This window comes from Melopsittacus undulatus, unplaced genomic scaffold, assembly GCF_012275295.1.
Source record: "Melopsittacus undulatus isolate bMelUnd1 unplaced genomic scaffold, bMelUnd1.mat.Z mat_scaffold_452_arrow_ctg1, whole genome shotgun sequence".
Taxonomy (NCBI): Eukaryota; Metazoa; Chordata; class Aves; order Psittaciformes; family Psittaculidae; genus Melopsittacus; species Melopsittacus undulatus.
Window position 1 is genome coordinate 1 of NW_022994336.1, and position 63532 is coordinate 63532.

The following is a 63532-nucleotide window of genomic DNA, read 5'->3' on the forward strand; positions in this document are numbered from 1 at the left end:
TAGTTGGTGGAGACATTGCTGTTATTTGTTGATCACACTACTGGGATCTGGTGACATCCATCTTGCCATATTATTCCCCAAAATTAAATCTCCTGTGCAGGTCCCCTGACATTATTTTGTTTTACAGAAAAAAAAAAGGCTTTCAGAAGCATTTGGATTATTTTTTTCTTTCTCAGAAACTTCTGCTGTATCACCTCACACAATGATGTCAACAAGGCATTGCACGTATTCTGGAGCTTCCCCCCGAGTACTGAACGTCTCTCCAAGTAAAAGCAAAATGTGGCCAAATGGATGAGAAAAAATGAATTGGAGATATCACTTGTGGCATACCACTTAGCTGCCTTTGACTCCAGTTATTCATATTGAAGTTCTAATATGTCTGGTACAGCAGCGCTCAGCGGCGGCACTGGCCATATGGGGCTATTAGAGGGTGAGGAGGTCCTGCTGATCACTACTTTGCTCTCCTGTCTACAGATCAGCTTATGGAAGTGAATCGGGAAGTCTCGGTTGGTGCGATATTGCCACCAGTGCACTGCTGTGTTCCTTGACCTTCAGCAACCCCACAACAGAAGGGTCCTCTGAGAGACCAGGCAATGTGGGCAGCTGCTTAATTTCCTCCATCTCCAAGGCAGCTATACCAAAAGCCCATCGGTACCCTTTTGGGTCTTTCAAGTACCCTCTCCTGAAATAATCTCTCCTGAAAGTATAAAAAATGTAAAGAACTGAAAACCTGCAGGTTGAAATAAAAACAGTTTAATAAGTAAAATAAAATACAGTGATAATAGAAAAGAATACCAATAATAACAATAATGAGAATAGTAGGAAAAAACAAAAGAAATGAAAGTTCAGAAATCACAAGTGGTGCACAATACAGTTGGTCACACCCACCAACTGATACCCAGCCCGACCTGAGCAGTGATCACTGCCTTCCACATAACATTCCCTAATTTATACACTGAGCATGACATGCCACAATATGGAATATCCCTTTGGCTAACTTGGGTCAGGTGTCCTGTCTCTGCTTCCTCTGGGCTTCTTGTGCCCCTCCTCACTGGCAGAGCATGAGAGACTTGAAAAGTCTTTGATCAGGGTAAGTGCTACTTAGCAACAACTAAAACATCGGTGTGTTATCAGCATTATTCCCAGACTAAAGCCAAGACATGGCACTGTACAAGCTATGAGGAAGAAAATGAACTCTATCCCAGCTAAAACCAGGACAAGATACTTTCTGAAACAATTCAACTTGGCATTCAACACAGGATCGGCATTCTTACTCTGAGCAGTTTATAAACCCTACTTCTATGCAGATACTGACAGAAACTGAGATATATAGGATAAACTTACTTTAGCTGTGCCTAAACTAGTAACAGTGATGACAACACAGAGGTACCCATAGATATATTTCATATGTGCATTCTTGAATTTTCACACCAATTCAAACATGCCAATAGTAAATGCAGATAAACCAGTTAGCATATTTTAAATTATAGACACTTGCTTGGCAATACCTTTCACAGAATCATTAGGGTTGGAAGGGACCTCTGGAAATCATCTAGTCCAACCCACTTGCCACAGCAGGGCCACCTAGAGCAGGTTACACAGGAACACATCCAAAAGAATTTTGAATGCCTAAAGAGAGGGAGAATCCACGAGGCCCCAGGGCGGCCTGTTCCAGTGCTCTGCCACCCTCAGTGTAAAGAAGTTCTTCCTCATGTTGAGGTGAAACTTTCTGTGTTGTAGTTTATGGCCATTGCTCCTCATCCTCTCATTGGGCACCACTGAAAAGAGTCTAGCACCATCCTCCTGGCACCCGCCTTTGAGATATGCATTAATGAGACCCCCTCTCAGTCTTCTCTTGACTAAAACAGACCCAACTCCCACAATCTCTCCTCCTAAGAAAGATGCTCCAGACCCCTGAACACCCTTGTGGCCCTCCGCTGGACCCTCTCCAGTAGCTCCTTGTTTTTCTTGTACTGAAGAGCCCAGAATTGAACACAGTACTCCAGATGTGGCCTCACAAGGGTTGAGAAGAGGGGAATGATCACCTCCTCAACTTGCTGGCCACGTTCCTTCCAAGGCACCTCAGGATACCACTGGTCTTCCTGACCACAAGGACACACTGCAGGCTCAGTCAACTTATCATCTACCAATACTCCCAGATCCTCCTCAGCTGAACTGCTCTCTAGTAGGCCAGCCTGTACTGGTAATTGGGGTTCTTTCTCCCCAGGTGCCCATATGCTTGCCCTTGTTGAAGCTCATTAGGTTTTTCTCCTCCCAATTCTCCAGCCTATCAAGGTCTGGCTGAATGGCAGCACAGCCTTCAGGTGTATCAACCACTCCCCACAGCTTTGTGTCATCAGCAAACTTGATCAGGGTAGACTCCAGCCCTTCATCCTTGTTATCATTGATATACAAGTTGAATAAGACTAAACCCAGTCTTGATCCCTGGGGAAGACCATTGACTACAGGCCTCCAACTGGATGCTACTCTGCTGATGTGTGAACTCTGCCATTCAGCCAGTTTTTGATCCACTTCACTGTCCATTCATCTAACCCACGTTTCCTAAGCTTACCTATGAGGAGGTTATGGAAGACAGTGTCAAAAGCCTTGCTAAAGTCAAGGAAGGTAACATCCATTGCTCTCCCCTCTTTGACCCACCCTACAATGTAATCATAAAAGACTATCAGATTGGTCAAGCAAGATTTACCCTTGGTGAATCCATGCTGACTACTCCTGATGACCTTCTCTTCTACATGTGTGGTAATGACCTCCAGAATGACCTGTCCCATCACCTTTCTAGGGATGGAGGTGAGGCTGAGTAACAGTAGTTTCCCAGGTTCTCCTTCTTGCCATTTTTGAAAATGGGAGTAACATTTGCCTTCCTCCAGTCATCAGGCACCTCTCTCATTCTCCATGATTTCTCAAAGATGATGGAGAGCAGCAGATGAACAATATCTGCCAGCTCCCTCAGCACCCTTGGGTGCATCCCATCAGGGCCCTTGGATTTATAAGTCTTAATTCTGTCTAGCTGATCTCTAACCCAACCCTCTATGACTAGGGCAAAGTCTTCATTCTCCAGCCTTTTTACTTACCTCCGATTTCTGGGACTCCTGAGAGCCATCTTCAGCAGTAAAGACTGAAGCAAAGGCAGCATTCAGTAAGGCGGCCTTTTCTGTGTCTTCTGTTACCAGGACACCCATCTGATTTAGCAGCGGGCCCACATTTTCCGTCATCTTCCTTTTGCTGTTGATATACTTGTCGAAGCCCTTCTTGTTGTCCTTGATGTCCTTTGCCAGGCTCAATTCTAAGTGGGCCTTGGCCTTCCTTGTCATATCCCTGCATACCCTGATGACATTCCTATAGTCCTCTCATGTGGCCTGTCCCTTTTTCCACTTCTCATAAATTTCTTTCTTCTGTTTGAGATTAACTAGGAGCTCCCTGCTCATTCATGCAGGTCTCCTGCCCCCTTTGCTTGATTTCTTCATCATGGGTATACACTGGTCTTGAGCTTGGAGGAAGTGGTGTTTAAATATCAACCAGCTCTCTTGGACTCCCTTCTCTTCTAGAGCCCTATCCCATGGGATTCCTCTAAGTATGTCTTTGAAGAAACTGATGTTAGCTCTTGGGAAGTTTAAGGTTGGAATTCTGCTTACTGTTTTGCTTCCCCCAAGCAGGATCCACCATCTCATAATCGCTACAGCCAAGGCTGCCCCAAGCTTTCCGTTTTCAACCAATTCCCTCTTGATTTGTTAGTACAAGGTCCAGCAACACACCTTTCCTCCTTGGCTCCTCTACCACTTGTAACAAAAAGTTATCTTCCATGATGTGCAAGAACTCCCTGGACTGTGTGCTGGGCCATGTTGCCCCTCCAAGAACTAACTGGGTGGTTTAAATCCCCCAGGAGAACCAGTGCCTTGGACTGTGAGGCTATTTCCAGCTGCCCATAGAAGGCCTCATCAACTTTCTCCTCCTGATCGGGTGGCCTATAGTAAACACCCACAACAGTGTCTCCCATATTAGCCTCTCCGTTAATCCTCACCCATAAACTCTCAACTCATCACATTCAGTCACAGTGGTAAGGTAAAAAGATGAAATGCATACGTTTACCTGTCACAAGTTAGACAAGAAGTTAAATGAGTTAGCCTCAACAACCCACAGCAGTAATTTCATTTAAAAAGGTAAACATGCTAATTATACTACATTTGACCATGGCATAATGAAGAATATACCTTCCAGAACAGATTTGTTCCTTCCTCTCTCTAATGCAACAAGTCTGTAATACTTCAAGCGCAACTTTGAAACTTCATTTCTCGTTAGCTTACAAAGAACAAAGAGGTATTTGATAAGGCCCAGCCAGACACTACAGCAACTGCTTTAAAATTCATTCACTTCTGTCCTTTAAGAAGCCGTATCCATGAATTATTCTTGAGGATGGATCTTCACAGTCTGTATTTTAAAACTATTCAGTGCACAGACAACTAGACAAATACTCTTCACTATACTGCATGAATGCAATAAAATAGAGCTGCTGACTTTAGTATAGTGTCGATAAACCTTCACAGATCTAATCTTTTACTGGCAAGAGATATCTGTGTTATAAAACCTAATAGCAGAATCAAGAATATCAGAAATTGTGTTCATTTAGCATATCAAGTGTAAAAAAGTTATCAACAAGGGACATACCACACTGAATGTCTTCTGATCCAGTTCTTCAGATTCTTCAGATATAGGAACTGGTTCACTAATTGCAGTAATATGAACTGGAATATCCAACAGTGAAACTTTTCTATTTTTTTCTTTATTTTCAGATTTGATTTCATTTACCTAAGAACAAAATATGAAAATGTATCTGATAAGCAAACCTTATTTGGGGGCTGGAATTATACTGCAATTAGGCAATCACTGTAATTTCTGTATTCTCTTCAATAACAAAAAAAAAATCTGACATTCAGTGACAGCACCTTTACTTTTCTCTCTCTGAGGGATAGAGGAGAATGGACAAATTTCTTGCACCCCTTGTACTCTCAAGTCCCACTAAGCTATGCATCTTAAAGGGGCAATTTCCTATTTCAGTTGCCTGCCCTTAGAGTTACAAGTGGCAAAAATAAAACTTCAAATGATGAAAAAGATTTCAATGAAATGAGAGCTGTAAAGTAAATGATTCAAAATACCTTTTCTACTCAAAATCATTCACAGAATCCTGTTGGCCTTTTCTAGTACTATATAAGAAAAATAAACCTAGTTACCTTTACTTCCTTTGCTTCTTTTTCTTTCAGTGTGGATTCTTTTAATTTGTATTCTCTCTTTTCTTTAATATTTTTTAATTCTTTCTTATCCTCTTTTTCTTTTTTCTCCCTTTTCAAATCCCTCTTATTTTCTTTTTCCTTTGTCTCTCTTTTTTCTTCAGCTTCCTTTTTTATACCAATATCTGACTCAGGCTTTTCTTCATTTTCTTCTTCTGCTTTTATTTTTTTATGTGGATGCTTCACTGTAACAATCTCATTCTGCAACACACAAGCATATATGTCATCAAATTGATTTCCTAACTATACAAGTTTTGTAACTATCAGGTTAAAATGCACTTTTTATCTGTGTGTGATCTCTTTAGACTTCGGTTTAACACCTATCAAATGGAGCTGGATGCAGTTATGAAACAAAATGAGGAGTACTCATTTCCTTGATGTGACACAAAACAAGTACTGATTGGGCAGGGGTAATGGGGGGTGTGAGAAATTAAGTCCATTTAACTTTCAAATCCCCAAAGAAATCTGCCCCTGTAAAAGGTAAAGCTGCAAAGAGCTAAAAAAAAATAAGGAAGTAGGCATCACAAGACTGAGCTGATTTTTCAGGCTATGGTGATGGTTAAAGACCTGTGTTCTGCTTAGCTTTGTTCCAGTCACCTTTTACTGACCACAAATTAAACATTTATAGCTACAGGAAAAGGAAAATAGTTCCAACCTTCTTTTTTCCAGCTGTTCTGAAGAACCTACTGTTCTTTCAGCTACTTCAAAATGAGAATATTAGGTGCATCATGGCCCCTAAATGTCATCTGTTGTTTTTTTATTGTTGTGTTTTGTTTTTTTATTTCTCTCTAGTGGTTTCTGCTGTGTGATAAATTTAAATAAATGACCCAACAAAAACAGAGGACTAAAGGAATACATAGAATCATAGAATAGTTAGGATTGGAAAGGACCTCAAGATCATCTAGTTCCAACCCCCTTGCCATGGGCAGGGACACCTCACACTAATCCATATCACCCAAGTCTTCATCCAACCTGGTCTTGAATACCGCCAGGGATGGAGCATTCACTACCTCCCTGGGCAACCCATTCCAGTACCTCACCACCCTAACAGTAAAGAATTTCTTCCTTATATCAAGTCTAAACCTCTGCTGTTTAAGTTTCAACCCATTACCCCTTGTCCTATCACTACAGTCCCTAATGAATAGTCCCTCACCAGCATCCATGCAGGCCCCCTTCAGATACTGGACGGCTGCTAAAGAGGACTCCACGCAGCCTTCTCTTCTCCAGGCTGAACAGCCCCAACTTTCTCAGCCTGTCTTCATATGGGAGGTGCTCCAGTCCCCTGATCATCCTCGTGGCCCTCCTCTGGACTTGTTCTAACAGTACCATGTCCTTTTTACGTTGAGGACACCAGAACTGCACACAATACTCCAAGTGAGGTCTCACAAGAGCAGAGTAGAGGGGCAGGATCACCTCCTTCGACCTGCTGGTCACGCTCCTCTTGATGCAGCCCAGGATACGGTTGGCCCTCTGGGCTGTGAGTGCACACTGCTGGCTCATGTTCATTTTTTCATTGACTAACACCCCCAAGTCCTTTTCTGCAAGACTACTATGAATTTCCTTTTTGCCCAACCTGTAGTTGTGCCTGGGATTGCTCCCACCCAGGTGTAGGACCTTGCACTTGGCATGGTTAAACTTCATGAGGTTGGCATCAGCCCACCTCGCAAGCATGTCAAGGTCCCTCTGAATGGCATTCCTTCCCTCCAGTGTATCAACCGAACCACACAGCTTGGTGTCAGCGACAAACTTGCTGAGGGCGCACTCAATTCCATTGTCCATGTCAGCGACAAAGATATTAAACAAGAGCGGTCCCAACACCGATCCCTGAGGGACACCACTCGTTACTGGTCTCCAGACGGACATTGAACCGTTGAGCACAACTCTTTGAGTGCGACCATCCAGCCAGTTCTTTATCCACCGAGTGGTCCACCTATCAAATTGATGACACTCCAATTTAGAGACAAGGAGGTCGTGTGGGACAGTGTCGAACGCTTCGCACAAGTCCAGGTAGATGGCGTCAACTGCTCCACCCCTGTCCATCACTTTTGTAGCCCCGTCATAGAAGGCCACCAAATTGGTCAGGCAGGATTTTCCCCTAGTAAAGCCATGCTGGCTGTCACCAAGCACCTTGTTGTTTTTCATGTGCCCTAGCATGCCTTCCAAAAGAATCAGCTCCAAGATTTTGCCAGGCACAGAGGTGAGACTGACTGGTCTGTAATTCCCCAGGTCATCCATTTTCCCCTTCTTGAAAATGGGGGTTATATTTCCCTTTTTCCAGTCGTCAGGAACTTCACCCGACTGCCATGATTTTTCAAATATGATGGCCAGTGGCTTTGCAACTTCATTCGCCAGCTCCTTCAGGACCCGCGGATGGATTTCATCAGGTCCCATGGACTTGTGTACATTCAGGTTCTTAAGATGGTCTCGAACCAGATCCTCATGTACAGTGGGCCCAAGGTCTTCGTTTTCACAGTCCCTGCGTCCGCCTTCCAAGACTCGGGTGCTGCGGTCAGAGCCTTTGCCAGTGAAGACCGAGGCAAAGAAGCCATTCAGAACCTCAGCCTTCTCCAAGTCCTGTGTAGCCAGTTCTCCCAAAAGCTTCCAAAGGGGCTTACATTGTCCTTAGTCTGTTTTTTAGCCGCTACATACCTATAAAATCCCTTCCTATTATCTTTAACATCCATTGCCAAGTTTAGCTCCAGTTGGGCCTTAGCTTTCCTAACTTGGTCCCTAACTACCCTGACAACATCCCTGTATTCATCCCAGGCCACCTGTCCTTGTTTCCACCTTTTATAAGCCTCTTTTTTCTTGTGAATTTTTCTCAGCAGCTCCTTATCCATCCAAGGAGGTCTCCTGGCCCTCCTGCTGCACTTCCTTCTGGTCGGGATGCAACACTCCTGAGCCTGTAGCAGGTGATCCTTGAATATTAACCAAGAGTCTTGGGCCCCCTTGCCCTCTAAGGCTATATCCCATGGAACCTTGCTAAGCAGGTTCCTGAAGAGCCCAAAGTCTGCTCTCCTGAAGTCCAGGGCAGTGAGCTTACTGCACGCTCTTCTCACTGTCTTGAGGACCTCAAATTTGACCATCTCATGATCACTGCATCCAAGACTTCATAAAACATAACAAAGTTAAGTGGTCTATTAGTATAATGAAAACCCTGAGATAAACAGAAGCATTTACTAGCATGTCTGAAAACATCATTTATTCGCACTGTTCTTACTAATCAAGCTTGATTTTTTTTCCTGAGCCTGAACTTAAGTTGCTACCTGAAGAATCATTATCAGTAGTAATAATGGGTTAGTCAGAAATGTTAGTTTTATCTTCAGATAAAAATTACATTAAAAATTGCATTTCTAGCAGACACAATGCTCGTCTTTAAAGAATATTGAAATTGCACAATGTCACTTGTAACTGGGTGGCAACCTTATTTTATGATGTCATAATTTGGAAAACTAATCATAATGTCTGAACTACAAGCTTATTAAATTAAAATAGATATAATCTTCCATGTGATTATATTGATGCAATATTAACTACCACAGAAGGAGGATGCCATTCAAGTGCTTCAGTTTTATTAAGTCAAACAGAAGATCAAACAGAAAGAGCGTTACTAATAGAAGCAACTGAATAGCCATCTTTACCATATGAATGACATTTACCTCGTTATCTTCATCAGATTTTTCTGAGGGTGGTGATGAGGAATCACTTTTTATTTCTTCTTTAATTTTTGCAGCCTTTGTTGCTCTGTTCTTCTTAGTTCTTGTTTTCCTCCTCTTTAAATTGCCCTGAATGCAAATTAGTACCTTTAGTATGTCAACCAACAAGTGTCTTTGAACCACAGTTGCAGAAAAAGATTTGTTTTTTATGTTAAAGAAAGCGTGAATTTTATTTATTGCCACTAATGACCATGACTTTTCTCAGGACTGGAGACTGAGCCTAATGCAACAGTAGAGAATATATACAAATAAGAGAGAATAAAACAATATTAAACTTGCAATTCACTCCTTGAGGTAGCCTCATATAATATAATTAGCAATACGGAGAAAAATTACACAAAGCAAAGAAGAGTGGAAGTAAGAATAAAACAAGTATCTGCTGACATGCCCATAAACATTATGTTATCTCAGTACTGAATATCAAGCTTTACTTACTACACCAGTAAGTCTTTGTGCTTCTTTTCTTGCGAGGTCTTTATTCAGCAATTTAATGAGGTAATCTGCACGGGTCTGTAACTGCTTGGCTTGGGGTTTCTTATCTGGATCATCAGGTAAAATCTGAGAAAAGCAGTGGTAGTATCAACTAAAAGTATACATTATCAAATTAGGAAGCTGCTAGTCTTGAACACTGAGAACAGGAAAAGCTGAATTAAAAAAAAGGTAAAAAATAACCCCAATCCAACTATAACTGATCAATATGCCAACATGCTTCAAGGAATGAAAAATTTTTTTCCCCCAAACACACAAATAACGTAGTCTTGGAAATGGTCTCACAAAGTTTACAAGAAACTAGCCTCAGATTTTTGTTTCCACTCTCATAGTTTATCTAAAAAGTGCAGAGGTCCTATATTACTGTCATACACAGGTCTCCTAGCTCTGCTTTGTGCTTCTAAATGCATTAACTCATTACCACAGGATATTTCAGAAGCCACAAATATAAATTAGTGTTTCCATAAAACAAGCAACTAAATGGAAAGCAGGGGCAGGATATCATTAAACAGCTTTGTATACAACCCTGGCTCCTCAAATCCCAAAGTTACAGGTTGTTGGCAATGTCACTGAATTTGCTTCACTCCAGTCTTTCCCTATGTTTCTCACTACTTCTAAGCAGCTATTGCGCTAATTCTAATCTATTCTCTTGTTGCGAATGAGTTTCAAGCAAAGAAACCAGGAACAGGAAAACCAAAGTAAAACCCCAAAACAACCTTCCCTCCAAAAGATCGAGAATAAAATTAACAAAACTAGAGCATTTAAACTAGGAAAGCAAAAAACAGAAGAGAAAGAACCCAAGTGACAGAGATCCAAATAAATAGAAATACAGAAACATAATAGGTTCTAAGAAGGCATACATCAACTGAATACACAAAATCTTGAAATCTAATAATTTACCAGGATACAAAGGAGTACAACTGACCTAACTTCTGTGCATTTTCAGTTATCATAAAATAAGCTCTTTCAGTAATTGTTCTTATTAGCATTGTTACCTAAAAAAAAATAAATAAATAAAAAAAAAAAAAAGCCTTGATGAAATTTTGTAGATGACATACCTTCTGTGTCAAACTGAGATCAGGGTCCATTTTTATCATTTCCAGCTGCCATAGCCATATTCATAGATACCTATTAACAGATTGGAATCATCTTCCTTACACCAATCTATATCAAAATGAGCTGCCTTAGTGTGGCATGGGATGACATATCTAGTAGAAATAAATTAGAAAAATAAATGAGCGATCTTCTCAGCCTTAGCAAGGGAGAGGGGAACATGCCACACAATACCTTTTTCTTTCTTCTGGATCTGAAGGAATGGATTTGTGCAATGGTGCCAACTCTTCTTCATGAGAGATGACTAGCTTTGCATTCACCTGCACTCCTGATATTCGGAATGTTGGGCCTTTAACTTTCCCAAGTCTACCCACTTAAAATAAAGGACCAAATTATTAAAATATTTAGCCACTATGTGTATATTATATACAAGCACAAAAAAAAAAGTTTGATGCTATAGCAGCAGACGTTCAATTATAGTAAAAGACTTCTTCATAATCATAGAATCATAGAATAGCTAGGGTTGGAAAGGACCTTAAGATCATCTAGTTTCACCCTCCCTGCCATGGGCAGGGACACCTCACACTAAACCATATCACCATAATCTCAAGGTCTTCAAGATAATAATAGAAGACTAATTTTAAATTTCACAGTAAAGCAAAAGCATGCTACATTCTACTGCGACGATTCACTTAGGGAAAGTGGGGCAATAAACAAAACTAAAAAAGTTTTTACTACAATAATTTTTTTATATCACCTAGCATGTTAACACTTTGTTAATCTTTTCCGCTAACACTACTGTTCTGATTTAATCAGAGTGCAAGAATTATTATTAAAATAATTAAATTATTATTAAAATCAATAATTAAATATTATTTTAAAATAATTAAATTATTATTTAAAGTGACAGATCTCTTGACACTTTTTATTCCTCTCCTCCACCCCCCCCAAACACACTTTACCTGCTCTTTCTTGTCCAAAGGAATTGTCATTTAAAGCCTTAATGCATCCATTATGTAAAAGTTCTCCCAGACATCTAAGGTCCATCTCAGATTTATCAACTAGCTCAGCATCTCTAGCTATAGCATCTAACCTGTAAGAAAACAAATATGTTTTTACAGCTCTAAAACTTTAGTATTATGAATGACTCCTTCAGATTTTGAAACTAGAGAAGTGAACATGTAATTTATCATTCACCCACACTTGCTACGCTGTGTACAGTTTTGATCCATGCAGTTAAAAGCAGCTATAGAAAAGAATATAGAAACTATAAAAAAAGAGTGTTTCATCACATAGAAGACAATACAACAGGAACTATAAAGGTCCCTAACTATACAGTTTTAAGTTACATTACTACACATTCTTTCAAACAGAAAAGGAACTACATAATAAAATCATATAGGCTATAAATACTATTAAAGAAAATGAAGGTGGGAAATTATTCTCAAAACGCAGAGTAATAGAGAAAGCTTAAAATAAGAACTGACAATGAGAAAAATGCAAAACTAGCAGTTAATCTGTTGAAAGCCTGTGGGTTTATCCATTGTATCAAACAAGAAAACTGAACAATTGTCACTAATGTAGATTGAACAAGACAGTACGTGAAGTATAAGAAAACCCCAAGCAGTCTTACAAAATTTAAAGATTTGGTGAACTGGCTGTCTACATACATACCACATATGAAGAAAGGGGGAAAAAAAAATAAATCATGTTATAGTCGAGGCAAAAGATTAAGCACATCATTTTCTCTTCAGTTTCTTGGTGCACTGTTCTAATTTTAATGAAAACAAGGTTCCAAGTTGCTATACAAACATAATAAAATAAGTTTACCTTTCAAGTGGGCCACCAAATTTTTTGTAACTCTTGATAAATCTAGTAACAGAAAATAATTTTGCAGTTAAAAAATGTATGCTTAACTACACTGGTTTTAAAAATGTATTTGTAAAGTCTTAGTACAAGGCTATGTGGACAATGCAAAGAAAATAAGAACTAGAGAGCAGGACAGCTTAGTATACCAAGATAACCCACATTTAAAGCCAGTTCTATTTGGCTTAATAACTGATGTAAATAAAGCAATAGAAGATAGAATTTATTTCAAAAATTACTAATTAGTTTCAGAAGACAAAATATTCAGCAATGTGATGTGTCTAATAAAAAAAACAAATGTGGATTTACAGTAAATTGAGAGATCAGAGATTATGTTAGGCCTCTCATAATAAAGAGGAGCTAGCTACAACTTTAAGGTGATTTTAAGACTTAAAGAAAACATAACATGAAAGATAAAGGAATGCAAGCACAATACCCCTGACAAAAGCAGCAAACAAAAAGCTGCTTTTTGTTTGACAAACATATGACAAAAAGCATATGTTAGATGAAAAGGAAACAAGGGTCTTTAAGGCTATTTATATAATCAAACATATTTTATAAGCTTTACATTATTTTAGAGAAGCATGAATGCTTGAATTCCAGAAGCAAAGTAGCATTTCACAAACCAAGCTATGTAAAGCAAAATAATTTCTCCTCCTTCTATCACAGAAGCATTTTTAGCACCGAATATTGATGGGACCAGCTGTACGAAATCAATTATGTATTGGTTTTTGATTAGATAAAGTTAATTTTCTTCAGAGCACCATACCTGCTAGTATGTTTTGGATTTTTGACCAAAGCAGTATTGCTAACACAGGGATGTTTTTGTTATTGCTGAGCAGTGCTTACACAGAGTCAAGGCTTTTTTTGCTCCTCACACCATCCCATCAGCAAGTAGGCTGGGGGTACACAAGAAGTTGGGAAGGGACACAGCCAGGACAGCTGACCCCAACTGACCCAAGGGATATTCCACATCACATGATGTCATGCTCAGCAATAGAAAGATGGGGGAAGAAGGAGGGAGAAGGGACGTTTGGTGTTATGGTATCTGTCTTAGAATCATCATAGAATCATAGAATAGTTAGGGTTGGAAAGGACCTTAAGATCATCTGGTTCCAACCCCCCTGTCATGGCAGGGACACCTCACACTAAACCATATTAGAACTAAACCATATGGCCTTGAACACTGCCAGGGATGGAGCATTCACAACCTCTCTGGGCAACTGTTATGCATGATGGAGCCCTGCTTTCTGGGAATTACCTGCCTGCTAAAAGGAAGTAGTGAATGAATTCCTTGTTTTGCTTTGCCTATTAAACTATCTTTATCTCAACCCACGGCTTTTTTTCTCATTTTTACCCTTCTGATTCTCTCCCCAGTCCCTCTGGGGGAGACTGAACGAGCAGCTGTGTAGCGCTTAGCTGCCTACCAAGGTTAAACCACAACAACTTATCAAAATTGATTATTTGTTTCTTTTAGTTTAAAAATCATTATATAACATTAATTCAATTACAATGGCAAGAAAATTAAAAAAAAAAACCAAAACTCACTGAATCTTTTGTAGGTATTTCCATAAAAACGTGTCTATCGTTTCTTCAACTACAGTTTGTAGGTTAAATGATGGGAATTACAATATTTTGCTTGTGGGGTTAAAAAAAATCCTCACCCATTTTAGAAACTGAAACTGTTTTTTTAAAATCACTGCCTTCAGGGGATACAGGAAGAAGAATACCTACTAAAAGACTGTAAAACAACTGGAAACATTTTTCAAACCAAATGTTCAAATTCTGGACATAACAGTTCCTTATGTTAGCACCCCAAACTACAGAGTAAAGCCTTAAATGCCTAGAATAAACTTTTTAACTAAGTTCAGGTTATCCAGACTGTTTTCCATATTTTCAAACTCTAAAATGATAAAAAAATATGTTTTGTCCCTTAAAACATGCACATCCCCCCACATCTTACCGCCTAATCTCTGCATCGCTAAATCCTTTTAATATTTTCGCGAGGAATAGTTCGTGGTCGTCACGTTTTCTTGGTCGTTTCCTTTCTGAGATGGAGTCACTATCAGATCCAGATACCTTCTGCTCCTACTGTGTCTCCTTTCACTTCCATTAAAGCTGATCTGGAATTTCAGGTTAAGTAGTTCAAAGCTATGTGACTAAAACATTTTTTTAATGTGTTATCTAGCCTGACAAAAATGAGGGAGGGAGTAGGTGTGGGAGGTGTCATGTGTGAAAATCACCCAACCCAAAAGTACAAGCCAAAAGAAGAGTAATGAAAAAACAAACTAATCATCACCACCAACAAAAACCAAAGTTAATTGGTCAAACCTCAGAGATACCTGTTTTGCACACTTTCTCATCCTTGGGAGCATATATATTTCTTCGAGCTCTTTTTGCCTTTCCTCCTCTTCTATTCGTCGCCGCTGGACTTCTGGAATGATTTCTTCCCAATTTCTTAAATTTTGTTCTGGTTCCAACTCAATGTCATCTTCATCCATATTGGAAAAGTTAGCAACCTTATGTATTGGAACATATGTATTTTCACCAAATTAATACATGATTTTATTTAAACAAAGATTCGGTAATTAATATTTTAGGAAAACTTAGTTCAGAATGGCATCGTTCATTTATTTATATATACACAAAATGTACACATATAAAATGCTTCATGAAGCACTGTCTCTAATGAAAGTATTTTCATATATGAAATGCACATACTCCATGCAACACAGCTGAATATAAAGATGAGAATCTAAAATAGAAGCATTATGAAATGCCTCCCCAATAGTTGTGATTATTATTCATTTCCTTCAAAGCAGAAAGCAAGTCTAACCGAATGCCTGAGTTAATATGAAAGTATAATAATACAGAAATCACAATATATTGCAAATGAATGATTAGGAAAGTGATTTAATACTCTACTGATCTAAAAAACCTCCTGCACTGATTTAAACAAAACCAGCAAAACAAACACCAAACCTAAACAACAACAACAACAAAAAGATCCACCACACCACCCCCCCCCATACCATCACACACAATTTGGACCCACTTAATACTTTAAGTGTTAAGTGTTAAGCATTCTTTGGCATTCACATTTACATGGGGGATGAAAGGAATTTCTAAAAGTCATAAACTAAGAAATCCAAGCTTTATTCTCTGTTTTCAAAAGTACCCACTTCTGAAAGTGCTAAGTGTTGCTTAACAGCATAAAGCATTAAAATGAAAACCAGCCCTCCTCAGTATTGTAACAACTGAATCAAGGACTAATGTATTTGTAAATCTCTTTCTTATTTTGTTAGGAAAATATGGCATGTATTTTTAAATGTTTGCACTGGCAGTAATTACCCTGTATAGGTGAAAAGACATTCTATGCCAAAGAGTTGAGTTGTTGTTGCACCTGTTTCATAAGAATGAAAATGAATAGGAACAGAGCAATACCTTGAACTGTGAAAGCAATTCATCTCCTACAGTTATTGGGCCTGGCTCATTTTCTCGAGTTTCAGCCCTCTTCAGGATTTCATCTATATCCATTTCCTGAAAAAGAAGTTTCTCTTTACAACAAAACAATTCATATGTATTTGTAGTTTCTCTGTCCATCAAGTGTAGATGAAGTATTTAATTTACCTGAGGCTCCTCTTCTTCCCCTTCAGGTTCTTTAAAAAGTTCCTCAGCACCAAACTTCAAAATTGCTGATAATTCTTCCTTATTAAAAGGTGTTGAGCTGAAATACAGAAAGTTTCAGATAAACACTTTAATTTTGTGAACTTTTTGAAATTCCTATAACCCTGAGTCAATAAAACTACTTTTTGACTTAAATAAAAGCTATATTTAATATGTAAAAAATATGCACAAAGACAATATATTTAATATATTTTGCAGTCTTTACTTACATAACTCCTTACCGCATATTTTTTGCTTTTATTAGCCAAGTGAAATGACTTGCATTATTTACTCAAATAGTCAGGCATATGTAAGCATAAATTAATATGAAAGAATAAACAAATATACCTGGAAGGAGTAGAGCCTGTATGTAGTACAGTTTTCCCTGTAGTGTCCATTCTCTGAATTACTAAGTGATCTAACACCATCTTTTTCTTGGCTCTTTCAAGAATATCTTCTTCTACTGATCCTTTTGTGACTAGCCGATAAATATTAACCTATGCATCATAAAAAAGGCTTTATTTACATGCTCATAAATTGAGCAACAACAGGGAGAAAAGTTAGTTGCGATTACAAATCTTCTAAACCTCATTGAACTAACATTTCATATATGAAACCAGTCAATCATGTTACCACAGTCTCTATATAAATTATTTAAAAAAATAAAATAAAGAAATCCTCTTTAAACTTCTGTGATTAGGCACAAGCATAGCCACAAGGAAATGTGTTATAACTGATTACTATTTGAAGTCTTTTGCAAGAAAGAAACCCAAAGAGAACTATGAAGTATTTAAGTAAAATGGATGCGCCTGAAATACAGCAGCTACTTTCTAGAATGACATGATGCAAATGAATGTGGGACAAGTCCACAACTCTTCTCCCTACCCATCCATATACTGTGGCCACTGTGCAGTCCCTCCATATAGAATCAGAATAGTTAGGGTTGGAAAAGACCTTAAGATCATCTAGTTCCAACCCCCCTGCCATAGTCAGGGACACCTCACACTAAAACATGTCACCCAAGGCTCTGTTCAACCTGGCCTTGAACACCGCCAGGGATGGAGCATTCATAGCTTCCCTGGGCAACCCATTCCAGTGCTTCACCAACCTTACAGTAAATGACTTCTTCCTTATATCCAATCTAAAATGTTCAATGTGAATTAATTTCATTACCATGACCTGTCAGGGCAAGTAACCCTAATGCACGTTGATTACTTTCTCAAGAGTTCCCAGGACTGTATTTGAAAGAGCCAAGTCATCCTCCCTGATCCCTCCAAGTAGACTGGCTTTATAAAAAAAAACCCCAAACCAAGAAAAAAACAACAAAGAAACCAAGCTAATAAGTCCTTCTTCCCTATAGCTAAATTATATAATAGCAGTCTTCACCTTGGTTAAAAATCTTCTTTTAAGGAGTAATTAGCAGCAAAGTTACCAGTAAATAATCACACATTTCTGCTAGGGTATGCCAGCTGCACTTTTTCTGGAGTCAGACCTTTTTCAAATCCCAGTCTCTGGCTTCTCAGAGGTAGTAAGCAGTTGTTTCACTAGCTTAGATACAGCGACACTGAGAACATGTCCCATTTCACAGAACTGCACAAACTTTCAAATAAATTACCCTGTCACTTCCCCAAGAGTATCAGTCATAAAATCAGACCAACACAGTACCACAGCAGATCCGGTGAACAACCATCCCGGTGTTCTTCAAAGTACTTAGTTTCTCTTCTCCTTAGAACAGAAATTTCAGCTGCCTGAGAAACCAATTTGGTCTTAAGAGAAGACCTTTGATTCACACCATATTATTTAAGACTTCTTATTTTTTATCAACATTTCAACCGGATTTTCAGCTGTCAATAATTACCTCTCCCATTCCCCAAGATTCTAGGGCAAGAGCTTGAAACTCATGATTCATCTCATCCACAGATCGAACCTGGGGCTGGCCAATTTTTTTTTTTTTTTAAGGCAAATTAGCATGGTTAAAAGTTTTAAAAATTCTTGGCAAATATTTGTTATTCTCAAAATACATGAGGACTTCAATTGCCCAGACAGCTTATGGCTACCATATGAAATCTTCCTTTAAGTTTGGAGCTTAAAAGACAAATCTGCATACCTGTTTCTTCTGTCCAATCCTATGAGCTCTAGCCTGTGCTTGAAGATCATTCTGTGGATTCCAGTCAGAATCAAATATTACTACAGTGTCAGCAGATGCCAAATTTATACCTAATCCTCCAGCTCTGGTAGACAGCAAAAAGCAGAAGTCCTGAAATTATAAAACAATAAATTGCTTTGTATGTATAAGCTGTAATATTCTTCAAGGAACCAATATGACACTTCTTTATTATATGCTCTCTAAAGCAGACTATGAACTCATACAAATCTTTAAGTATGTCATAAATATTTGTTAGACTTGTAATACAATAAGGTGCTTGTCATGGCCAGAGCCAGTAGATTGCTATTAGAATAGAATAGACTACATGATTTCAGCTGGAAGGAACCTACATCAATCATCTAATCCAACTGCCTGACCACTTCAGGGTAGACCAAAAGTTAAAGTATGTTATGAAGAGCATTGTCCAAATGCCTCTTAAAAACTGACAGGCTTGGGGCATCAACTATCTCTCTAGGAAACCTATTCCAGTGTTTGACCACCCTCTCGGTAAAGAAATGCTTCCTGATGTCATGTCTGAACCTCCCCCTGATGCAACTTTGAACCATTCCCACATGTTCTGTCACGGGATACCAGGAAGAAGAGACCAGTGACTCCTTCTCCAGTTCCCCTCCTCAGGAAGCTGTAAAGAGCAATGAGGTTTGCCCCTCAGCCTCCTTTTTCTCCAAACTAGACAAACCCAGAGCCCTTAGCCACTCCTCATAGGACATACTTTCCAGCCCTTCCACCAGCTTTGTTGCTCTCCTCTGGACACATTTGAGGACCTTCACATGGAATATCTCTTTGCTTAATTCGGGTCATCTGCCTGGTTATGTCCCCTCCCAATCTTTTGTGCACTACCCAATCTATTCACTGGGGGGGGGGGGGGGGGGGGGGGGCAGAGTGAGAAGGCCTTGACACTATGCAAACACTGTCCAGCAACAGCTAAAACACTGGTGTGTTATTAATATTGCTCTGTCACAAATCTAAAACACAACACCATACGAGCTGCTATAAAGACAATTAACTCCAGCCCAGCCAGACCCAGTATAAGTATAAAGCAAACTGATATCAGTTATTGACTTCTCTGTGGTTTAAAGGAAGCAGCATCCTAGAAGATGAGCAAAAGCCACTTGGGGAGAAAAAACCCAAGCAAAACACTGGCCAGAAATACAACCCTCCTTGTTGTTAAGCCTTATGTGTGCTCAAGTCTCTGTTTTTTTGTTAAGAGAAAACTAGGTGTTCTGATGGGGTCAGTGCTCTTCAACGTATTCATAAACAACATGAAAATGAGATGAGCATGAGCAATGGGGTGACAAAGTCTGCAGATGATACGGAGTTATTCAGGGACAATTACAAAGGACTACATAAGTATCTTATGTGACAGGCAATAAAAAAGCATATGAAATTAAATAGTGAAATAGAAAATAAATTTGAGCTTTAAATACAGCAAAAGTTAATAGCAAGCCATTACTGCTCAGGAATAAGTCCTTGGGGTTGTCATTGATACTGTCATTAATATTGTAGCTCAGTAATAGCAAAAAAAAATGTCTTTTTATTGATTATTAGGAAATAAATAGAGAATATAACAGGAAATAATTTTATTGCTGCACAACTCCATCATTTGCCTCTATTCTTTAACACAGTGTGAAGTTTGGATCCCCCCTTCATCTTAAAAACTGTACAGTACAACTACAAGGATTCCAGAAAAAGGCAATGATGTCTAGACTAGAAATTTAAAACAGAACTAAATTTTGTATTTAACAAATACCTGAAATTTATGTTATGAAATTAAGTTCTTCCTCCACAGCAGAAACGTAAGCTCAGCAGCAACTGACAAATACTATGCTCCTATTACTGAAAAACCATGTCAGTGCAGGACAAAAGACCTAAGATTATCAAAGGTATGGAATGGCTTCCATAGTAGGAAGCCTAAATAAAATAGGAATCTTAAGTGGTATACAAACAATGGCTAGAAATCAGTTTTTCATTTTCCTCCGGGGCAAGGAAATAAGAGGCAAAAAATTAAGATAACAGAAGCCAAATTAGCTCTTTTAAGCTAATAAAGATAGCTTTTCTTCATGAAAAGATATACACAACTCAGTTCTACCCATTGCCTAAGTAGGGTTTCAATGTCAAAAGCTTGTGCAAAGGTTTCGTGCTCCTGTAAAAATCGAAGGATTAAGTCCTACACAAGAAAATAAATTATTCCATTTTTATACAGTACTTAAAATTACTTTGATAAAGAGCATTGACAAAAATCTAAAAAAAAAAAACCAACCAAAAAAAACAATTGTGTATTTATATTAGTTACACACCATTTTCATAAATTCTGTTTTTCCTATTTAACCTCCTCTTAGTTTTGGTTGATTTTTTTTTTGGTTGTGGGTTTTTCTGTTTGTTTGTTAAGAGTTGTAAACCTTATAGTCTAGGCAATAGAAATGGAATTTCAATGTAATATATCCCTCACTTTATTCTATATTCAGGTTTTGTGTAATATATGTTATATTTCTTGGGGGAAAAAATTAAAGTTGATTAGATTAAAAAAAAAACACAAATCACCCACTAATACCATACCTCTGATCCTTCTGCATTAAAATGATCCAGGGCTTGTTTCCTCAATTCTCCTTTTATTGATCCGTCAAGTCTCTAAAGATATTGAATAACATAATTAAAAAGGAACTCCTACTATATTCTAATTGGAGCAACTTGAAATCTCAATTGCTAAAACAATGGGGGGGAGGGGGAATAAGAGTAACGTAACAACCTTTCTAAATCATCAGTTTTGTTTCAAAATACTATTTAGCATATAGTAATTGCCAGTCTTTTCCTGTACATAAAATAAAATTTTCAGAAATCTTTCTTCAAAAAGGACACTTTTCTTAAGATAAAGTGGTAATGATCAAGGATTCTTGGCTACTACCAGCAAAATTCCTACCTGAAACGGAAACTGACGATACTTCAAATACTCTGCTAGGATGTCTAGCATTCTCACCATCTGAGAGAAAATCAGTACTCTGTTGCCACGTTCTCGTAGACGAATCAGTAGCTTGTCAAGAAGGATTAGTTTCCCACTGCTACGTATTAAATGCTACAAGACAATAAAATCTGTATTGCAAAATAAGTTCACCTCAACACTAACATACGCTGCAGATGGTTAGACATTCATTAACGGAACATAAAAGTTTAATAAGTATTTAGTCAGTCCTGATCTTGTAAAAACTCATAAATGCACTGAGCACTCTAAGTGAAATCAGGAGTACTGACTAGCATGTTTTTCAAATAAATGCATTTCTCAGTTCTGGTTCATAAAACAGCATCTTAACATTTCATTAAAATATTAAGTAAATATAGTGTGCTATGAGTTAGAGCAGTTACAGTGTAGATTCAAGTTCTTTTCTAACAAATAAACAACAACAGACTACCTGACTACCTTAGTACTGCTTGCTCCTCACTTCCTTTCTTTTGAACAGAAATAAGCATTGCTACTTGACCTGCTAAGTAATTTTAAACAATGCCTAATCAGTCAGGTTCCTTAGTCAAGATAAAAGTGAGAGTAATCATGTTTGTAGAGGGCAACAGGCTTTATCTAGGTTACAATGTTGACTCTTCTCAGCTCCAGCACGAACAACCAGAAGAGAAACTCAGGTGCACGCTGAATTTGATGTTGGAAACATTAGGCCTCTTTAGCTGAAGAGGCTCAGGATAGAATTTTGGGGAATAAAAAATTTGGAGTTAGGTGCTTTTATTCCTTATGCCAGAAATAAGAAGGATGTATCATTTGTAATTGGAGCTAACAAAGATTATTCAGACGAGACAAGAAAATAATTGTTACAAGTATGCAGTTATTAGCAATAATTTCTGAACACTTCTGATGAGTTTAATTACAAATTTAAGTAGTTAGTGTGCCACGTTACAAATGAAACATCCTTTAGCTTTGATAAGCACTTTATAATATAAAATAGCTTGTGCAGTGACAACTTGTGATTTCAGTCTAGTAGTTTTAGAAAGTATTTAAATTATGAACTTCAAAGGTCACAGAAAATAAAACCTGATCTTTAGAAACATTTATGTTGTTATAAACTGCATAAATTATAATATTACTGCATGCATATTAAGTTGGGTTTTTTTAAAGTATTACCTGTAAGGGCTCCTGTTTATTACAGAATTCATTATCATCTGGTGGTTTAATGAGGTAGCAATGGTTACAACACTTCTTGAGTTCCATCATTATGTTCAAAAATCCTGAGGTACTGCCTTTTGAACCTTTACTCAGGGCTTTATAATTCCTGGTTAAAATCCACCTATGACATAGAATATGCAATGAAAGTAATTTCTAACCGTTTGTGGAAATATGAAGGATGTAAGCTCTCAAAATACCAGTTCAAATTGCATTATGAGAACTATTACACTTCAGAAATTTTCATATAGATATATCATTAAAATTGCTGGAATTAAAAAGTGTCATTGCTTACTTGTAATATTGCTTCTGTAATGCACTCATTTCCATCCTCAAAATCTGTTCAACCTTGGCAGGTAAAGATTTTTCTACATCTTTTTTAACTCTTCTGAGTAGAAATGGTTCAAGTTCTTTGTGAAGACTTGCATAACCAAACTCTCTCCCTTTGCCATGCTCCTCTTCAAAATCTTCCCAGGAAGAAAACCTTCAACATAAAAAAGAATAAAGGTAAAATAGTGACACACCATAAACACCATAGACACACAAAGACCATAAATATACCACATGCGCACAAACACATATGGACTTCTTCCCCACACCCCTGTTTTATTTAATAAGTTTGTGAATTTGCATCTCACAAGAAATTCCAAATATTTTGCATACAAATAGGAGAATGGAAATTTCCAAAATTTTGTAGAATGAATATTCAAAACAAACTACTGGATTTTAACTTCTCCAGCGAAAACCCAACATTTTACTTTTCTGCATGGAAATCCAGGTAGAAGGTTGCAGAAATTCCATTATATTTCTCAAGAGCAGCATGAAAAATTAGTTGCATAGCTGGAGGAAGTGCAAGAGAACAGATCGCATACCTTTTGCAGCTTGTATGGACTAGATGAAATGTGATTATTCTCTGGCATGTGCTAACAGACTAAGACAAGGGACTTTGAGATCAAATTAAGAATAGGTGCCAGACAACAGATTTAGTGGCCTTGCTTGTAAAGTTCTGAAGAAGTCAATGCAATGCATAATTCCAAAACTAATTGGAACTACAGTGCTATGTATTTACAAGCTATCCAAAAGGAGCATGTGCTCTTATTTATCTCAGATATGAACAGGTCAGATATCTCAGGTCAGTGTAGAGTAACATCAATACAATAATACTATGCAAACTATAAGGGCAAATTCACTGCCTGACTGAACTACTGGATACGGGCAGTGTAGTGCAATCTTGTTTTCACTCATGGTACTAAGAAAAGAAGACATTCCCAACCGCATTCTATTTCCCTAGAGTAAATCCATGTGAGTTTCCTTTTAGGTTAAGATGAAACACCTTTTCAGGGTTGAGTCATTCATCAATCCTCTTTTTTTTCCTTTCTTTTTTTTTTGTGGGCTGCTAAAACAGAAAAAGTGACAGCTGCTACCAAAAAAAATATCAGGACCAGAATGAAAAATGTGTGCAACTATTTTATATAAAATATTTAAACTATTTCTCAATGCAGTTCTTTATCTCTGTTAACAGATTATCCAATCACTACAATATTCCACTGTAAGAAACTTGACCACACACACAAAAAATTTCACATTCCTTACTTTTCTGGCATGATGAAGTGCAGCAAAGACCAAAGCTCTCTGAGGGAGTTTTGTAGAGGGGTTCCAGTAATAAGAAGACGATGATTAGACTTAAAGTCTATTAAAGTCTTATACAGAAGGGAATCATCATTTTTTAAACGATGAGCTTCGTCAACTCCTATAAATACCCAATTCAGACCACCAAGGAATGACTTAAAGAAATTGGGGGGGGGGGGGGGGGGAAACATTATACAAGTTAATATATTATGCAGTTTCTGATATTTTACATGAGGTTATATATACACCATTACTCCTTTTATTTTAATAATGAACGGACACATATGTTTTTAGTATTAATTATGGTTTTTATGTTTGCTAGATTCAGCAAAAGACTATGCAGGCATCCCATGTTTATACCTGGGGGGAGGAGGTAGGCAAAAATCTGATCTATACATTTCCAATTGACAAAAAAATAAATCCACTATTAACTATATTCTTTCCAGCATGTATGAACAAACGAAATAAAAAGCCAACAAGCAACTTTTTAAATTAAAATTTTCATATGCTGTTAGGATTAACAATAACTCTATGCGCTACTATCATGAAGAGAGTAGCAATATACATAATACTGCACATGCAAATGCAAAGATAAAACATGGGATTTCAGGGTTGTGAATCACAGGTGTTTGGGGCTAGGGATTGGTTTGATTTTTCAGTTCCAGGGTGACGGTCTAACAGAGAAGTAGAGATTTTGAGATGCAAAGAAAGTACAGCAATATGAAGCTCAAGCAAACTGAAAAAAAAAAAAAAGTTTAACCCACTTGATATGGGGGGGGGGAGGGGGCAGAAAGCTAGAAATCTAGAAGTGCTTAAAGAAAACTTCACTGTCATATTTCCAAGAGTAAAGTTGTCATACTCCCCATCCATTTAATGGCCCAGAACCCAAATATGTGTCAACTCTAAAGAAGTTTTTCATTCTACAAATTATTTTATCTCCCTGAAGATATGTGATTACCTTATCCTTCAGCAAAATTTCATAAGTTGTTAGAAGTATATTAAATTTTAATCGTTTCGTCTGTGGATGCATCCATTCATGAGTTCTTATCTACAAGAAAAATCAAGTGAACTATAAGGTAGAGAAAAATGGTCTTATTGATCGGGATGACTTCAGGTACTACAGCAATATAGATGTTAAGTGACATATAAGAATCTCATCACAAAAAAGGAACACAACACATGAAGCTTTAAAAAAAAGTTATTAAACAGTGGTGGTGGAGCATTTGTTGCTTTTTGTTTAGTTAGGTTTTTTGTGGATTTTGTCTGTGTGTGTTTCAGGGGTTTTTTCTGTTTTTTTTTGTGGGGGTTGGGTTTTTTTTCAACCTTTAACGGATAAGGTTACTTACATTCCTCCTTTCAGAAAACAAATTAAGATTATGTCTGTCTGGATTAAATATTTATTTTATGCACCTAAATAATCACATGACAAAAGACAATTTATTTTCAAATGCAAGATCGCATTTTTAATTCTTTTTATTATTAAGCAGGAATTAAATTTTTCACATACATTTATATCAGCTCAAAATTTATGTTTTTAATTTGCATTTTTAACACATACAATGTTTTAAATGAGTATTTGCTCATTCCTAATCAAAATATTGGAGATTAGCATAATACAGGAACATGAAGTATGCCTTGTTTACCACTAATCTTTTTCAATGATACAAAGAAATACTCACCATATTTCTGCTAGTTATATCTCCTAAGTAAACAACAGCATTCATCTGAGGAGCCCAAGTTTGAATCTCTCTTTGCCAAGATGTCAAGGTAGAAAGTGGCACGACTAGCAAGAAAGGCCCATACAGTTGGTGTTCGTGAAACAGGTAGTTCAGAAAAGAAATTGTTTGTATTGTTTTACCCAGACCCATTTCATCTGCAAGAATACAACTATTCCCTCTAAAAACAAACAAACAAACAAATTTATAAATGCTTTCAAATTAAAAACAGCAAGACTAATTTAAGACTATACTTACTTGCACCATGAATGAGCAAGCCAGTTCAGTCCATTTAACTGGTAATCTCTTAACTCTAAACTCTCATGCCCTCCAATATAAGATGGTTGCTTCTTTAGTGCAACAAACCTCGGCCTCTGTTTTAGAATCTGTCAAAAGCAAATTGAACATCATTCCTACTACTAAGTGAAGTTATGCAACATGCCTTCTTATAGAAACAAAGCAGCAGTAGGAATCTGTTTGGTCACCAAGTCTAGACTTTATTAATCACAACTAGACCATATAACAATATCAACCCATTTGCAGGCTAAAATTAGCTTGACTGCCAATCTAAATTCCACAACAGAAGTGACATGAACTCATTCACAAAGGTTAGTTTTAAAAAAATTGAGGTACTAAACAATTCTATCTGTTAATGGCAATAAAATAAGCACGAAACAAATATCTACAAAAGACTAATCTTAAAAATGATATTTGCAATATATATAACTGTAGCTATCAATATTACTGTTCTGGACAACATAAAAAAATATTTTATATTTTACATCTTTTTTGAAGCATAAAATATGTCAACTTCTTTTTTATTATTATTGCAACTGCATAAATCCATTGAAATTACACACTCACCTTGCAGTCCTTAAATGGAGTAGTCTTGGATAGATTTCTGCTAAAATACTCATCAATACAGGCTTGAAATTTTTTGGCAATGAGAGCACCATCTTCCCAGCTACATTCTGAGTAAGGCAGACCCTGCCATTTGCAATAGTAATCTGGATAACCAGCTTCTGATTTCTGATTTGAATGGGCTGCAGAAGTGCATCAGAGATACCAGATCAATATTTTCCTTCCGTATTTTAAGAAAGCTCTCATTTTAGGTGATAAGACAACATGAACTAGTTTCACAGCAAAGACAGTATGACAACTTTTCATCAGAGATTTTGTTTTGCCTTAAGTTGTTAGGGATATTAATAACCTAAATTTCTTAACAACATGCAAGCAATAAACTTGTAATATTCTCAACACTTTTCCATCTGGAAGTTCGTCACATACCAATTATCCTTTCCACTATTTGATATTGTTTATGTAGATCATCTGTAAGTTCCTGCTGGCAATTATAATATTCCACATCTTCTGGAGAAGCATTTTTCAGCCTGAAATGGGAATTTATTTGTAGCACTTATTACATTGTGTATCTCTAAAACTAAGAAAATCTGTCAATTTTAAAGCTCTGAACATAAGCACCATTGGAATGCTGCTTAGAGCTTCTTTGAAGAAGGCACAACTCTGAAATTCCTGTATCTGGCCTAGGTACCTCATCACTGATGAGTGAGAAAGCTTATCGAAAGACCTTGCTATCAGCTACACCTTGTACTAGTCATACAGTTAATTTACAATATCTATTCTCAACACCGAGTAGTGTTTTTCACATGGCATTTTCACAGAACATCACTGATGACTCACTGTAAGAATCTATCTTATGAGTAGGAATCACTAAAAGGCCCACTATTCATAGATTATATTAAACATACTAATAAAATGGAATCCTAAACCACAGCACTAAAACACAAGGATTTTTTTGACTTCTTGGTTCTGAGGCTTTAACAGAAGTTTGAGCCAAGAAAACTAAATGCTGTAATGTTTTGAGTGCTTTAACCATTTCTGATATTTTTTTTTAATCTCTGCAGCAATTCCTGAAGACCTCTGATCAAAATGCAATCAATCAATGACACAATTAGTAAAAGGTAAGATTTAAAACAAAACCAGAAAACCCACCACCCATCTTGTTAAAACTTCATTTTTAACAGACACGTTAAAATCTAGGTGCAGAAGCTGCTTCCTTAAAGACCTAATTTTACAAGATGTGTGAGCATTCCCACTTGCTCAAGAAAACTTTCCATGCTCAGAATCTTACAGGATCATAAGGTGTTAGGAAAACTTCAACTTTATAGCTTTTGTCTTCCTGTTGCATAGGCACTTGAAACTATGCCTTCACAAAGAAGCAATAGAACTCACAAACCCACAATAAAACATCTATATTACAAAAAATAAGGAGTGTGGAAGTAGTTATACTCACCAGCGTTTTGTTTCCAGATCCTTTTTCTTATAGTTGTCCAGTTTCTTCATTCCTTTAACATTTTGTTGCTTTAGTGTTTCTTCAGTTTCCCAAGTATTATGGATGTGTGACCAACCTTTCCATTTAATAAGATACTGTACTTCTCCTAGCTCCTTTGACTTTTCAAATCCAGTATTTGGGTCACCATCTGCCTCAACAGCATAGATGGTGGTTGCAGCACCAGTGGCTGGTAAAGAAATCACACCATAAGGCTTGAATAAGTGTGCACTGCCATAAATTAATCAGTAAAAAACATACCACAAAAAGCTATTTGTGACAATCTTATATGAGCATGTGACTTGACAAATTATATCTACAACTCTTATGTTATTCCTCTTATTTGAAGAATTATGATGCAGCTATATTAACACATGCACAATGAGATTAAAAAAAAACAAACCAAAACACTCTTCATCTAACCTATAGTATCTCATTTAATGATAATTTTCTTAGCATTCCTAGTTTTTCTAGTGATTCACAGAGAATGCTCCACTAACACTGCTTGCTGTCATCTTTGCTATATGAGAATAAAACAGATATTTGACATTGTGCTTAATCAGCCTTGAGACTTGAAACACTATTCAATCATTACTATGAATGCTATAAATCCAGTTCACAGAATCAAAGAATGATTGAAGTTGGACAGGACCTCTGGAGGTCATATGCTCCAACCTCCATGCTCAAACAAGGTCACCTAGAGCCAGTTGCCCAGGACCATGTCCAGACAGCTCTTGAATATCTCCAGGGAACGAAACTCTACCACCTCTTTGGACAAACTATTCCAGTGCTTAGTCACCCTCATGGTCAAAAAAAAAGTCTTTCCCTATATTCAGATGGAACCTCCTGTGTTTCAGTTTGTGCCCACTGCCTCTTGTCCTGTCACTGGACACCAATGGAAAGAGCCTGGCTCTGTCTTCTTTGAACCCTCCCTTCAGGTATTTATATACATTAATGAGCTCTCCTCCCTGAGCCTTCTCTTCTCTGTCCCAGCTCTCTCAGCTTTTCCTCATAGGAGAGATGTTCCAGTCCCTTGATCATCTTTGTGGCCCTCTGTTGGACTCTCTCCAGTAGTGCCACCAGTCTCTTGCACTGGGAAGCCCAATACTGGACACAATATTCCAGATGCAGCCTCCCCAGCAGTGAGCAGAAGGGAATGATCACCTTCCTTGACCTGCTGGCAATACTTTGCCTAATGCAGCCCAGGATGCCATTAGCCTTCTTTGCAACAAGGGCACATTACTGGCTCATGTTCAATTTGGTGTCTACCAGGACCCTCACAACTTCTTCTGCAAAGCTGCTTTCCATCTGTTTGGCCCCACAGCATGTACTACATGGGGTTGTTCTCCCCAGGTGCAGGACCTGGCATTTCCCCTTGTTGAACTTCATAAGGTTCCTTTCAGGCTATTTCCCCAACCTGTCAAGGTCCCTCTGGATGGCAGCACCACTCTCTGGCATAACAGCCACCCCTCCCAATTTGGTGTCAATCTGCAAACATGCAAAAGGCACACTCTGTCATCCAGCCCATTAATGAAGATGTTGCAAAGGACTGGACCCAGTATGTACCCCTTGGGTACACCACTAGTTACTGGCCTCCAACTAAACTTTGCACTGCTGATCACCACCCTCTGGGTCCAGCTGTTCAGCCAGTTTTCAACCCACCTCACTCTCTGGTTATCCAGCCCATAAATCAGGAGTTTGTCCATGAGGAACTTATGGAAGAGTGTCAAAGGCTTTCCTTAAGACCAGTTTGACTATACCCACTGCTCTCCCCTCATCTACAAAACCAGTCACTTCATCGCAGAAGGTTATCAAGTTGGTCAGAAGTCCCTGGTGACTGGAAAAAGGGAAACACTGCATCCATTTTTAAAAAGGGTAGAAAGGAGGACCCTGGGGACTACTGACCTGTCATACTCACCTTTGTGCCTGGAAAGATCATGGAACAGATCCTCCTAGAAGCTATGTTAGGGCACATGGAGGACAGGGAGGTGATTTCAGACAGCCAGCATGGCTTCACCAAAGGCAAGTCCTGCCTGACCAACCTAGCGGCCTTCTATGATGGAGTGACTACATCAGTGGACAAGGGAAGAGCTAACTGTAAGGCCTTTAACATTATCCCCCACAACATCCTTCTCTCCAATTGGAGAGGGATGAATTTGATGGATGGACTGTTTGGTAGATAAGGAATTTGTTGGATGGTTGCATCCAGAGAGTAGTGGCTAACAGCTCAATGTTCTGATGGAGATCAGTGGTGAGTGGTATCCCTCAGGGGTCCGTAGTGTGACCAGAACTGTTGAATATCTTCATCAGTGACATAGACAGTGGGATCAAGTGCACCCTCATAAAGTCTGCAAATGACACAAAGCCAAACGGTGCAGTTGATTGCTTGAGGGAAGGGTTGACATCCAGAGGAAACTTGGCAAGCTCAAGGAGTGGGCCCATGTGAACCTCATGAGGTTCACAAGGCCAAGTGCAAGGTCCTGAACCAGGGATGGGGCAATCCCCAATATCAATAAAGGCTGAGGGACAAATGGGTTGAGAGCAGCCCTGCTTTCCTGGAGAAGGCTGAACACCTGGCTGCCGATGCTTGCTTGTGCGGCTTTTTCTTTACCTATTAAAATGTCTTTATCTCAACCCATGAGTGTTGTCACTTTTATTATTCTCTCCCCTATCCCACTGACGGGGACTGAGCAAGCAGCTGAGGGTGGTGAAACACTTGCACAGGTTGCACAGAGAGGTTGTAGATGCCCCATCCCTGGAAACATTCAAGGTTGGATGGGGCATTAAGCAACCTGATCTAGTTGATGATGTCCCGGTTCATTGTGGGGGGAGGGTGGACTAGATGACCTTTTAAGGTCCCTTCCAACCCAAACCATGATACTATGACATTTGCTTTCCTCCAGTCTTCAGACACTTCTCCCAGTTGCCATTATCAACCAAAGATTATTGAGAGTGGTCTCACAATTACAGCTGCCAGCTCCCTCAGCACTCATGGGAGCATCCCATCTGGGCACATGGACTTACGCATGTCCAGTTTGCTTAAGTATTCCCTGGCCCAATCCTCTTCCACCAAAGGTGTATCTTCCTTGCTCCAGACTTTCCCATTTGGGCCCAACTTCCTGCTCATTGGGATGAGCTGCTATTGAACTATTTCTTCCTAAGCTCATTTTACTACTTCCCTACTCCCCCCCCCATACAGTCAGTATTACAGCTGAAGCAGACTAGCAGCAGGAAACAGGCTCATTTCTATTAGGAGAGCCAAATAAGGAAGTAGACCCAACCAGATGCAGGGGACAGATATAGCAACAGAGCGTGGCAATAGCAAAGGACTGCACAAGCAGTAACAACATCTGGGCATGCATAATATAAGAAGTCTATTCCAAAAAATTTTTCACACAATGGTGACACTGCACTGGAGTAAGGGGCTAGAGTAAGAATACACTGGAATTTAAGACAGTATGTGAAAAGAAAGTTGAGAGGAAAGAGAGTGCAAGCTCTGAGATAGGTCAGAAACTCTAGATATCAGGTATAATTAATGGAGAAAAGCAGTTCTGAAGTATGAGTAGTCCCAAGTTTTCTATAATCGGAACCCTAATTTGCAGGCTAAGAAACCAAACCCACATAAGCAGGACACTGCAACCCACTAGCTACTGGAAACATAGAATCATAGAATTTTCTGGGTTGGAAGGGACCTTCAAAGGTCATCTAGTCCAACCCCCCTGCAATGAGCAAGGACATCTTCAACTAGATCAGGTTACCCAGAACCATATCCAGCCTGGCCTTGAATGTCTCCAGGGATGGGGCATCCACCACCTCTCTGGGCAGCCTGTTCCAATATTTTACCACCCTCATTGTGAAGACTTTTTTCCTCACATCCAGCCTGAATCTCCCCTCTTTTAGTTTAAAACCATCACCCCTCATCCTACTGCAATAGGCCCTGCTGAAAAGTTTCTCCCCATCTTTCTTACAGGCCCCTTTTAAGTACTGAAAGGCCACAATAAGGTTTCCCCGGAGCCTTCTCCAGGCTAAATAAACCCAACTCTCTCAGCCTGTCTCCATAGGAGAGGTGTTGCATCCCTCTGATCATTTTTGTGGCCCTCCTCTGGACCCTCTCCAACAGGTCCATGTCTTTCCTGTACTGAGGACTTCACACAGTACTCCAGGTGGGGTCTCACCAGAGCAGAGCAGATGGGCAGAATCACCTCCCCTGACCTCCAAATTCCACTCTCCAAAACCCCCTACATAACAACCCTACTCTCACTTATAAAATTACTTTTAGAAGTGCACATGCAAACACACCACTGAAATTTTAGATTCCACCATTCACTGCACTGTATTGTGACTATTTGTACAGAAGTAACTGAAATCACAATCTCAATGGTTCAGACTTCCCAAATTCAGCATTCAGGCTAGTGGCTAGCTGTCCTATCCAGTCCACTTTTTCTCCATCCTCCTGCATGCAGTTTATACCCATCAGGTATCAATAAACAGTACAAATAGTGATTTAACAGTATGGCATTCATTTATGCAATATAGAGCTATATTCTACTTAATTTTTACTTTTTGCATTAGTTACTTAAGTTCTATGTTTTACTTTCTAGGGCTTACAAAAGAAACAAGCTTATGAGAATGAAAACCAAAATAAGATTATTTTATAGTATTTTTAAACTTATTCTTTACAAACGTCATGGGTTACATACAGCTAAGAACAATTACTGTTTACATTGTACCACGATGAACTGTAGCATCTTAAGAACACTGATAAAAAAATACCTCCTTTTCGGCCAATTCGACTATCCATGAACTTCTCTATAGTTTCAAATTCATCTTCTTCAGGCTGTAGGACATCTTCTCCACAAACTTCCAACAAGTCATCAGAATCTGTCTTGGTTTCTTCAGCTTCTTTGTAACTAACGTTGACTGTTGCCTGGCGACGAGACACTTTCTTGTCATAGTCATCATCATCCGATGAATCAAGATACCTCTTTTTCTGTCCTGCAATCTTTTTGCAGCTTTTTGGCTCTATTCTTGGAGACAATAAGATACAACACAACAGTAGAGTTTCTGCCTGTATTTGTTTCTAAATATATATATTTCATGACTGCTTAGTGTCTTGGTTTTCATTTCATTCATTAATCTTGCATTTGTCTGTACAGTACTTGATTATGAATTAGAAATAGTACCAGATTATCTAACATGCAAGACTTCTTACCTGCTTGGAGGTTTCTGGCTTTTGACCTTGTTTTTTGGCTCATAGTCAGATTCTCTGTCTTCACAACTGCTTTTCTCTCTATCTTCCTCTGATTCAGAATCAGAACCAGTTCCTGACACTGACCCTGAGCCAGACATTTGCCAGTCTTCACTGTACATACAGAGAAACAAAACAGTAAGTCACATTAGGGTTTCGGGTTTTCCTTGCTTGTTTTGGTTTTAAATCAAGCATTCACCACAAGTTTGCTGCATTAATTTCAACATTCTTCATGGAAATAAAAATGTTATAATAGCAATTTCAGCTGGAAGGGCAGAAACTTATCATGAATGGATAACAGGTAAGAATACCCAATGGATTCAAAGGGAGTTAAATTAAGTTTTCTGTTATCAAGAGGTAGATGTAAAAAAAAAAAAAAAACCAAAAAAATTTGGATTTATATATAAATTACAGCTTTAATAATTCAGTTACCTTGACACCAATAAACCTGAAGTCCTTAACAAGACTTTAGCTGGAAAGATACATATTTACTGTAACTTACCAATGCTCAAGTCATAAAACCCCATAACATCGTATTTTGCCAAATTCAAAATTCTCTAATAGTTATGTTTACAAGTTCAGGAGTGTTGCATCCCAACTGGAAGGAAGTGCGGCAGGAGGGCCAGGAGACCTCCTTGGATGGATAAGGAACTGCTGAGGAAACTCTGAGGGGAAAAAACAGGCTTATAAAAGGTGGAAGCAAGGACAGGTGGCCTAGGAAGAATACAGGAATGTTGTCCGGGAAGCTAGGGACCAGGTTAGGAAAGCCAAGGCCCAGCTAGAATTAAACTAGGCTACGGATGTTAAGGATAACAGGAAGGGATTCCATAGGTACATAGCGAATAAAAGACAGACTAGGGACAAAGTAGGCCCCCTCCGGAAGCTATCAGGAGAACTGGCTACCCTGGATTTGGAGAAGGTTGAGGTTTTAATGACTTCTTTGCTTCGGTCTTCACTGGCAAATAATCTGAGCACACCACCCAAGTCTTGGAAGGCAGACGCAGGGATTGTGAGAATGAAGAACTTAGGCCCACTGTACATGAGGATCAGGTTTGAGAACACCTTAAGAACCTGAACATGCACAAGTCCATGGGACCTGATGAAATCCATCCGCGGGTCCTGAAGGAGCTGGTGAATGAAGGTCCTAAGCCACTGGCCATCATATTTGAAAAATCATGGCAGACAGGTGAAGTTCCCGATGATTGGAAAAAGGGAAATATAACCCCTGTTTTCAAGGAGGGGAAAATGGATCACCCGGGGAACTACAGACCAGCCAGTCTCACCTCCATGCCTGGAAAAATCTGGGAGCAGATTCTCCTGGAAGGCATGCAAAGGTACATGAAAAACAACAAGGTGCTTGGTGACAGCCAGCATGGCTTCACTAAGGGGAAATCCTGCCTGACCAATTTGGTGGCCTTCTATGACGGGGCTACAGAACTGATGGGACAGGGGTGGAGCAGTTGACGTCATCTACCTGGACTTGTGCAAAGCATTCGACACTGTCCCACATGACATTCTTGTCTCTAAATTGGACAGACATCAATTTGATAGGTGGACCACTCAGTGGATAAAGAACTGGCTGGATGGTCGCACTCAAAGAGTTGTGGTCAATGGCTCAATGTCCGGCTGGAGATCAGGAATGAGTGGTGTCCCTCAGGGAGCAGTGTTGGGACCAGTCTTGTTTAACATCTTTGTTGGTGACATGGACAGTGGGATTGAGTGCACCCTCAGCCAGTTTGCGGATGACACAAAGCTGTGTGGTTTGGTTGATACACTGGAGGGAAGGAATGCCATCTAGAGGGACCTTGACACACTTGTGAGGTGGGCTGATGCCAACCTCATGAAGTTTAACCATGCCAAATGCAAGGTCGTACACCTGGGTTGGAGCAATCCCAGGCACAGCTACAGGTTGGGCAGAGAAGAGATTCAGAGCAGCCCTGTGAACAAGGACTTGGGGTGTTGGTCGATGAGAAAATGAACATGAGCTGGCAGCATGCTCTTGCAGCCCAGAAAGCAAACCGTATCCTGGGCTGCATCAAAAGGAGCGTGACCAGCAGGTCAAAGGAGGTGATCCTGCCCCTCTACTCTGCTCTTGTGAGACCTCACTTGGAGTACTGTGTACAGTTCTGGTGTCCTCAACATAAGAAGGACATGGAATTGTTGGAACAAGTCCAGAGGAGGGTCACGAAGATGATCCGGGGACTGGAGCACCTCCCATATGAAGACAGGCTGAGAAAGTTGGGGCTGTTCAGTCTGGAGAAGAGAAGGCTGCGTGGAAACCTCACAGCAGCCTTCCAGTATCTGAAGGGGGCCTACAGGGATGCTGGTGAGGCACTATTCATTAGGGACTGTAGTGATAGGACACAGTGTAATGGGTTCAAATTTAAACAGGGGAAGTTTAGATTAGATATAAGGAAGTTCTTTACCGGGACATTCGTGAGGCACTGGAATGGGTTGCCCAAGGAAGCTGTGAATGCTCCATCCCTGACGGCATTCAAGGCCATGTTGGACAGAGCCTTGGGCAATATGGTTTAATGTGAGGTGTCCCTGCCCATGGCAGGGGGGTTGGAACCAGATGACCTTAAGGTACTTTCTAACCCTAACTATTCTATGATTCTATGTTCCCTGTGCCTCATGTGAATAATTAGGGACTTCAGCATAGGAACCAAAAATAAAACAGAGTCAGATTTGAGAAGGATTTGAACTGTAGCAATTTGAGAGGCCCTGGCTCCCCAAAGCCCCCACTGAGCTTCCAGATCAGTTCTTTACACCCATGAAAGATACTATGAGTAAACCACTCGTGACTCCTGCTTAGTTGAGATCTACTTTACAACAGGAAAGATGCACTCACTGATCAACAGTCACTTAGCTCAGACTGTACAGATATTTAATCTTAGTAGCTTGGGGGGGGGGGGGGGAAGGGGGAGAAAGGTCTGGCATGCATTCTTGAAAGGTCACTAAATCTATTACTATCTATTTTCTACTACCATCTATCATCAGGTTTAGGGGTCTTTGACCAAAATGCTCAAACAGTGGCCTTCAAAGGTGGAATATTACCCTAAGACATTTTCATTAAATTTCAGATTAGGAAGCCTAAGAATCAGTGCCATGATACTTCTTTCACTTAAATATGCACTGGTCCTAGAAGTTATGTTTTCGTTGTGATCAATACATCTGTGTGTCTTGGAAATACTATAAAATCATAATTCTCCTTAAAAGATTATTTTTCTGCAAGTAGTAAATTAAAAACCACCCAAACAACAACACCCCCCACCCCCAAATAAAAGCAAACTCCACCCCAAACCAACCAACTCCCCACTCTATGCAAATCCACAACCTGCATTTATTTGGAGATATAGACAACATATAAAACACCATACTGTAAGGCTTGGATCCTGTACTGTTATATATAGATAAATCTGATCTGTATGTCAGGTAACAACTGCAAACATATTTGTTCAAAATAGGTATAAATCAAAATTGAATCACTGGATATATGAGGTTATTTGGTTACTAGTTTCGAAACTTGAATATCTTTCCTGTAACAGAGTATGTTATTAGGTGTAATCACATTCTTAAGTAACAGAAAACTCTGAATAACAATTCATCACCAGAGAAGTACTATTTTGCATAGCAAAGCCTCCCTCCCCCCCCCCCCCCTTTCTTGAAGATATTATAGTGGTGACCCTGAATATTGAGATGATTCAATTAACTGAAGAAGAGAAAAGAATGATTGAATTCCTACATACCATTCATAAAAGAAAACCAAACAAACCCAAACCCCAAACCAAAAACAAATAACCCCCCCCACACACACAGAGGTGACTGCAAATGAGAAGCTGTGACCTTTTTCACAAACTTTTTAACCTACAGCTTAAAACCAGCTCAAGTTCAACTTTATTACAATTTATTTAAATTTTTGATTTATTGAATAGCCAAAACAGTTTATTACTGTAATAATTCGATGGGGGGGTGGTGCCTCTAAAGTGTTTAAAAATTTGTCATGAACTGTGGGATTCCAACTTAATTTTTATCTGAGACAACCTACTTAATAAGCTCCCTATTTCTTCATCAAGGACCTTCAGCTCAAAAATATGCCACAAATAAGACTATTTAAAAATAAAAAGTGTTGATGAATATTTTTCAATAACACTGTAGGTAATACAGTTTCTTTTGCTCAGAAATTAATAGTGATATATAATCTTTTGAGAGTATTTATTTTTAAATATTACAAGATGTTAACCAAAAACTGAGAAGCACACGATTATGTATTTCAAGTGCAGAGATTTGAAGCCTGGGTAATTATAAGGATTATGTTGCCATAACAAAAAAATTATATTATTCATGAAAAACATCTTACTCTCTATGGTTTTTCTTCTTGGTTTCACTGGAAGAGTCATCTGCAGAATCTTCGCTGCTTGATGAAACCTGCAGAATGAAGAAGAACAATGAAGCATTTTTACTATTAAAAAAATAATTCAGCTCCCGCTTTCAAACTGAAATCCTATTCTTCATGTCTTATCCTCTTCATCCCCCTCAGTGTACCCATTGATATTGAATAAGATCAGGATTGCTATTGAGTTTGTATTTCTCCATCTAAGAATATACCATATGAGAACTCTAGAAAACACTACAAAAAAGCCCTGTCTTAAAATATAATAATTGTGCCTACATATAGTCATAGTTTATACTGCTGCAAGTCAATAAATCAAGATGAAGTTCCTATCAAAAGCCTAATAAAATCTCCTGCTCTCTCACTTTTCATATCCTCTCATATTTAAACACCACTAAGAAAATTCTGAGAATAGCATATATGTTTCTTCTCTCTCTTTCAGGAAAAGAGTAGTTAGCAACAGCTATTAATATTTTAACTTTATATGATTAAGTTCTTTGCCCTTTAAAGATATTTCTACTGCACAAAGTCAACTTTTGCTTAGCCCATGATTTAGGTTTTAAAAATCTCTAAAATGGAAGTATGGTTCTTAAAATGCGAGCATTCTTTTATAACACTGTTATAAAAATCTATCTTTCAACTCCATATAGTGCTTTTGAAAACTGCAGCAACTACCTTTATATAGTGACAATAGTGGAAAAGTCTTTTAGTATTTTTACTGTCTTTATGCATCTCAGAAGGCAGAAATGCAATGAAAGTTAAAGCTACATGACTTGAAAATTTTGTCCATACATCACAGAATACCTAGCTAAAAATATGAATCTATACTGCTATCATTTTGGCACAAATCACCTGAAAACATGCAACTAAATATTCTCTCCCCCCCACCGCCCCCCATGTTTCCTCATAAACTTGTCAGTTACATAAACATTACTTTTATAAACTAAACCTAGACTTTTAAAACATGCATACACTTAAGAGAACAGAACTTGGCTCTACATAATTTTATTTTAACACATGGGGTACTGAGACATGCATGTTTACTTTTTATTTACTAACTTATATGTTATTCACCTCTTCTGAACCACTGTCTGATGAGGCTGCCTTCTGATGTTGCTTCTTGAGCCCTGCTGATCTCTGCACAGCAAGTATACTTGGACTGGACTTCCAAATCTGAATTGCAATTCAGACATAAGAGTCATTTAAACCTACTGAAACTTTAGAGTTTACCACATTCTTACTTTGCTTAAGATGAGCAGCATTCCTATTAAGATGAATCTCATTTTTATTAATATTAAAAAACTCACTATAAAATACTGCATGCATTAATAATTATGATAGTATTTTAAAGTAGTGATGCTTCTGAAGAAAGGATTGTTATTATAAGAATTGCTGGCACAATTTTTACAGTAAGTATAACAATCACTGTGCAGGCTTCTATATTATTAACATAACTTTTTAAAGGAAATTTTTTAAAATAATCTAGATAATTTCTTTCAGGCCACTTATCTGATATATTTTTGCTTCATATGGGAATACCGAAGTACATAGAATCTCTCAAGTTGGAAGGGACAGAAAAGGATCAAGTTTATCTCCCTGCTCCTTGCAGCACTACCTAAGCCATTATGACTAAGAGTGTCATCCAGGTACTTATTGAACTCTGACAGGCTTGGTGCCATAACCACTTCCCTGAGGAGCCTGTTCTAGTGACCGAGCACTCTCTCAGTGAAGAACCTTGTCCTAATGCCCAATCTGAACTTCTCCTGACACAACTTCATTCAATTTTCTCATGCACTATCACTGGTCACCAGAAAGAGATCAGCACTTCCCCTTCCACTGTCCCTCTTGAGAAAGTTGTAGACTGCGATGAGGTCACCCTTCAGCCTTCTCTTCTCCAAGCTGAACAAACCAAGTGACCTCAGCCACTCCTTGTAAATCTTGCCCTCAAGACCTTTCACCATCTTGGTTGCCCTCTTCTGGACACATTCTAATAGTTTGATGTCCCTTCTTATACTGAGATGCCCAAAACTTCACACAGTACTTGAGGTGGGAACACACCAGTACGATGTAGAGTGGAACATTCACCTCCCTCAACTGTGCTTGATGCACCCCAGGACATGGCTGGCCCTTCTGGCTGCCAGGGCACACTGTTGACTCATGTTCAACTTGCCAGAAACCCAAAGCCCTAGATCTCTTTCCAGGAGGCTTCTCTCCGGCCTCTAGTCCCCCAACTTGTACATATAGCCAGTATTCACTCATCCCAGGTACAGAATCTGGCACTTATTCTTGCTAAATTTCATACAGCTGGTGAATGCCCAGCTCTCTATCCAAATCTCTCTGTAAGGCCTCTCTGCCCTTGAGGAATTCCACAGCTCTTCCTAGTTTAGTGTCATCAGCAAACTTAATGTACATATGATTCCTGTGTCCAGATCATTTATAAAAGCATTGAAGAGCACTGGCCTTAAAACTGAGCCCTGGGATAACCCTAGTGGTAAATGGCTGCCACGGTATCCCTCATTAGGTTTCTCTCCTCCCATTTCTCCAGCCTATCAAGGACCTGCTGAATGGCAGCACAGCCTTCAGGTGTATCAGCCACACCCCCCAGCTTTGTATCATCAGCAAACTTGATCAGGGTGTTCTCCAGCCCTTCATCCTTGTTATCATTGACATACAAGTTGAATAAGACTAAACCCAGTATTGACCCCTGGGGAACATTACTGACTACAGGTCTCCAACTGGATGCTACTCTGCTGATCACATCTCTCTGAACTCTGCCATTCCGCCAGTTTTTGATCCACATCTCTATCCGTTCATCTAACCCATATTTCCTAAGCTTACCTATGAGGAGGTTATGGGAGACAGTGCCAAAAGCCTTGTTGAAGTCAAGATAGCTAACAACCACTGCTCTCACCTCATTTACCCATCTCGCCATGTCATCATGGAAGGCTATTAGTTTGGTCAAGCATGATTTCCCTTGGTGAACCCATGCTGACTACTCCTGATGATCTTCTTTTCTTCTACATGCATGGTGATGACCTCCAGAATGACCTGTCCCATCACCTTTCCAGGGATGGAGGTGAGGCTGAGTAGCAGTAGTTTCCCAGGTCCTCCTTCTTGCTGTTTTTGAAAATGGGAGTAACATTTGCCTTCCTCCAGTCATCAGTCACCTTTCCCATTCTCCATGATTTTTCAAAGATGATGGGGAGCTGCAGAGCAACATCTCCCAGCTCCCTCAGTACCCATGGGTGCAACCCATCAGGGCCCATGGAACTATTAAGTCTGGTATTAAGCCTGTCTAGGCTATCCCTAACCCAAACCTCTACAACCAGGGTGAAGTCTTCCTTTCTCCAGCCTTCATCTCTAAACTCCCAGGTCTGGGAATCCTGAGAGCCATTCTTAGTGGTAAAGACTGAGGCAAAGAAGGCAAAGGGTGGGTGTCAGGATGATGGAGGTAGGTTTTTTTTCAGTGATGTCCAGTAACAGGACAAGGGGCAATGGGTGTAAACTGGAGCATAGGAGGTTCCATGTGAACATCAGGAAGAACTTCTTTACTGTAAGAGTGACAGAGCACTGGAACAGGTTGCCCAGGGGGGTTGTGGAGTCTCCTACGTTGGAGATATTCAAGGCCCACCTGGACAAGTTCCTGTGTGATGTACTATAGGCTACCCTGCTCTTGCAGGGGGGTTGGACTAGATGATCTTTTGAGGTCCCTTCCAACCCTTGGGATTCTGTGATTCAGTATTTCTGCCTTCTCTGTGTCTTCTGTTACCAGGACACCCATCTGATTCAACAGCAGCCCCATATTTTCCCTTATCTTCCTTTTGCTGCTGATATACTTAGAATCATAGAATGGTTAGGGTTGGAAAGGACCTTAAGATCATCTAGTTCCAAACCCCTGCCATTGGCAGGGACACCTCACACTAAACCATGTCACCTATGGCTCTGTCCAACCTGGCATTGAACACTGCCAGGGATGGAGCATCCACAACCTCCCTGGGCAACCCATTCCAGTACCTCACCACCCTAACAGTAAAGAATTTCTTACTTATATCCAATCTAAACCTCTGCTGTTTAAATTTCTAAATCACTACAGTCTCTAATAAAGAGTCCATCCCCATCACCCCTGTAGGCCCCCTTCAGATACTGGAAGGCTGCTATGAGGTCTCCATGCAGCCTTCTCTTCTCCAAGCTGAACAGCCCCAACTTTCTCAGCCTGTCTTTATTCGGGAGGTGCTCCAGTCCCCTGATCATCCTCGTGGTTCTCCTCTGGATTTGTTCCAACAGTTCCATGTCCTTTTTACGTTGAGGACACCAGAACTGCACACAGTACTCCAAGTGAGTGCAGAGGGGCAGGATCACCGTGTGTGACCTGCTGGTCACGCTCCTTTTGATGCAGCCCAGGATACGGTTGGCTTTCTGGGCTGCGAGCGCACACTGCTAGCTCATGCTAAGTTTCTCATCGACCAACACCCCCAAGTCCTTGTCCACAGGTCTGCTCTGAATCTCTTCTCTGCCCAACCTGTAGCTGTGTCTCCTCTCCTCTCCTTGTAGAAGCTCTTCTGCTCTTCTTGTTGTCCTTGATGTCCTTCGCCAGGCTGAAATCTAAGTGGGCTTTGGCCTTCCTTGTCTCATCCCTGCATACCCTGACTGCTGTTCCTAATGTCCTACTTGGCCTGTCACAACACTATGTGTGACTTTGTCTTCAAAAATATGCAATAAGCTAATAGGTGCTTCTGTGTGATACAATTTAGGCAATTATCTAACTGTAGGTATTTACAGAGATGAGAATTTAAGAGCCCAATGTTTGTTATGAAACCTAAGCATGTGCATTCACTAATCTGATCAAGTTAAAATTCTAAGTAAATATAGCAGTTTTGTTTCTTTAAATTAAATCTGCTCTTGTAATTACTCTGCACAGAATGTGGTTTTCCTTACAAAGTGTTAATTTATATGCTGTGTTTTACCTCAGATCCATCAGCTTTTGGTGGTGGTTTAGCTTGAACTTGTTTCTTCTCTCTAGATGTGTCAGACTTTGATTCTGATTGACTGCCTGACTCTGAACCAGACTCAGAGTCACTGCTACCTGACTGACTGCTACTTCCATCACTACTGCTTCCAGAGCTTGAACCAGATCCCGAAGCTGATGCTGACCCAGAATCATCATCTGAGTGGCTGCAATTAGAAGTTAACATGAGTATCACAATATCTAATTAAATAGGATTTTTTTAAAAAACACATTTAAAATACTTTAGCTTCACCTATAAATCAACTGTTAGGTTAGCCCAGACACATGGGTAGCATACAAATGAATGCACTGGATTAAACAAATCAGGAATGAAAATTCAGTGCTTAATCAGATACTTTTCATTAAACCTTAAAAGGAGAGAGAGGAGAAAGAAGGGAAAACATTAATAATTAATGCAAATAAGTTAAACAAGGGTATTTCTCACCCACCCAAACTGTTACTTACCTCCATCAAACCCCATGTATTTTTGTGTATACACACAAAATTGTTTTAAGTACAGTTGGTTTTGGATAATTTTTTTCTTGAGCATGCATTTCTTCAAAGCAAATATAAACTTTTCTTTCCCTAGGTTTACTTTTTTTCATACAAACGGGGAAAAAGGATCTTTATGGAAGTACTTGCAAACTACGTTTCATGCAGTGATTTGGACCAACTATATACAAAATACCACCAAACACTAGATTAAATAAAGTGTTTACAAAAGTAACTGAAAAAACAGAAGTATGATGTCACATATAATATAAATTCATACAGACCATTTTATACTCTTAAAATAAAGGAATAAAATTCCCCACACAGACAAAATCTGAATTTGTCACTGATTATATGACATGTGCCAAGTCATAATCAGTGACCTTAGCATATTCTCGAGCCAGTGGATTATTCCACCTATATATTCATTTCACACTAGATTTAACATATCTAAATAGAATAATATATGAGGTTAAACATGTATTTCATGACTATTCAAAAATATCAAAACACTTGGTTTTCTAAAACATATTTACAAAGGCACTGAGTGAAAACTTGTCGTGGTTTAAGCCCAGTCGGCAACCCAGAACCAAGCAGCCGCTCCTCACTCCCCCTCCCCTTCCTCCCCCCGCTCCTGGAGGGATGGGGAGTAGAATCGAAAGGATGTAAATCCCATGGGTTGAGATAAGAACAGTCAAGTAACTACGGTACAACACAAAACCACTACTGCTGCCACCAATAATAATAATGATATGGGATATAACAAGGGGAGAGAATACAACCGCTCACCACTTGCCGACCAATACCCAGCCGTATCTGAGCAGTGATCTACCCCTTCCGGGTAACTGCCCTCAGTTTATATACAGGGCATGAGGAAGTGTGGGCGCGATGATCAGGTAGTGAGGTGGATCAAGAACTGGTTGAAAGGAAGAAGGCAGAGAGTTGTGGTCAATGGGGCAGAATCTAGCTGGAGGTCTGTGATTAGTGGAGTCCCTCAGGGGTCAGTGCTGGGACCAGTGCTGTTTAATATTTTCATCAACGACCTGGATGAGGGAACTGAATGTACCCTCAGCAAGTTCGCTGATGACACTAAATTGGGAGGAGTGGCTGACACACCAGAAGGCTGAGTTGCCATTCAGCGAGACCTGGACAGCCTGGAGAGTTGGGCAGGGAGAAACTTGATGAAATTCAACAAGGGCAAGTGTAGAGTCTTGCATCTGGGGAAGAACAACCCCATGTACCAGTATAGGTTGGGGGTTGACCTGCTGGAAAGTAGTGAAGGGGAAAGGGACCTGGGGGTCCTGGTGGATAGGAGGATGACCATGAGCCAGCAATGTGCCCTTGTGGCCAAGAAGGCAAATGGCATCCTAGGGTGCATTAGAAAGGGTGTGGTTAGTAGGGCAAGAGAGGTTCTCCTCCCCCTCTACCCTGCCGCATCTGGAATATTGTGTCCAGTTCTGGGCCCCCCAGTTCAAGAAGGACAGGGAATTGCTTGAAAGAGTCCAGCACAGAGCCACAAAGATGATGAAGGGAGTGGAACATCTCCCTTATGAGGAGAGGCTGAGGGAGCTGGGTCTCTTTAGCTTGGAGGAGAGGTGACTGAGGAGTGACCTCATCAACGTTTACAAATATGTAAAGGGTGGGTGTCAGGATGATGGAGCTAGGCTTTTTTCAGTGATGTCCAGTGGTAGGACAAGGGGCAATGGGTGTTAACTGGAGCATAGGAGGTTCCACATTAACATCAGGAAGAACTTCTTTACTGTGAGAGTGACAGAGCACTGGAACAGGTTGCCCAGGGGGGTTGTGGAGTCTCCTACGTTGGAGATATTCAAGGCCCGCCTGGACAAGTTCCTGTGTGATGTATTCTAGGTCACCCTGCTCTTGCAGGGGGGTTGGACTAGATGATCTTTTGAGGTCCCTGAGGAGGGAGCCTCAAGTCCTCGACAGGACTTGCAAAGAGCTCAGCTACTGCGAGGAGGTGACTCCCTGGGGGCGGAGACAGGAGGAGTGGCACCAACTGTGAGCGGTTAAAAATCTACCCAGGGAGTGCGGCGACCAGGAGCGCAGAGAACAGAGCGGGCAAACAGAGCAGGTCGAGGCAGTTTGCGCAGCAATTTGCGCGGGCAGGCGAGCGGGATGGTGAGCACTTGCCGTACGACCAGGGCCCGGTCTGGGAGCTCTGCCACGGCCGCCCCGATGGTGGCCAGTGTAGGCACCCAGACAGAGCCAGTAAGAGGGGAGGCTGTGGTGCAGAGCTTAGAGTGTAGAGAGTGCCTGCACTGGTCTTGTGAGGGAAAGGTGCAGAATGGGCAGGGCTGCGCTCGCTGCTCCCTGCTGGAGGTCCTCCTCCAGCAGGTGCCTGAGCTGCGGGATGCTATCAATAAGCTGCAAGATGTCAGGGAGGCTGAGAGGAAGCAGGACTGCTTGCTCCAGGACCAAACAGTGCAGGGGCCTCAAGATTCCCCTCTAACTCATGGAGGAAAGAAGGGGGCTGTTGATCAGGGAAGCTGGGAATTAGTAACAAAAAAAAAACAATCAAAGGAGGAAGAGGGTAATTAAAAGCAAGGGGCTTCCTCCTAAATCTGCTGTACCCACCCATAACTGCTTTTCTGTCCTGCAGGGGGCTGAAGAGGAAATGCACTTGCACGAGAAACAGCCGGCAAGTGCACTGGTACAGAAGATCTCTACTGGTACCGCCAGGAAAAAGCGGCGGGTCGTAGTAGTTGGGGACTCTGCCTTGAAAGGGACAGAAACGCTCATCTGTCGGCCTGACCCGGTCGCAAGGGAGATGTGTTGCCTACCTGGGGCACGGATCAAGGATGTTGCGGAGAGGCTGCCTGCTCTAGTAAGTCCCACGGGCTATTACCCGCTTCTACTGATACATGTGGGTGCTAGGGATATAGATAGTAGTAGCCTGAGGAGTATAAAGAAGGACTACAGAGCTCTGGGAGAGGTGGTTAGGGGTTCTGGAGCTCAAATAGTCTTTTCGACAATTCTCCAGGACACAGGGGAGGACCTTCCAAAGGCAAGGAGGACTGGACAGGTTAATAAATGGTTAAAAGGGTGGTGTCATAGTCAAGGGTTTGGGTGTCTTGGACATGGGGCCCACATTTGTAGGCCAGGCCTACTGGCGGCTGGTGGAATTGCTCTGATAAAGAAAGGGAAGAGTGGCTTTCCTGGGAGGCTTGCCAGACTTGTCAAGGATGCTTTAAACTAGTTGTGTTGGGGGAGGGGAGCATCATTCCATCCCAACACACCCAGGCAGTTGCCAGCCCCTGTAATAAATAGTCTGAGCAATGTAGTAATATTCTAGCCGCTCCAGCCACTGAGCTGGCTTCATTTGGAGCTCAGCTCAGATGCCTCTATACAAATGCCCGTAGCATGGGGAATAAACAAGAGGAATTAGAGATGTGGGCACATCTACGGGGCTATGATATAATAGGCATCACCGAAACATGGTGGGATGGCTCCTTAGACTGGAGTGTTGGAATGGAAGGTTATAGTCTTTTAGAAAAGACAGGCCCGGTAGGAGGGGAGGGGGAGTTGCCCTTTATGTTAGGGATAGGCTGGAGAGTATGGAACTCTGTCTGGGGACAGGTGATCAGTTAACAGAGAGTTTGTGGGTCAGGGTTAAGGGGAAATCGGTGATGGGACACATTACTGTGGGGATATGTTACAGACAGCCTGATCAAGAGGAACCTGTGGATGAAGATCTCTACAGACAAATAGGAAAAGCCTCACACTCGCAGGCCCTTGTTCTCATGGGGGACTTCAACCACCCTGACATCTGTTGGGGCAACGGTAAGGCCCGGCACATGCAATCCAGGAGGTTTCTCGATTGTGTGGAAGACAACTTCCTTCTGCAAGCAATAAAGGAGCCAACAAGGAGAGGTGCCCTGCTTGACCTCGTGCTCACCAACAGGGAAGGGCTCGTTGGAAATGTGACTCTCCAGAGAGATCTTGGATGCAGTGATCACAAGATGGTCGAATTTGAGGTCCTCAAGACAGTGAGAAGAGCGTGCAGTAAGCTCACTGCCCTGGACTTCCAGAGAGCAGACTTTGGGCTCTTCAGGAACCTGCTTAGCAAGGTTCCATGGGATATAGCCCTAGAGGGCAAGGGGGCCCAAGACTCTTGGTTAACATTCAAGGATCACCTGCTACAGGCTCAGGAGTGTTGCATCCCGACCAGAAGGAAGTGCAGCAGGAGGGCCAGGAGACCTCCTTGGATGGATAAGGAGCTGCTGAGAAAAATTCACAAGAAAAAAGAGGCTTATAAAAGGTGGAAACAAGGACAGGTGGCCTGGGATGAATACAGGGATGTTGTCAGGGTAGTTAGGGACCAAGTTAGGAAAGCTAAGGCCCAACTGGAGCTAAACTTGGCAAGGGATGTTAAAGATAATAGGAAGGGATTTTATAGGTATGTAGCGGCTAAAAAACAGACTAGGGACAATGTAGGCCCCCTGCGGAAACTTTCGGGAGAACTGGCTACACAGGACTTGGAGAAGGCTGAGGTTCTGAATGGCTTCTTTGCCTTGGTCTTCACTGGCAAAGGCTCTGACCGCAGCACCCGAGTCTTGGAAGGCGGACGCAGGGACTGTGAAAACCTAGACCTTGGGCCCACTGTACATGAGGATCTGGTTCGAGACCATCTTAAGAACCTGAATGTACACAAGTCCATGGGACCTGATGAAATCCATCCGCGGGTCCTGAAGGAGCTGGCAAATGAAGTTGCAAAGCCACTGGCCATCATATTTGAAAAATCATGGCAGTCGGGTGAAGTTCCTGACGACTGGAAAAAGGGAAATATAACCCACATTTTCAAGAAGGGGAAAATGGATGACGCGGGGAATTACAGACCAGTCACTCTCAACTCTGTGCCTGGCAAAATCTGGGAGCAGATTCATAGAATAGTTAGGGTTGGAAAGGACCTTAAGATCATCTAGTTCCAACCCCCCTGCCATGGGCAGGGACACCTCACACTAAACCATATCACCCAAGGCTTCATCCAACCTAGTCTTGAACACCGCCAGGGATGGAGCATTCACTACCTCCCTGGGCAACCCATTCCAGTGCCTCACCACCCTCACAGGAAAGAATTTCTTACTTATATCCAATCTAAACCTCTGCTATTTAAGTTTCGACCTGTTACCCCTTGTCCTATCACTACAGTCCCTAATGAAGACTCCATCCCCAGCATCCCTATAGGTCCCCTTCAGGTATTGGAAGGCTGCTATGAGGTCTCCACACAGCCTTCTCTTCCCCAGGCTGAATAGCCCCAACTTTCTCAGCCTGTCTTCATACGGGAGGTGTTCCAGTCCCCTGATCATCCTCGTGGCCCTCCTCTGGACTTGTTCCAACAGTTCCATGTCCTTTTTATGATGAGGACACCAGAACTGCACACAATACTCCAAGTGAGGTCTCACAAGAGCAGAGTAGAGGGGCAGGATCACCTCCTTCGACCTGCTGGTCACACTCCTTTTGATGCAGCCCAGGATACGGTTAGCTTTCTGGGCTGTGAGCGCACACTGCTGGCTCATGTTCATTTTCTCATTGACCAACACCCCCAAGTCCTTCTCTGCAGGGCTGCTCTGAATTTCCTTTTTGCCCAAGCTGTAGCTGTGCCTGGGATTGCTCCGACCCAGGTGTAGGACCTTGCACTTGGCATGGTTCAACTTCATGAGGTTGGCATCAGCCCACCTCACAAAGCGTGTCAAGGTCCCTCTTAATGGCATTCCTTCCCTCCAGTGTATCAACCGAACCACACAGCTTTGTGTCATCCGCAAACTTGCTGAAGGCGCACTCCATCCCATTGTCCATGTCACCCACAAACATGTTGAACAAGACCGGTCCCAACACAGATCCCTGAGGTCCACCACTCGTTACTGGTCTCCAGCCAGACTTTGAACCGTTGACCACAACTCTTTGCCATCATCGACCATTCTCGGTCAGTTGCTGAGGTGAGTAGCTTGAGAGGACGCCTGCAACACCGGAGCGGAGCGGGGGGAGATCAGCGTCCAGGAGCCTCGCCTCAGAGTGACAAGAGCCACCGAGGAGGGAGCCTCAAGTCCTCGACAGCACTTGCCCAGGAACCGGCAGATCATCTCATGCGAGTAGCTGACTCACTGGGGGCGGAGCCAGGAGGAGTGGCACCAACTGTGAGCAGTTAAAAACCTGCCCAGGGAGTGCGGCGACCAGGAGCGTGGCGAACAGAGTGGGTCGAGGCAGTTTGCGCGGGCAGGCGAGCGGGATGGTGAGCATTCGCCTTATGACCAGGGCCAGGTCTGGGAGCGCTGCCCTGGCCGCCCCGATGGTGGCCAGTGTGGGCACCCAGACAGAGCCAGTAAGAGGGGAGGCTGTGGTGCAGAGCTTAACGTGTAGAGAGTGCCTGCACTGGTCTTGTGAGGGAAAGGTGCAGAATGGGCAGGGCTGTGCTCGCTGCTCCCTGCTGGAGGTCCTCCTCCAGCAGGTGCCTGAGCTGCGGGATGCTATCAATAAGCTGCAAGATGTCAGGGAGGCTGAGAGGAAGCAGGACTGCTTGCTCCAGGACCAAACAGTGCAGGGGCCTCAAGATTCCCCTCTAACTCATGGAGGAAAGAAGGGGGCTGTTGATCAGGGAAGCTGGGAATTAGTAACAAAAAAAAACAATCAAAGGAGGAAGAGGGTAATTAAAAGCAAGGGGCTTCCTCCTAAATCTGCTGTACCCACCCATAACTGCTTTTCTGTCCTGCAGGGGGCTGAAGAGGAAATGCACTTGCACGAGAAACAGCCGGCAAGTGCACTGGTACAGAAGATCTCTACTGGTGCCGCCAGGAAAAAGCGGCGGGTCGTAGTAGTTGGGGACTCTGCCTTGAAAGGGACAGAAGCGCTCATCTGTCAGCCTGACCCTGTCACGAGGGAGGTGTGTTGCCTACCTGGGGCACGGATCAAGGATGTTGCGGAGAAGCTGCCTGCTCTAGTAAGTCCCACGGACTATTACCCGCTTCTACTGATACATGTGGGTGCTAGGGATATAGACAGTAGTAGCTTGAGGTGTATAAAGAAGGACTACAGAGCCCTTGGAGAGGTTGTTAGAGTCTCTGGAGCTCAGATAGTCTTTTCAACAATTCTCCAGGACACAGGGGAGGACTTTCCAAAGGCTAGGAGGGTTGGAGAGGTTAATATATGGTTAAAAGGGTGGTGTCATCATAGTCAAGGGTTTGGGTGTCTTGAACATGGGGCCCAAGTTTGTAGGCCAGGCTTAATGGGGGCTGGTGGGGCTGTTGTGATAAAGAAAGGGAAGAGTGTTTTTGCTGGGAGGCTTGCCAGACTTGTCAAGGATGCTTTAAACTAGATGTGTTGGGGAAGGGGGACATCATTCCATCCCAACACACCCAGTCAGTTGCCAGCACCTATAATAAATGCACCTATAATAAGAACCTGAACTTACACAAGTCCATGGGACCTGATGAAATCCATCCGCAGTCCTGAAGGAGCTGGCGAACGAAGTTGCAAAGCCACTGGCCATCATATTTGAAAAATCATGGCAGTCAAGTGAAGTTCCCGATGACTGGAAAAAGGGAAATATAACCCCCATTTTCAAGAAGGGGAAAATGGATGACCCGGGGAATTACAGACCAGTCAGTCTCACCTCTGTGCCTGGCAAAATCTGGGAGCTGATTCTTTTGGAAGGCATGCTAGGGCACATGAAAAACAACAAGGTGCTTGGTGACAGCCAGCATGGCTTTACTAGGGGAAAATCCTGCCTGACCAATTTGGTGGCCTTCTATGACGGGGCTACAAAAGTGATGGACAGGGGTGGAGCAGTTGACGTCATCTACCTGGACTTGTGCAAAGCATTCGACACTGTCCCACACGACATCCTTGTCTCTAAATTGGAGAGACATCAATTTGATAGGTGGACCACTCGGTGGATAAAGAACTGGCTGGATGGCCGCACGCAAAGAGTTGTGGTCAACGGTTCAATGTCAGTTGTTCAGGCATTCTAGAAGTCATCATGGACTGTCCAGAGGGAAAAGATTTTGGAATGTCACCAGAGGAGGAGGTGATGTGTGCTGAAGAGTCCCCACCATATAATAAACTGTCAGAAAGTGAAAAGCAATATAGCCAATTTACTGATGGGTCATGTCGTGTTGTGGGAAAGCATCAGAGATGGGAGGCCCTCAAGCCTTGCATTGAGACCTCCTACAACAAGTTGCAGAAACTGCTGAAGGAGAGAGTGAATCGAATCAGTTTGCTGAGGTGAAAGCCATCCAGCTGGCCTTGGACATTGCTGAATGAGAAAAGTGGCCAGTACTTTATACTGACTCATGGATGGTGGCAAATGCTCTATGGGGGTGGTTGCAGCAATGGAAGCAGAGCAACTGGCAACACACAGATAAACCCATCTGGGCTGCTACATTGCGACAAGATATCCTTGCCTGGGTGCAGAACCTAGTGGCATAGGTACGCCATGTAGATGCTCATGTACCCAAGAGTCGGGTCTCTGAAGAACACCAGAACAACCAACAAGTGATAAAGCTGCTAAAACTGAAGTGGCTCAGATGAACCTAGATTGTAACCATAAGGGTGGAATATTTTTGGCCCCGGGGGCCCATGTCACTTCAGGCCATCATGGCAGAGATGCGACATACAGACGGGCTCGTGATCGAGGGCTGGACTTAACAATGGACACTATTGCCCAGGTTATACACAAGTGTGAAACGTGCTGCAATTAAGCAATCCAAGTTGTTAAAGCCTCTTTGGTATGGAGGATGATGGCTTAAATACAAATATGGGGAAGCCTGGCAGATTGACAATACCGTGCTCCTACCAACCCGCCAAGGCAAGCGACATGTGCTTACCATGGCGGAAGCAAACACCGGATGGCTGGAAACATACGCTGTGCCCCACACCACTGCCCGGAACACTATCCTGGGCCTTGAGAAACAAATCTTGCAGAGACACGGCATCCCAGAGAAAACTGAGTCAGACACTGGGGTTCATTTCCAGAACAACCTTACAGACACCTGGGCCAAAGAACATGGCATTGAGTGGGTATATCACATCCCCTGCCATGCACCAGCCTCTGGGAAAATCCAACGGTACAATGGGCTGTTAAAAACTACACTGAGAGCAATGGGTGGGGGAACTTTCAAGCATTGGGATACACACCAGAGGATCTGCCAACAGGGCTGGTCCAGCCCAGTCAGAACTTTTACATACTGCAGAGGGGGACAAAACTCCTGTGGTGCACATAAAGAATTTTCTGGGGAAGACAGTCTGGGTTATTCCTGCTTCAGGTAAATGCAAAACACACTCATAGGATTGCTTTTGCTCAGGGACCTAGATATACTTGGTGGGTAATGCGGGAAGATGGGGAAGTCCGATGTGTACCTCAAGGGGATTTGATTTTGGGGGAAAACAGCCAGTGAACTCAATTGTAAGCTGTTGCCTGCTATCTAGCACTTTTATAGTCCACCAACTAGGTGTCCTCAGGTCACCAACGACTGGCCCTAACTTCTCTGACCATCATCCCAACAAAGAATGAACTTTGATGAAATCAGACGAGCTCAGCAGTGACCAGATGAGCTCTGCGGTGTCCTCAGCACTGCACACAGCCTCTCCTGCTCTGAAAGACTGTTACAAGAGATGGAGCCCGACATCATGGACCAGATGAACTCAACAGCTTTATAGGGATTGGTCCATACACTAAGGAATGATCTCTCTCTCTCTTTGTGTGTGTGTGTGTATATATATATATATATATATATATGAGACAAAGTGATGTTATATTGAAAAATGCGGGATCTGAGCATGACGTGAATGGTATGGAATAAGGGGTGGATACTGTCCTGTGTTCAGCTGTAGCAATCATTTTTCTCCTTCTTAGTAGCTGGTGCAGTGCTGTGGTTTTGACTTTCAGCTTGGGAACAACGCTGATAACACAGATGGTTTTAGGTGTTGCCAAGTAATGTTTACTCCAACCAAGGACTTTGTCAGTCTCATACTCTGCCAGGGAGGAGGGGAAGCCAGGAGGAAACAGAGACAGGACACCTGACCCAAACTAGCCAAAGAGGTATTCCACACCACAGCATGTCATGATCAGTATATAAACTGGGGGCAGTTACCCGGAAGGGCTAGATCGCTGCTTGGGTCGGGCTGGGTATCAGTCTGCATGTGGTGAGCGGTTGTATTCTCTTCCCTTGTTATTTCCCTTATCATTATTATTATTGGTGGTAGCAATAGTGGGTTTGTGTTATACCTTAGCTACCGGACTGTTTTTATCTCAGCCCATGGGAGTTACATTCTTTTGATTCTCCTCCCCATCCCTCTGGGAGCAGGGGGAAGAAGAAGGTGGGAGAGAGTGTGCGAGTGGCTGCGTGGTTCTGAGTTGCTGGCTAGGCTTAAACCATGAGTAAGCCACAAGACCAACTCAAGTGTATGTATACCAATGCACAAAGCCTAGTAAATAAACAGGAGGAACTGGAGCTCCATACCCAGTCAGAAAGCTATGGTATCATAGGAAAACCTGAAACATGGTGGGACATGTCACATGACTGGAGGATCGTGATGGATGGCCATAGGCCTTTTCCTAAAGACAGGCAGGTAAGAAGAGGAGTCGTCATCACAGTCTATGTTAAGGAGAACCTTGAATGTACATAAGTCAACTCCTGCAATTGCGGAAGCCCTACCAACCCCCTTGGCTTAACTACAAGCTTCTGAGTCTTTTCAAAACCAAAAGAAAAGCATACCAGAGATGGAAAAGTGGATAAATTCCTATTGAGAACTACAAGGAAATTGCCAGGGTGTGCAGAGATGCAGTTAGAAAAGCACAAGCTCAGCTCCAATTGAAAGTGGCCAGAGATGTCAAAACCTGCAACAAAGGGTTCTTCAGGTGCATAAACAAGGAAACAAAAGGAAAATATCAACCTGCTGTTAAACAGGAGGCAGGAATTAGTCACCAACAACACTGAAAAAGCAGGGGTTCTTAACACTTTCTTCACCTTCCTCTTTACCGGCACTGTTGGGCCCCAAGGTCTTGGGTTCCAAAATCCAGGTTGACACAGACACAGATCCACTGTCAGTGAAAGAAAAGTTGCTACATGAACTACAGGAGCTTGATGTCTATAAATTGATGGGGCCTGACAATATCCACCTGAGAGTGTTAAGAGAGCTGGCTGACATCCTTGCATGGCGGCTGTGAGGGACTGAACTGAAATCAGACTCCACCATGCATTGTCTCAAAGACTGGTATGAGAAGCTGAGATCCGCTATCTTGAAGATGGGTGAGATGAACTGAGATGGGACTCCACTGCCCACTGTCTGAGTGATGGGTGGGAGGAGTAAACATAAGACTCCACCTTCCATTGTCTGAGAGGTGGGTGGGAGGAGCAGAGATTAGACTCCACAGTCCATTATCTCAAGGATTGCTGGCAAACATGCAGTTGAAGAGCTGGCTGCAAGACCAGCAAAACTGGATGCACATGCTCCACCTGGAATGTGCAGTACATGACATGAAGAACAGAGGTGCTCCCCCCAACACCTAATAAAAGGGGAAAAAGGTAATTGCTGTGGTGGCCACCCACCTCTGATGACAACTACAGACCCTGGAGGGCTCCCACCACCAAAGACGATTACTATGAACCCTTGGGAGGCCGCTGGATCCATGGTGGTGATTATCTCTCTCTGCACACCGAACACTTGCTTAATTTCTATCTTTTTCTCTGACCTGTGCTATCACTATCTTTTCTATAATAATCAGCTTTTTATAATAAACAAACTGACCAATTGCGGTACTTGACCTCGCTTGCATCTTAATTTCACTCTAGGGATCACAAATTAAATACTTCCAACACTGGGTTTTTCTCCAGTTGGACCCTGACAGCCACGGATGTGAAGGGTAAAGCAATGTACAAGGGGGTAGGTTAAGCCACTTGCCTGACAATGTTACTGCTCGTTCATGCTTATCGTACTCGCCGTGTGTGCTAGAACAGGATGTAAGAACATGGCTATTGATAAGAGGAAGGGACTGTGACTTGGTTCCCATTCTTGGGCACCCAGACCGGCTGAAACTGGCTCTGCGGTTTGGACCAAGTCACCAGGAAGCATGTGCAACGACTAGGAGTGAAAAGTTCAGGCTCCAGGAAGACTCGTTTACTTCATCTTGAGACCCTCACCCATGACCACCAGGAGGCACTGTGCAAGTGCAAAGGACTCTTTAGCTCATTATAATACAAAGCAGGGATAGGACATAAATATGTATAGGTGTGTTGTGTAACCTCATGCATATGTATAACTTTAGAGGATAAATGTAGAGGGAAATGATGCTGAGGTGCGCATGCCTTTGGAGGAGCAATCCCCCATGCGCCTCAGCGCTGAATAAAGCATACCTACTTTACAACTTTAACAAGTTGTGGAGTCTATCTGCATATCACCACTCTCCACAGTCTTTGAGAAGCTGTGGAGATCAGGGGACATCCCAGAAGACTGGAAGAAGGCAAACATCACCCCTATCTACAAGAAGGGCTTAAAGGAGTATGCTGGAAACTATAGGTCCATCAGTATTACTTCAGTCACCAGGAAACTTAAGGAGCAAACCCTCCCGGGGGCTATCACAAGTCAAGTGAAGCACATGATTGGGAAAAGCCAGCACAGATTCACCAAGGTCAAATTGTGCTTGACAAACCTGATTGCCTTCTAAGGCAAAGTAACCTGCTCAGTTGGTGTGGTGTGAGTGGTAGACATTGTCTACCTGGATTTCTCCAAGGCTTTTGATATGGTTTCCCACAGCCTCTTCCTGGATAAACCATCACATTATGGTCTTGCCAAGTGGTGGTGAATAGTTCCTTTTCAAATTGGCAACCTGTCAAAAATAGGGGTTGCACAATCCAAGACTGCTGGTAAACACAATCTAAGAGTGCAGCAAAGGCTGGGATCTGCTTGGCTGGGGAGCAGCTCTGTGGAAAAGGGAACTGGGGGTCCTGGTGGACAAGCAGCTCAATATGAGTGAACAGTGTGCAACTGCAGCAAAGAAAGCCAAGAGGATGCTTGGTTATATCAACAAGGGCATCACCAGCAGAGAGAAAGATAGCATTATCCCACTCTACTTGGTGCCTGTCATGCCACACCTAGAATACTGTGTTCAGTTTTGGTCCCCACTACACAAAAAAAAGATGTGGACAGGCTGGAGAGGGTCCAGAGAAGGACTGCAAGGATTATCAAAGGACTGGGAAGCCTGCTTTTTGAGGAAAGACTGAGAGATCTGGGTTTGTTCAGCCTAGAGAAAAGAAAGCTCAGGGGAGACCTTATCAACATGTTCCAATATTTAAAGGGTAGCTACAAAGAAAACAGAGACTCCCTTACTCCCTTTTTACAAGGAGTCACATGGAACAGAGGAGGGGTGATATGTGCAAGTTACTCCCAGGGAGATTCCAGTTTGACATGAGTGGAAAATTTTTCACAAGGAGAACAGTCATACATTGGAATAATCTCCCCAGGAATGTGGTAGACTCCTCAATGTTGGACACACTTAAGATTGGGCTGAATAGGGTGCGGGGGCATCTAGTCTAGGTCATGGTTTAGCAAGAAAGTTTGGACCAAATGATCTTTGAGGTCCCTTCCAACCTGGTATTCTATGAACTCATTCTCTAACCAAGCTATTTGGAGATCGCAGCAGTTCAAAGCAATCATCTTTGTGTCAATACCACAAAAAACCCCTACCTACCTATTCAAAAAGAAGTTGAATGGAAACTTTCTCAATTATGTTTAAAATTCTAATATGTAGCTAGAATAAGAAACAGGTCAGCATCAATCAGCCTAACAACTTGCATGATCTACTTCTGAGATAAAGCAATGCTTGACTTGCTTTTGAAGTAATACTTGTAAAAAAGCAGCAACAACGAAGACAACAGACCTATTGAACTTTCTAAAAAACATTGCAAGGAAGTGTCCAAAAGAAAGAAGCATTATCTAAAGAGGAAACTAAAAACCTACTTTTTTCGTCACACCAAACTGTCTGCAACATTCTAGCCACATCTCTTAAGCAGTGCCCACAATAAAAATTAGGGTATTGAAAATTAAGTACTTTGAAAATTATGTGTCCTGGGTTCAGCTGTAACTTATTTTTCTCCTTTGTAGCTAGTGCAGTGATGTGGTTTTGACTTTAGTCTGAGAACAATGCTGATAGCACATTGGTGTTTTAGCTCTTGCTAAGCAATGCTTACCCCAATCAAGGACTTTTCAGTCTCATGTTCTGCCAGTGAGGGGCACGGGAAGCTGGGAGGAAGCAGAGACAGGACACCTAACCCAAAGTAGCCAAAGGGGTATTCCATGCCACAGCACGTCATGCCCAGTATGTAAACTGGGGGGAATTACCTGGAAGGTCCAAACAGATTACTGCTTGGGTCGGGCTGAGTATTGGTTGGCAGGTGGTGATCAGTTGTATTGTGCATCACTTGTGTTTATTGTTTTCTTTTCCTTTTCCCCTTTTAAGTTTCATATTCTCTCCCCTTGTTATTTCCCTTATCATTATTATTATTATTGGTGGTAGCAGTATTTTTGTATTATACCTTAGTTACTGGACTGTTCTTATCTCAACCCATGGGATTTCCATTCTTTCGATTCTCCTCCCCATCCCCTCCAGGAGTTGGGGGGGGAGGGGATGGAGAACTGGGGGGAGTAAGCAAGCGTCTGTGTGGTTCTGAGTTACCAGCTGGGCTTAAACCACAACATTATGGCTTTCTGAAAAACTACTATAGTAAGCTACCTTAGTAACAGCTTTCCTTTTCAACTTCTTTTCAATACAGCTACGAGCAGTTTGCTACACCATGTGAATTTACAACCAGAAAACATCCCTTCCTTGCAATTTGCTTTTGCAGATGTAACTTCACTGAAATATATATGTACTTGGCTTTTTATTTTTGCTTCGTCTAGTGCTTTCCTAGTCAAAATTTAACAGTCATTACTTCTCATTATTACCTAAGCAGGGCCCAGATATACCCTGCCTCAGGATTTAATTGTAGCCAGCTTTTTTTGCTACAGTATGTTAGCTAATGTATTCATCAAACAATAACAGAACTCTCCTCCTCCAGCCTCCACACATTTTACTGCAAACACAAAACTAGTGGCAAGCTAAGGGGCAAACACCAGTAATAGAGAGCAGCCTTCCTTCTCCCTAACACAAAAACATTATTCTATGATTCTATGACTAAGCAACCCTGAGTTATTAAAAATGAACATTAATCTCTTATCTCTGTCATGGGATTACCTGTGACCCTCTAGCACATGAGCAGTAATACAGGTTGAACCCTAGTAATTCAGATGCTAACCCTAGGAAGAAGGGTGGAATTATTTAAGAAAAGGTACACAGTTATACACATGCATGTGTTTAAAGGAAAGCTTCCATCTATCATCTTCTTGCAAACGGAGGGGGAACTATGGGAGAAAATTTCAAAATTTCACTTCAAATGCTCCTACATTTACTCTGAATTTTAGCAATTTTCACATGATTTGAAAAATGGTACAAATCAGCAGTATGAGCTATCACAGCTGAAGCCAAGCACCTTGAAAACAGTCTTGGTCTTCAAACAATTTATTTGCCTGCTGGTAAGTGATGCTCCACAAGAATAACTCATTTTGACATTACTATTAATGCTCTTTCCAACCTTCCCCCAACACAGCACCCCCTTAGTGGTGTCTGTGCAGTCTGTACAAGGAACAGATTCAGCTTTTGAAAAACATCCTACCAACTTACAGACCCAACAAAGCAGTGTAACAAGCAAGCACAATTGAACTGGACGATATTTCTTCAAACTGCTGTCCTGAAACCAAAGTATAAAACGCTGAAAATCAACACCAAATTTAGGAAAACTAACTAAATTTCAAATTAAAAGGGTTTTTTTGGTGGTTGTTTTCAATTTTAGTACACACACACATATTCCACATTGCATGACAGACTGCAGTTGCTTTTCCAAGTGTTTAAAATGCTATGTAGTTTAATACCTTTTACCCTTTCTTCAAGTAGAATTACTGACATAACTAAAACCCCAAACCCCTCCAACCCCACATAAGACATCACTGCAGAACTCATTACACTGCAACATCTACCAGCAGCACTTTAAGTTCAGAGAATTTGTTTGTCATAGTTTTAAAAAACTGATTTAGTTTTTGAAGACAGTAGGAAAAGTCATACAAGATACAGAAGGCTCATACACATTTCTAGCAGTTCAGCTGACATTTTTCTGATCTGCTAAAGTGAATACTGTAACAGCTATTATAGGGCAAAACCAATCATAAACAGCTTGAGAAAAGTTCATATTCTTTTGAGAAACTGAAAGAGAAGCAATCTCTCACCCCAACAACTTCTATCAGCATCATGCCAGAAGTGTTTTAACCTTTCTTGAGGTTGAAAAGGAAAGGACATTTTAAGACAACATGTACATTTTCTAGAAATAATCATTGCAAGCTATCATTGGTAACGAAACTAGAAGTAAGAGCATTTTAGAGTACAGCAAAATCTGACCTTTAAAACAGTTGTTCTATTAAGGGAAAGAGAAAAAACACACACACCAAAACAACGCATTTTTATGACACTAAGACTGTTTTCTTTCATTCTTTTATTAAAAGCAGCAGAACCTAAGTTCTATAATAAAAGCATATAAAATGTAAATTCACGGACATATCTGTGAGATAGTAATTTTTTCCTATGGGCATCTTTGATTTTTCCTGCATTATCTGTGTTGTATACAAGCTATTCCTCCTCTAGATAAAGAGCACTAAATATTATCTGATGCTGTCCAGCTAGAGTTCATAATTTGTCTAACTTTTCTCACAAAGAGTAATGCCTTTTAACAAAAAATGGTACCACTGACCTCTACAAGATTAATCACTTGAACTGGCACTACTAATTACTCTAATTATTTTTTAATTACTTACTAATTACTCTAGTGTTAGGATGCAAGGAACATTAAAGCTCAAATACTTCTTCAACCAAAGACTCAGAATGCTGTCATAATTACCTGCTACCTAATGCTGTTACATATGTATCATCTCAGGAGCATTAATTTTGATCCCCTTCTCTTACATAAGAGGGCAGGCAAAGCACTTGCATTATTGCCCCTTTCTCTTCCTGTACAGTTTAGTGTCAGAAGCATTTAAAGGAAAGGTACTATTTGTACAGTTCAGCAAAAGGTAAAAAGAAGACACCATACTCACCTTGTTGTGGACACCTGAAGTAGCCTAAAAGAGAGGGTTTGGGTACAACACAACCAGCATTTTTTTACCTCTTTCAAAAAAAACTGCTTGAAACTGAAAAGCAGGAGGCAATCTTTAGACACCTAAGTCTAAATTAGAACCTTTCTGTCTTTCCCTCATCCTTTCTGAATATACTCAAGACTGGAAGAAAACCCATACATACTGTACATATAATGAAACAGACACTGTACAAAACTTAATTTTTAGTGAATGATTCACCTGCATTTGTCCATTTACTCTATCCCACCTTGTCACATTGTGTCCTCCTTTTACTTTACTCTTGAACTGCTGTCTTCAACCAACCAACTCTATCCTGTGGTGCAACTTCCTCCAAACATCAAAAGAAATTATCATAGAATCATAGAATAGTTAGGATTGGATAGGACCTCAAAATCATCTACTTCCAACCCCCCTGCCATGGACACCTCACACTAAACCATATCACCCAAGGCTTCATCCAGCCTAGTCTTGAACACTGCCAGGGATGGAGCATTCACAACCTCCCTGGGCAACCCATTCCAGTACCTCACCACCCTAACAGTAAAGAATTTCTTCCTTATATCAAGTCTAAACCTCTGCTGTTTAGGTTTCAACCCATTACCCCTTGTCCTATCACTACAGTCCCTAATTAATAGTCCCTCACCAGCATCCCTGTAGACCCCCTTCAGATACTGGAAGGCTGCTATGAGGTCTCCACGCAGCCTTCTCTTCTCCAGGCTGAACAGCTCCAACTTTCTCAGCTTGTCTTCATATGGGAGGTGCTCCAGTCCCCTGATCATCCTCGTGGCCCTCCTCTGGACTTGTTCTAACTGTACCATGTACTTTCTATGTTGAGGACACCAGAACAACACACAGTACTCCAAGTAAGGTCTCACGAGAGCAGAGTAGAGAGGCAGGATCACCTCCTTCGACCTGCTGGTCACGCTCCTCTTGATGCAGCCCAGAATACGGTTGGCTTTCTGGACTGTGAGTGCACACTGCTGGCTCATGTTCATTTTCTCATTGACTAACACCCCCAAGTCCTTCTCCACAGGACTACCATGAATTTCCTTTTTGCCCAACCTGTAGCTGTGCCTAGGATTGCTCCGACCCAGGTGTAGGACCTTGCACTTGGCATGGTTAAACTTCATGAGGTTGGCATCAGCCCAGCTCACAAGTGTGTCAAGGTCCCTCTGAATGGCATTCCTTCCCTCTAGCGTATCAACCGAACCACACAGCTTGGTGTCAGCGACAAAGATATTAAACAAGAGCGGTCCCAACACCGATCCCTGAGGGACACCACTCGTTACTGATCTCCAGACGGACATTGAACTGTTGACCACAACTCTTTGAGTGCGACCATCCAGCCAGTTCTTTATCCACCGAGTGGTTCACCTATCAAATTGATGTCTCTCCAATTTAGAGACAAGGATGTCGTGTGGGACAGTGTCAAATGCTTTGCACAAGTCCAGGTAGATGACGTCAACTGCTCCACCCCTGTCCATCACTTCTGTAGCCCCGTCATAGAAGGCCACCAAATTGGTCAGGCAGGATTTTCCCCTAGTGAAGCCATGCTGGCTGTCACCAAGCACCTTGTTGTTTTACTTGTGCTGTAGCATGCCTTCCAAGAGAATCAGCTCCCAGATTTTGCCAGGCACAGAGGTGAGACTGACTGGTCTGTAATTCCCCGGGTCATCCATTTTCCCCTTCTTGAAAATGGGGTTATATTTCCCTTTTTCCAGTCATCAGGAACTTCACCTGTCTGCCAGGATTTTAACACTAAATTATAAACAGTATCAAGATTAGAACTGGAAGAACTCTAGATCTAAACCAACAAACCAAACCAAATCAAGCTACAGAATAAAGATGTTGTTATTATGATGTATACAGAAAGGGAATATTCAGTATTTGCTGTTGAAATGCATTTGTCCTCTTTTAGATACTTAATTCTGTTATTCAAAACTGAATTCCTACTTTTATAAATCCTTATTTCAAAATGTGCCATATAAGCCTTCCTCCCCCTGCTTCAAGTATTTTTTATGTTGTTTATATATTATGCATATAAAACCAGTAAAATGAAAACAACATTATTTGATAAAAGGTATTCTTGAATAAGAAACCATACATTACATAAACTGTCTTTTTTCAATTGGAAAAAAACACCCCAACCAAACAAAACTACCACCAAAACTAACAACACTGAAGGCAGGAATGCATGAGACTGCACAAAACAGTTACAAGAGCATCACAGAAGTATGGAAGATAAGAAGCTAAAGTGATGGACAAAGCAATAATTATGACCTCTTCAGTCCTTCTGAAGGAAGACTACTTCTCTACCATGCCAAAAAATAAAAAAATAAATTAAAAAAAATCACTGGAGTGATGACAAAATTAACTGACAATGCTAATCTGCAATAGTAGCCATGCAAGAATATATACTAAGAATGAATATCATGCTCTCAGGATGGGATTTCTATATGAAAAAACAGTTTCATGTACGTTGGTAAACCAACATTAAGTCTACAGAGAGTATCTTCCAGGATATGTAGTAAAGATGCTTCTCACACCCCTAGCCCTTGAGTCACATAGCTACATTTATACAGCAGCATATGCTAAATCTGATTTGGTATAAAAGTATGATGCAACTAAGAAGTTAGCCTATATTACATTTTATAGACACCGACTCTGGATATTCTCAATATATTCAAGAGGATACTTCAGAAAAATCTACAAAACCAATATTTATTTTCAAACTATTTTGCAAGAAAAGCAAGATAGCTTACAGAGAGATAAATATTGCATGCTTGCACCTGTTAATTTTTCAAACCCCCAATAAATATCTGTTGACTAAAATCAGAGCATGATTTGGGGAGATGACAGAAGACAGACTTAAAGAAAAACATCACTGACAAACATTAAAAGCAAGTGTTCTATCAGAATCAATAATTCTTTTCAGTAGTCTTAGGTTTAGCTACACAGAATATCAATTTGAGCAAAATAAAAGTTTAACCCATTAAAACGAGTAAATATTAATTTCTGCAATGTCTTTGAAAAGCATCTGAAATGACAGTTCACCGTT

General features: G+C 41.2%; 1 protein-coding gene across 1 annotated transcript; it reads right to left on the reverse strand.

Moving 5' to 3' along the window:
- Positions 1-9461: 9461 nt before the first annotated feature.
- LOC117438536 (chromodomain-helicase-DNA-binding protein 1-like) lies at positions 9462-37777 on the reverse strand. Its single transcript, XM_034074014.1, is given in 30 exon segments — positions 9462-9555; positions 9557-9577; positions 10567-10607; positions 10610-10716; positions 10796-10934; positions 11524-11654; positions 12392-12433; positions 14391-14419; positions 14421-14452; positions 14455-14502; positions 14505-14550; positions 14770-14946; positions 15872-15967; positions 16058-16154; positions 16442-16590; positions 18201-18350; positions 20814-20885; positions 21175-21327; positions 22378-22540; positions 22712-22900; positions 24010-24200; positions 25004-25093; positions 25725-25941; positions 26019-26146; positions 26625-26803; positions 27048-27148; positions 28072-28297; positions 32881-33134; positions 33320-33469; positions 37716-37777. Coding segments are annotated over 29 exon segments (3462 nt in total). The 5' UTR covers positions 33457-33469; positions 37716-37777; the 3' UTR covers positions 9462-9498.
- Between the last annotated feature and the right edge of the window lie 25755 nt (positions 37778-63532).